Source organism: Cryptomeria japonica, chromosome 9 (genome assembly GCF_030272615.1).
Source record: "Cryptomeria japonica chromosome 9, Sugi_1.0, whole genome shotgun sequence".
Classification (NCBI taxonomy): domain Eukaryota; kingdom Viridiplantae; phylum Streptophyta; class Pinopsida; order Cupressales; family Cupressaceae; genus Cryptomeria; species Cryptomeria japonica.
This window is the reverse complement of record NC_081413.1, coordinates 700,290,947-700,363,035: the sequence shown is the minus strand read 5'-3', so window position 1 is coordinate 700,363,035 and position 72,089 is coordinate 700,290,947. Positions and strand designations below refer to the sequence as shown.

Sequence of the window (72,089 nt, the reverse complement as noted above, 5' to 3'; positions counted from 1 at the left end):
TCCGGAAGGCCCTTAGAGGGTAGATTCGCTGGGTATAGCCTTGAGGCGGATGGCATTCTACGTCATCTTGGTCGGATCTATGTACCTCCTTTGGAGGGTCTTCGCACTTTGATCATGACTGAGGCCCATCGTGCACCTTATTCGGCACATCCAGGTGTCAAGAAGATGCATGCAGATCTTAGGCAGATTTATCATTGGGCTGGTATGAAGCGTGACATTGCCGATTTTGTGTCGAAGTGTTTGGAATGTCAGCGAGTGAAGGCGGAGCATCAGCACCCAGCAAGGCTTTTACAGCCTAATTTAGTACCGGATTGGAAATGGGACATCATTTCCATGGATTTCATTGTTGGGTTGCCTGTTTCTTCACGTCGTCATGATGCCATCATGGTCATTGTTGACAGGTTGACGAAGGTTGCTCATTTTGTTCCTATCCGAGCTTCCTATACAGCAGCAGTGGTGGCTCGTGTCTTCTTGGAAGATGTGGTGAGATTGCATGGGATTCCGAGGCGGATAATCTCTGATAGAGATCCAGTCTTTACCTCAGCATTGTGGACCTCACTTCAGCATGCCTTGGGAACTCAGTTGAACTTCAGTTCAGCTTATCACCCAGAGACGGATGGTCAGACTGAGCGTGTGAATCAGGTTTTAGAGGACATGCTTTGCATGTATGTTATGGACCAGCAGTCGCGTTGGGAGGATTATATTTATCTTGTGGAGTTTGCTTATAACAACGGATATCATAGCTCCATAGGTATGTCTCCCTTTCAGGCTTTGTATGGTCATCCTTGCCGTACTCCGTTGAGTTGGGATCGGTTAGAGGACAGGGTGCTTATAGGCCTGGATATCCTTCGAGAGATGGAGCAGCAGGTAGAGCGGATTCGTGAGCATTTGGTAGCTGCACAGGATAAATCAGCCCAAAGCAAGCAATAATATTAACCAGAATAATATTAACCAGAACTGGTACCTATGGTTAAATCAGCCCAAAGCAAGCAACTACCATTTGCATATTTAGGTGGCACGATTAGAAGTCAACAATTAGAAACAACACCATTATCTGCATACTTTGAAGGAATAATTAGACACAAAAATTAATCATCATCCCCATAAGAGATAGAGAGAAGACTGATAACATAAGTTTATAGTTGTATCAGGGACAACAGAACAGTATTTCCATAATATTAACCAGAACATTTTCATTGCATAACCCTCACAGTTATTTCAGACATAGCAAAGATATTATATGTTATCAATTTGATAGGGACCATAAATTATGAGTTCTGAGTATCACTTTCATCGTAACCCAATAATAGTTGCAGATTATATATCACTTCAGATATCAATTGTACCAATTAGAGGGATAAATATATTGATATAGCATATTATAACCATCATTCTTAGTGTAAGTGGTAACTACTATTGTATATATCAGTTCTCATGAAGGTTTTGAGTTAATTACTTAAAAAAAGAATTCATCTGTGATTAAATAATTCCTTATTCTTAAGAATTCATAAGAAGGGACATTACATTCACCAGCATTCCACACCAAGAAATTCAAGCAACCTTATCTACTATAGATAATATCACAAGGAATTGATACCCACGACAATATGTTCTACAGCTTGCATAAAAGAAAGCAAAGTCTATTGTATTGCATTAACAAAGTCTTGATAAATTCTTGCAGAGATCTAAAACTATCTGATGATGACTAGTATTACAAAACCTTCTCATATATATGAGAATCACGAGTCTTTAGAAATGAAGGGGTGCACCCCTTTTGAACTAAACAACTATAGTTTGTTAAACTTAGACATAAACAAATTAAGTATGCCAATATGATTGATATAATCATCATCCTGGTAACAATGGAAGTCTGAGGTCCATTTCTTCATTGTGCTCTCCATGGTATAGGATCTCTCTATCATTCGGATCACATATGGAGCTAGATCTGCATCCTCATCGCCTAGTCCTCTGGCTATGCTCATGAAACCTGTCAATTGAAGTTTCCAGTCTCCCAACGACATAAATTCTCCATCATGGAACATGGTTGGCAATTGGATCGATTGGTAATTCTCCAGGAATTGGATGGTATTTTTCAACTTGTAACTGAATTCATTGTGTCCCTTCAGCAGGGTATCTGCTTCATTCTTATCCTCTAGAGTCATAGAGTCGTGAGTGGTCATCATCTCCTGGATCCGTTCATGCAGCCTCATATGCTCAGTGTATGCTTTGATGGTACCAGTGTGCATCATCCAGAAGTCTTTAGAATACTTTAGCATAACCTTAAATAAGCATCAACTATGTCATCAGCAAGCTTGATAGTGCAAACCTATGCAGCTTTGAGCAATCTATTCCCCTTCTTGCTCTTATACCTCCAATATGAAGCATCCTAGATTGTTTCAATTATATCTTTATCAATTTCATAAGTAGAAAGTCCAACCTCTATAATCCTTGGGGCCGATTCCAACTGTAATGCCTTATCCTGCCAATATTGTTTCTCTTCATGTGCTTTCTCATAAAGGCCTTTGACAGTTTGGTTTTCCCTCACCAAGAACTCAACTTGTTCTTTGTTTATCTTCATAACATCTAGGTTTAAATGGGAAGTGATCCTAGGGTCTTTTTTTCCAACTTCATGGATCATAAGGTGGCCAAATGCTTCATATGTGTCTACTAGCAGGGCTCTCTTATCTCTTGGATATAGAGCCCATAGCAACAAGGCCTTCTGCTCTGGATCATACCCTAAACCTATAAATATCCTATCAAACTCCTCTGGTAACAATCTCTTGTCATTGTGTTCCTTTCTCTTGAAGTTGTCAAACATAATAGCAGCTTTCATTTCCCACCCAAGGTAAATTATCACACCAGCATCCTTGAGGAGTTGTCTTCCTCTTTCAGGGGTCATTTCTCTTTTCTCAGCATTGATTTCCTCCTATAGCATTCGTAGAGTATCTTCCTCTATCATGTTTCCCATCTACTACCTGATCATCCTACCTTTGTATTGATATAAGAAGGTTTCAAACTCAGGAGTGTTAACAAACTCCTGATCTAAAACAAATTCCTCATGCTCGAGGATTTTGACATCATCAATTTTCATCTCGTAGGGTTTTCCTATTGCTAGATCCATGTAGTGATCAATTCCAAACCTAGCGGGTGGCACATCTTCTTCTATGTTAACAAATTCAGCAATGGATTCAAGGGATAAGTGGGCAATGGGAGTAGTCTCCCTAGGATCTTTAATCCTTTCTCTAAAGACATACAATGGCACTGCATTATCTAGAATCTCCAATTCATGAGACATTAGTTTGTTATGTTGGTATAAATAATTATTCATGTTGGATATTATTACACCTTACTTAAGTTTACTTAGGATAATGCATTTCATAGTAGTTTGGGTATGAGACACTTGGGTGTTTGTACCACATTGGGATAGTGTGTTGTAGGATATTTCCACCTTTTATGGTGCTATTTGTTATTACTCTATCATATCCACTTATTGTGGAGTGATAATTCCACCTTCGTTGGGTGATCCACCTCATGTGGAATATTTTATTGTATCTCCTACCTACCAGACCTATTTCCTACCTAACCTTGTTTCTTATTAAGTCACATGTCATGTTTGTGTGCTCACATATCCATATAGCCTTGCCTATATAAGCAAGCTCATATTCATTATATGTAACTATTTTTGAACAATTGATCATTTATCTATTGATGAGAATACAGTTTATTCTTGTCCTATATTTTGTCTCTCTATTTTGTACTTTTCATTGAGCTCTTGATCTTGGTAGAATCTCACATGTTCGCTTTGGCCACAGGGTCGTCAATTGCTTCTAGGATTTCTTCGTTGATCTTGCCCCTCCTCAATTTCCATTCATATGCTTTAGCTACCTTATCGTGCATCAACCTATTCTTGATTGTGTCCTCCCTTTCCACATTTATGATGAAGTCATCAATCATTAATGGCACATTTCTATGGCTTTCAATCTCTATGACATTCTAGCCCCTCGCATATATCCTTCTGGATCAAAGTTGGGCCTGGGGTCTCCTTTCACAAAGTGGAAATATTCTAACTTATTTTGCAATAAACCTTAACTTTTTGAACTCTTAACAAGAAAATCACAAAAGGACAACAAGCCAGGCACAATTGAATGCTTCCCATGATCTGTAAGATTTTTGGCACTGGCTATAGACAACTGCCTAATGATTTCCAAATAAGCAATTATGTCTGGGACAATCATAGGCAATAAGTAAGGTTCTCCCTCGAACCCATACACCCTAATTTGTGTGTAATCTAAGAAACAGTACCAATCCCCCCAATTGTGGGTAAAGTGGATTTCTTCATCAAAATCTTTAGGTCGAAGGGATTTCTTAACTTGAGGGGAAAGTGAAAAATCACATGGATGTCCAAGCAATTTGTATAACGGTTTCACAAAATGTTCTTCAAAGTGCATGTACTGGTTGTTAATGTATCTTTGGTCTCAGGTTGATAACCATAATTGCACTGGCTTGTGGATTCCTACTCTATCATACTCATTAATGGATAGACCTTGAGTCCACGGCCCAATATCTTGACCAACGTATAGCAGAATATGCATAAGGTGAGAGTAGTATCTGAAATTCATATTAATCCTATCTCCCTTTAATTTTTCTAACCCATGGATGATGGCATGAGCTAAGTAAGAAGCATAATCAAAGGTCCTTGGTTCCTTTGATTGGATGTCGGCACAAATCACCATAGCAAAAATGTCCATTAATGGGGAGGCTTCCATGGCCAACACTTGTGCAGTACAATAATAGGTGAACTTAAAGTAGGGATAAAACAAGTTAACATCAAATGGGGATTTGTCAGTATTTGCAAACAAAGTCACAGCTCCTTCAGTCTTCAGTCTGTGTGGTGGGAGTCTCCATCGTTTATATGTTCTCTCCATGTTTAAATACTCATCTACCAACTTTTTGGCATCAACTTCATCCTCATGCCCCCATTCCAGACCAAAAACTTGCTCAATGTACTCTTTACTAATCGGCAACAGGCAGTTCTCTTTATAGTTGCAGATAAACAGTAACACTGGTCTTAAACAGAGTACAACCGGCAAAACCCAGAGTAACTGAGACAAGCATAAACCGGTTGACACTTATCTTTTTAGACAATCTAATACTTCATTTCCATTTCACCCTAGTGCATGAACAGGTAATCTATCATCAAAGATATATAAATAGCTAGATCAACATGATTTATCTTCAGACACAAATCACTCAAACCATCACATGAATAACACCACACATGACACACAGATTTTTCACGTGGAAACCCAATTGGGAAAAACCACGGTGGGGATGAATACCCACACGCTGTTTTTGAACTCTTTAGAAGTTCGCTCTATTAGGAGCCTTGTCCGGTTAAAGACTGATACAATAGCTTTCGTTAGGAACTGATCCTATTAGGGATCACCTGGTTAAGGGATGTCTAGAATACCCAGTTAAGGGTTAAACCCTATTAAAGGTTACCTTGTTAGAGGATTTCAAGAACTCAATGGTTTTGAGTCACCCTGTTAAAGGATTTACAGTAAGCCAGTTAAAGCTACCCTGTTAAGGGATTTCCCAACTATTGAAGTGGTTAGAGATCAACAGGCATTACAACGATCTGGTAACAACACTCAATGCCAATGCAAATCCGCTTTAGCTCCTCTTCACCTTCTGCACTTACACTATGTAGGTATCACTTCTCTCTTCTGGTCTGGCAAGAATCACGTATCTCTTCTCTTGGATACACACACAACTTTTTTTGCCAACAACCTCAGAAAGAAACACAACATCGACCTTATAGGAAACAGATAGGTCGGTAGCTTAAACCCTAAACCTTAAACCTGTTAGGTTAAGCGATTCAAACGGTTCAATCCTAATCATTGAGCACATTGCATTAAATGCAACAGTCTTGAGCCAATCTCAAGACGTTCTCCATCTTTTGTTTTCCACCGATTTCACGGCAGTTGATAACCCATCACGCGTTATCACCGTTTATAGACTTCGCACATTCCCGAGGTAGATAGGAACAATCTCCTTCATGCAGGATCCTTCACGCGCACAAGGCTGACATGGCAACACTATCTGTTCTTCGTTACAATGCTAATTCATCACACAAAGTCACCGATTGAGTCACACAGGCTTGAGGCACTTCAACCGGAAACCCTGAAGTTGAGACTACCAACCGGTAGTCATAAAAGGCTTCTATGTACCGGTTCCCATAACCACATGCCGTTTCACCTTGAACAAACACACCGCTTCACTTTGGCACATATATTGGTTCACAATGTTATACCAGTTCTCACATATACCGGTTCTTGGTAACATACCGGTTCTCTCTTCTTCAACATATTGACATCAATGACAACATACAATGCCATCATGTCCTCATGCCAGTTCACATAATGCCAACACATGCTGCTTCGATAATTTGTTTATCCCATTCATAGAAACCCTTGTTTTATCAACGAGTTCTTTTCACTTAAATTTTTTATGATTCCATCGCAATACATATTTCGATGAAACTTTTCCTTCGCCAAAAGTTCATTCGATTCTTCTCACATCATCCTTTCATCAAAAAAGTTTGCTTCAGCAAGACCGTTGTTATTTTTATTGATGTTGGGTTTTCGATGAAACTTTAGTGTCACTAAGTGCCTTTTTTATTTCCTCGACATCACTATTTCACTGAAAGGCTTTTCTGGTTACATTTTAATGCCTCTTGGGTTACCCTAATGAGGGTTTTGACAGCCTTCCACTAAAATGTGAATATTTTCAGCCAATACTTAATGGAATCAAGTGATTCGAAAGCCAAAATGAAGTGGATTCATGCCTCTGTCCAACCCAATAGGTTTCAGAACCTGGCACTAAGTTTATGACACAAAATAACATTTGTAATTAGATTGTTATGCAGAATAATATAAGAAAATGTGTGCAGAAAAGTACTTTTACTGACATTGCAGTATTTCTTATAATTGTATGACTATTACAGTGAATTCATAACTTTGGTCTGCTAGATGTATTTTTTTCAGTTGTATAATCATTGCAATTTTTTTGAAATTTTATTTTTGTAGTTATTTTTAACACACGTACTATTAAATTAATGGTTGTTTTATTATGCAAATAAGGGTAATCATTACATATGTATTAATATAACGTGTTATTTTTTCTTTTTGTAGAAACACACTGATAAATTTAATGAAGGTGATAAAGTTAGGTTGTTGGATCCATTTGATAGTGTTGTTGTTGGCATTGGGAGGATTCACTGCCTATCTATTCTGCATGGAGTAAACTTAAAAGGAACAGGTGACGCAAATATGAACATTTTAACGGTCACAAGTAACATACCTCTTTCTTATGAAGACAAAATAGATGGAGTTGTTCATCTGAAAAAGAAAGAGGGAACCTTCGCAAGGTGGCCATTAAAATATTTGCAGAAAATGATATAATTGAATATGTTTATCATGTTTCTTATTGTTTTATGCAGTATTTTGAATATTTTGAAAGAGTTAGAAACTCTTAGACAACTTTGACATGTTTGATTAAATTTACATATATACCCTTAGACAGATTTGACATCTTATAACTTCAATTATATATACATATTTGCATTATATTTTTTTATTGCAGATTACCATGTTTGTCATGATGTTGAATCAATCTTTTAATTCTAACATGTAGCTTGTTCGTATATGTAATATTTTTATTTGCTTTTACGATCTAGTTCAAGTTTAATGTTATATTATTTTTTCATTATAAAATCATTAAATATACTACCAATAAATAAAAATGATTAAATATACTACCAATGGATGTAAATATATGACTAAAATAAAGACTAAATATATGACTAAAATAATGACTATGATGACTAAATAAATGACCATTTAACAACAATCAATGATTAAATTAATGACTCAATATATAACTAAATTAATGACTAAATAAATCACTAATATGACTAAATAAATGACTAGAGAACAACAATCAATGACTAAATTAATGATTAAATATTTGACTAAATTAGTGACTAAATATATGACTAAATTAGTGACTATCATAACTAAATAAATGACCAGATAACAACAATCAATGACTAAATTAATGATTAAATATATGACAAAATTAGTGACTAAAAATATGACTAAATTAGTGACTAAATTAGTGACTAAATCAATGACCAAATCGATGACCAAATCAATGACCAAATCGATGACCAAATTGATCAATCAAAACAACCAATGGTCATGTGACCAAATTGATTTATGACTAGCAATAAACTGCCAATGGTCACGTGATCAAATTTAGTCATTTATCTACAATTTTTGGTAGTTTTTTTAAGTCATATATTGTTGTTTTTGTACTAGTGTGTAGAAAGGGAAGATGTAATCGATGCTAGTAAAAAAAAAGGAGCTTCTAGTATAGATTATTTGATCTATGCACTTGTAGATTTAGCTTATTGACTCCATGTAATCTTTGCATCTTTCTTCATCATATCATTAAGTGGTTTGACTATTTCTACAAAGCTTGTGATGAATATCCTTGCAAAATTAATCTTCCCAATGAAAGGCCTCATTTCTCTCTTACTACCACATATTAAGATATGTAATATGAGAATATAACCTCTCTATATCTATAGATATATTACTTTCTCCAAGATGACATATCCTAGAAGCTTTCCCCCTAAAACCCCCAAAACACATTTCTTGGGATCTAGAGAAATCCCACACTTTTTGCACCTTCTAAATATTTTATTGAGGTGTGTTGGGCGATCTTTTCTATCTTTTGAAAACCTGATCAATTCATCCATATAGATTATGAAGCATTTCCCTATCAATTCATTAAACTCACTAGCCATTTCTTTCTGAAAGGTAGCTCCAACTTTGTGAAGGGCACACAATATTCTGATAGGGGAGGTTGAATTAAGTATATCTAATTTTTACTCTATGTTCAACATCAATTACAATTAATAAATTCTCTCATCAAGAAGCATTAATCAAAAAATCTACTTATCTTAAGCTATTCAATGATGCAACAACTAAAAACATGTAAAACAATGCAAATCCACACAATGAACACTAGATATACGTGGCAACCCAGGATGGGAAAAACAATGGCGAGAATAAATAATTGAATATAGTGCCAAAATCCAACCTTATAAAATAATTAATTTCCTACAAAGGTTAAGTATGCACTACTCTATCGAAGACAACAATCCCCTTATTGTACTGTGAGCACCAACCCACTAGAGACACCAAACTCAAATACCTAGGTCTGGGCAACAACTCAATAGCTAGGACCTCAATTTCAACAATATGAATGGTATAGTTTTAGGACCTTCAATGCAGATAACTTATCTCTAGTCAAATCAGCTTCAATATACTCTCCTCTAAAACTTATGATATTTTGGTAATGTGCACATAAATCAAGAAATTGCACTCTGTCTGATTCTCTGACTCGCATGATATCCTCTTTTATCATCAAGAGTACATCAACATCGTCACCACTTCAAAAATTAAATGCATCTACGATAGTCATATATATGTGCCATAACTACAATTTCATTTTACAAGTTGACCTAAGCATAATGAATCATTTACAAGTCAACAACATATTTTTTCTTTACCAAAGGTGTAGTAGGTCAAGTCCTAATTACCCCATACACACATCACTACAAAGGAACATGTCACATACTTCGCAAGGAAGCTTAAGTAGGTCCAAAAGGATGTCCATGTGCAATCCCTAGCACACACACGCTACACTTTCGTAAGTTGGACATGTCAAACATGTAATAGGTCTAACCCAATAAGCTTACACGTTGTTCCACACAAGGAAACACTTCCTACTGAACCTATTGAGGTTCAATTTACTCTTAAAGAGCATCCACCCTTAATTTTTGGCAGCACACACTCTAAACAACTATTGCATCATTCAATTTTTGGCAGCACGCACTCTAAATAACTATTGCATCATTTCAGAACACAAACAAAATCTATTAGCAACAAAATGATCAAACTAGTGAAACAAATATTATGCTTCGCTACACCAGAATTTTAGAGATACTAGATATTGATAGATCATGTGTAGGCATACTCTCCTTTCAAACTATAAATCACAACTCTTAAGCATTAGCCAATGCAAACCTTTGCAAGTTACCAAGAAAGCATACTAGCCACGTAACTACATCCAACTTTCTAAAACAAACTTCCAAAAAAATTCCATCACCTTGAATAGTTGCACCATAATAATACAGAGATGTCTCAACAATTTTATAGTCATATCAATCAATGGGACTGGCAGAACTCAAAATTCTCTAACATAACATGACAAATAATCAAAATTCTCCACTATTTTGGATGCAAGAGGGGTAAACAGCAATACTAAAAATCTACTAAAAAATATCTCTTACAATCTCCCTTGAAGAAAAACTTCTTTGAAATTCCTTTCACATCAATGACAACTCATGTTCAACAATATCCCCCTTTGCCATTGATGGCAAAAAAACAAAATGTTGGTACACATTAACATATATTAGAAAAATCAAATATGTCGGGACCAATGACTCCCCCTATCTATAATAACTTGATTTGTGTTCTTCTTGGAAAATTCAATCCATTTCTCCTCCTTTGACATCAATAAAAAAGGTCAACAACCTTCTGAGTCCATTTCCATTTCACAACTTCTTGAACAACTCTCCCTGAGTCTGTACATCAATAATCCTTCTAAAATACATTTTTGAACCATTTTGCAAGACCACCAACCCTTCTTGTGGCAGGGAGTCAACACTCTCCCTCAACCTATACATCTTCTTGATTCAAGAGGAGAGAGAAAAAACTCTCAGCTTCTTCTGAGATACTCAAAAGTATACTTGGGAAGAGGTTTTGTGAAGATATTTTTAATTTGTTTCTTAGTTTCAACATATTCAAACTTCACCTCCTTGTCTGTAACTTTCTCTATCGGGAAATGATACTTGATTGCAATGTGTTTTGCCCTTGAGTGCATTATCGTATTCTTTGAGATATTGATAGCACTTGTATTATCATAAATAATTTAAATAGGTTCATTAAACTCCACCTTCATCTCCTTCAGATTCTTCTACATCCATAAAACATGAGTGCAACATGAAACTGTTGCAATTTATTATTCTTTTTCAGTAGACAATGATATTGAATCTTGCTTCTTACTCAACCATGAAAATAGGTTGTCACCAAGAAATAATGCTCCTCCACGTGTACTCTTTCAATCATTAATATATCCAGCCCAATTTACATCAATGTATGTAGTTAAACTAAAATTCTCACTCTTAGGATACCATAATCCAAAGTCCATTGTAAATTTTAAGTACCATAAAATCCTCTTCACTGATTTGACATGAGGCTCCTTGGTTGCTACCTGAAATATAGAAACCATTCCAACTAACTACATGATATCTAGACTAGATACAGTGACATACAACAACCCCCAATCATTGATCTATATAATGTCTATTTTGTTGGAGTTGAATTGTTATCCTTGCTCAACTTATATTTGGTAACAATAGGTGTACCTACTAATTTGCATTCTTCCGTCTTGAACTTGCTTAACATCTCTTTTGTATACTTGGTCTAAGAAATGAATAACACCTTTTTTTGCCTAAGAAATTTGTAAACCAAGAAAGAAAGATAAGTCACCAAGAATTGACATCTCAAACTCCTTTTGTATTGCATTCCAAAAGTCTTTACACATAACCTCATTGTTCCCTCCAAATATAATGATATCAAGGGTAAACCACAACAATCAATAGCTGATTATTATCCAATTTTACATGTATGTTGTTGTCTACACAACCTCTCTTGAAACCTTGCTACTGAAGATACCTATCTAGCCTAGAATACCAACCCCTTGGAGCTTGTTTTAGTCCATATATAGCCTTGTTCAATCTACACACTAAACCCAATTTATCTGAGCACTGAAATCCTTCGAGTTGTTCAATATAAACTTCTTCTTCTCATATCCACCTAATAAACTTTGAAGCTCTTAAACACTAATAATGTCAAAAACATCTTGATAGCTTCCAGTCTAGCTACCAGAGTAAATATCTCTTCAAAATCCACACCTTCAACTTGAGCACATCTCTTAGAAACTAGTATGGCTTTGTTCTAGATCACCTTGCCTTCTTCACTTAGTTTGTTTTTGAAGACCCATTTAGTACATATCAATTTTTTTTCAAGTATTGGAACTAACTCCCATGTCTCATATTTCTTGATCTAGATAATGCTTCTTCTACAACATCTTGCCAACCTTTCTCATTGCTTTCTTTTGCATAACTAATTGGCTCAATCTTTGGCAATAAAGAAAAATGTACTTGTTCACTTGTTCTATGTTATCTTTTCCTAGTCTAAGCACCAATATCTTTATCTATTTTTATCTAATCTTAAAAATGATTCTTTTGCACATACTTTGTCAGAGTCTTTTCACTAGCTATCTCTAGCTCACTTCTGAAATATTTCCCACTTTTGCAAATCGACTCAACCTTGTCATTATATTCTAGAACCTCTACACATTGCATCATTTCATCAATGCTCAAATTTTCACTTTCCACTACTTTCTTCAATATTTTGTTATAATATCTATATGACTTGCTAGTCAATGAATATCTAAGAAAAATTCCTTCATCAAATATAGAATTAAACTTACTTTGATTCTCTTCATCTCTTTGAATATAGCATTTTCTTCCAAAGATTCCAAAATGTCTTGTTGATGTCAGTGATCCATTCCATAACTCATATAATGTCTTTGTTGTCATTGGTCTAATCTAAGCTTTTTTTAAGATGTATATTATTGTTTGACATTCTTCTCTCCAATACATGTCTAGTAATTGTGTTTTCTTCAACACGGTTCTAGTCATCTCTCAAATAGTTTGATTCCTTGTTTCAAACACTCCATTTTGTTTTGGTGTTCTAGGTGTTGAGTATTTTCCCTAGATTCTATGCTATGCACAATGTTCTTCATATATGTCAGATGTGAATTTTCCACCTCTATTTGATTTCAGCCACTTGATTGTTCTACCAATTTCATTTTCATCTAATCCTTGAAAAGCTTTAATTTTTCAAAAGCATATTGTAGCGTCATAAAATTGCAACCCTGCAATTTTCAACTGCATTTGGGTCTTCCCATTGGTGAAACAAATGCCTAAGCCTGATTGGAGACCCGGAACATGCTCGCACATCCCGAAACATGCATTTCCTCGCATCATGCACTTCTTGTCCTGAATTAAGGCAGGATAGGGGCGTGGTGCCCATGTCCCCCTTAGGACAGGGGCGTGGCATCCTTGTCCTTGCCTTATTTTGGGCCCTCTCCACTTAAGTCTTGCATTGGGCTTGTCAATGAGAAGCGGGAAAAGGTTTTCTATGTCGGCCTGAGACAGAAAATCAGTTACAAATCCTAATTGGAAAGTATATAAGATGCATTTGCCCCTCTCATTTGCATGAGTTCAATGAGTGAAGGAGTTCAATAAGTTCAAGAAGAGAAATCAAGAATTCAAGCATTCAAGCATTCCTTTCAAGCATTGAGCATCTCAAGTCCCCTTTAAAGGCTAGGTGTTGCATTCAAGTCAAGGATTCAACCATTGAAGAGGAGATCCCTATCAACATTCAAAGCATTCTATTCTACATATCCTTTCAAACAACTCTATCAACATTTCAATTGCATCCTCTTGAGGTGAATTCTATTTCAGTCATTTACTTTCATTTACTTGCAAGTACTTTTCATCATTTGGTTAATTCCAAAGCCGGGGTTTGACCTGAAGGCAAACCCCCAATCCCAACAACATTTCCTCTCTTTTCTATGTGTAGGTTGCAAGTGTGCAGTTGTATTTGCAGATTTAGGCTTCATTCTCAGAGATGGAAAAACCCTTTTCAGCGCATGGATTTTTCGGAGGACCAAGTAAACTTTCAACACGGTCCTAGCAACTTTCGCTCAAATTTACAAGGGAGCTTCATCTCACCATTTTACTGCTAATTCTAGGTGCACAGCTTCATCCTGCATTTCTATCTCAAGTTATAATCATTTATTTTCCATCTTTACACTTAGTCTCAATTCACTTAATTCATCCTATCCATTCTAAAAGAGGGGTTACTTTACTTTCCAAATTCATTGCCAATTCACCTAGCATTCAATCTCTCTCCATTGATATTGGGTCTAGTGAATTCAACCCCCCTCTTTTAAATGTAATGTGTGAAAGAGGTTGAAGAGGATCCTTTGTGAAACTTTCACTCCTTTCTTGAGGAGGGTAAAGCTTTCCACTTGATCTCCTCATCACCCCTTTTCACCATTACACATATGATTTCTCTTTTAGAAAACCAACCCAAGACATTCTATAATAATCATCAGTAAGCATGATAAAATACATGTCACTTGGTAGGCAATTTGTCTTCGTAGCTTTCTCCATCAATATCATATTCATTCTTTATGCAACTCCATTTTCCTATGAAGAATGTAGAGTTGTCTTCTGTCTATGAATGTCACAATCTTTACAAAAACTATCAAAATCATTACAGAAAAATTTACTGCCATTATCAATCCTCAAACATTTTATTTTCTTTCCAGTCTGCAATTCAACCATTTCTTTAAATTCTTTAAATCGACAAAAAACTTCAAATTTACTCTTTACAAAATATGCACATCATTCTATTATAATCATCGATAAATGAAACATAATATGTGTATTTTCCAATGGAAGAAACATCTACAAGACCAAACACGTCATAATGAATAAGATCCAACATACAACAAGATTTATGAGAACTAGAGTAAACCTAAAAATGGTTTTATTTTTCATAAATGCAATACTCACAGAAATCAAAATCAAGATCACAATCATTCAAAACTTCAACAAGGTTTTTACTTTTCAAGGTCCTTAGACCTTTTTCTTCAATACGACCAAGTCTCTAGTGTTATAACATAGTCTTATCTACAAGTAACTTTAATTTGGAATAAAAAACACCCTTAGGTACCCAATATCCATGACTATATGTTAAAGATGAAACCCTCACCTCTTCCAACAAAGTACCCACAAATTTTCTTTTCATAAAAGTACTATTACACTCAATGGTGTATGCATCTAGCTTATATAATGTTCCAAATCTCACACCTCTAGAAATCACCATAGCACCTCCCACCATTTTGCATGATGAATCAAAAAATATTGTCTTCATACTCACATCTATTAGTTTGCTCACAGATAAAAAAAAAAAAGTGTGCTAGTCTAGGAATATGCAACACATCATTAATCCTTCTTATTCTTTGTAGTTTTTGGATTAGATTGTGTAAGCAATTTTCTAATCATCAAGTGTGATCTGCAATGTTGATGATTAAAAAATTGCTTACACAATCTAATCTAGAAACTACAAACAATATTTATATATATAATGGATTGTGGAATTCTAATAGCATTTACCTTCTTATTCTACCATCAAGAACCTTGATTCTAACTTTACCATGACCAACAATATCTAAATGAGAATCATCACCCAAATACACCTTACCTCCATCAAATTCTTCATATTCAAAAAACCAATTTTTATTAAAGGTCATATGAAAAGATGCACCCGATTCAATTAACCATGCATCTTTACCTACATAAGTGGCCAGAACTACAATGAACACATCACCATCTTCCTTCTCAGACTCAAAATCAAAATTAAATTTCTTCTTTTTCTTCTTATTTTCTACTTTGCAATCCTTACGAAAGTGTCTAGGCTTACCACAATTCCAACAAATAACTCTGGACTTTTTAGGAGATTTGGATCTCCCCTTGGATTTGGAATTATTATGCTTCTCATTCTTCTCGCATTTTTCCTTAGATCTTCCATGAACACTCAAGGCCTCCTTGGCATTGATGGATGCATTCCTCCCCATCTCTTCAAAAATCAAATAAACCACCACATCTTAGTCTTCAAAATAATAGAAGGATTGTCGCTAGTCATAACAAGAGAATCACATGAATCAGACAAAGAACATAGCGATATCTGGAGCCACCAACATATTGAATGCTTCCAAGTGGCCTATAATTCTTCCACCCTCTTTTATTCTCAAGAAATGTCATTTTTTCCTCAAGAAAATCCTATTCACTAAAGATTTGGCATGATACATCTCACCAAGTTTCTTCCATAGCTTCTTTGTAGGGGACTCTTTATGAACATTGATTAAAATAGTCTACCAACTACAATTTGATTAGACCCTTGGCTTTATGATCCTGTTGGTAAACAGATTTTTCATTGCAGTCATTTCTCCAAAACTGACCCTATTTGTCTGAAGAGAAATAAAAAGTGTTCCAATAGTTGGAGAGATTACTGTGAAACCACAGTCTTCCTCTATGTTTAAGAGGGGAAGCTCCCTCATGTGATGGGGGTTTTTGAGATTTTTGTGCACTTTTAACCTGAAAGTACAAAAAGGAGAAAATAAAAACTAAACGAATGTGAATAACATAAACCCCAATGGTAGATTTACAAAAACCAACTGAAATTCCATAATTGATAACAATCACAAAGGGGATTTTAGCACAGAATAAGTTTTGATATGCAACGACTAAGAAAGAATTATAACAAATCTCAACATATGAGGAGTAAGGTTACTTTGACACACCCAGCTCAAGATACCAAGAAATGACTATGTTTTGTTACATCAATTACATGAATTATAAAGTATTCGCATAGATACACAGGGATCACTAATTTAACATACAAATAATTAGCAACAATAACTCAAAAGAATATTCATAACATACAAACAAATGCATTCTTTATTATCTTTGTGAGGTTATACAATTTTTGGAACCAAAAGTCATTAAAAGTTTCTCTAAGAATTTCTCCAAAGTTTCCCCCCTACATAAGAGACCCCTTAACATTACAAGTTGCCTTGTATTTATAGGCTTAGCAGGATAACTACCTAGTAACTAACTTGATAACTACCCCCTAGCTACGTTTTTGAAATACATATGTTTTGAAAATAATAAACCTTGTTTGACTAGGATTTACATCATTCTTACTCAAATAAGGCTCATTTCCTAACTTTAAGCTACAATAAGTGGTGTCAAACACTTTTACAAAAAGGCAAGTTAAGACCTTTTACATCAAAGAGAAACAGATATTGTTATTTGTCAAAGTGGCAATGTGTCTTCTTGCAACCCATGAGTTACCTTCTCCAAAAAGTGATCACTAATTTAACGTACAAATAATTAGCAACAATAACTCATAAGAACATTCATAGCATACAAATACATGCATTCTTTATTATCTTTGTGACATTATACAATCTCAGAAACCCTTTTTTCAATAATGCAGAACCGAAAGTCATTAAAAGTTTCTCTAAGAATTTCTCTAGAATTTCCTCCTACATAAGATTCCCCTTAACATAACAAGTAGCCTTGTATTTATAGGCTTAACAGGATAACTAGACCCTAACTACATTTGTGAAATACATATGTTTTGAAAATAATAAACCTTATTTAGTTAGGATTTCCATCATTCTTACGCATATAAGGCTCGTTTTCCAACTTTGAGTTACCATAAGTGACATAAGTCACTTTTATAAAAAGGCAAGTTTTTTGATTAAGTGAAAAACAGGTTTTGAATGGACCCGAAACCCTTTACAAAACAAACAAGGGATAGAACTTGACCACTCAGCCAAGAGAAGAGAGTCAACCAAAAAAACAAGGATTGCCTTGAAAGACAGCAAGCAACCCAACCAAAGACAAGGCTAGGCAAGCCAGCCCAAACATCCAACTACGAGGGCCCTCAAGATTTGCAGTTGGACTTGTGAGAATGAAGAGTCATATCAAAAGAAGGATTGGACGTCTTTGAGTGATTCCCCTTAACAGTGATCCACCCTTCTTCAACTTTAGCTGCATCAACTGACCAATCCGAAGGACCCAACACCAATCATTCTGGATTGGAAGAAAGAGCGTCAGAAGAGGGAACAGCAACCATCACGGACACAGGACCGCAACCAGCGGGTGGGGTAAAATGTGTGTCAACACACGGTGAAATCAGCGGGATAAGAGACAACAATCCATTTTCAGTAGAGGGGGCAGCAGCATCCTGTATCACATCATCCTTAATCTTAAAAGAATCCTTAGTGGCAACTAAAGAAACTTTCATCGTCAATAAAGAATATGATCCAGCCAAAGTAGAAACCCCAGCATCCAACAATTCTTTAGGAGTGTCCAAAGATTTCCTAACTGTATAATGTCGGTAAGAGGCCCCCTACCACCATGAGGCCATAGATTTTTTCTTCTCAAGCCCACAATTCCCTGTCGCATGGCCAGTTTTGAAGCATCTACAACACCTGAAGGGAATACCCTCATAATCCAAGGTTTGAACCCAGCTGCCAAAAGAGGAGTTAATGGTGATTTCTGCTGGCAAACCCTTAGAAACATCTAGCTCAACTAGAATGCGAGTAAAAGTAGTATGATAAAGCCCATAGGAGTCATTATCCACCATAATGAAGCTCCCAATAGCATCACCAATTTCCTCAAAGAGAGAATCAACCCACAAGTGTAGAGGAAGGTAAGGAAGCCTAACCCAAACCGGAATTTTGTTGAACTTCTCTGAAAAGGGGTTAAAATTAGAGTGCCAAGGTTTGGCCAAAAGCAGCATATTATCTTTCTCATAGAAAAAACTTTCACATGGGATTTTTATTCTATCATTACCATCCTCAAATTTCGCAACAAAGAAACCTTTAGCCATATGGAATATGTGAACTGTACCAGAAATGAGGGGATCCTGGTGCTGGGAAATCCATTTATGCAACTTTGGGAGGCTGGGCCAGATACCCTTGAATCTACAAATAGCACTATGCTCCCTGAAGAACTTCACATTGTTCTCTATTTCTTGTTCAAAATCCTTATTCGCATTAACAAAGATGGCACAGGAAACAAGGATAAACCCTCTCCCAACCCCTTTGCGTGAAGAAGAAGGAACCCTAAAATATTTTCGAGCAAAGTCTGGGCAAGGGCCCCCAGCGTGTTGAAAATAATAGCTAGCTCGGATACCTGATTGTTTGAATTTTAATGTTATGGACAATTAAAATTCAATATGTATTTATCTATGTTAAATCAAACTATCATGGGGTTGGGCCCAAAAGGGCAATGTAATTTAATAAATGATTTGATAAAGGCAATATAATCATTATGAGTCCTATTCTATTTAAGGGAGCTCAATAAAATGTAAATAAATAAAATATCATAGCAAGGTCGACCTTGCAAGATAGCACCCAAAGTTGGATATATAACAAACATCATTCAAGTCATTCATCACCACCATCTTATGTGAATGTAATCTGCTCTCCAAATCAGTAATTTCTCCTTCACTTGTGTGAACTTGTTCAAGTCAATTGTGCGAATTTGTTAAGGTTGATAGTGGGGCGAATTTGTTCAAGATCCATGTGAATTTATTGAAGTCTCTCTCCAAGCAAATCCCTTGAAGGCATTGAAGGTATCATCTGATGTCTGTTACTTCAAGGTTGCAAATACCTTTTCCATTTCAGCAAACTACATTGTCTATGTATTCAAGGGTGAAGGAAGCATCCTTTCAGATCTGATTTAGCTATCTTGTTGTCTAAACAGCAAACTGAGATAAGTTGTATTGCCTTGTAATTGCCTACATTTGAGATAATACATATTGGATTTGAGGCTGGGTTTTCAACCTCCAAGAGGGAGGTTTTCCCATGGTATTTGTGTGTTGTTGTCTTGTGTTTTTCATTGCACTTTCAATCTGTTATATCTTATTGCTAAAATTAACATGGTATCAGAGCAAGTTCATTCTATAAGGCCTAACAGCTTTAAGGAAGAACCTGTACTTCTTCTTGTGCAGATTAGGGCTGAAGAAGTCTACGGTGAATCAGAAAGTTCAACAGCAATATCTGCTTAACAAATTGAAGGTATCGATAGGACAATAACAAGAATAAGATTTCAAGTGTTCTCATTCCTCTATTCTCAATTGTAGGGTCCACTTGGTTTGGAGATTTGCATCTAATTGCCTTATTGTTATTAGTGTCTTATCTAGTGCACAAGGTTCTCTTGCTTCTTAACTACTTCATCTGAGGGTGCTTTCATATGTCGGTTTATGCACTTGTTTTCAGATCTTATTATTCCTTTTATTCCATTAAGGGTTACATAACTATCTGTTGGAGTTATCTTTTAGTAGCTAATAATTATTTATTTAATTATTAGTCTATTATACTCCATGCTTAAGCTAAACTTAGGAATCTTATAATTCTTTAGGGTTTTCTCCTTTAGGGTTTCGAGTATCCTCTTATAAAGATTCTCTCTTTGTATTTTCATAACAACTATAATTATTGAATTGCATTCTTGTTGCACAATCAATATGACTCCTCTTTTCTGGATATCTGAATTTTGGCCTCCATAGTTTTTTTGTTTTTCTCCTTCTGTGATAGGTTTACATGCAAGTGGTCTTTGGGAGCTGTAGAGTTGATTTTTCCTCAACTCCAGTATGGTATCAGAGCTACAGTTGTCCAAAGTGGACAAATTTTACACTATTGAGCTCAAAACACCCAAAAACTTCCATTTTCATATAAAATTTGTCCAGTTTGGACAACTGTAGCTCTGATACCATATTGGAGTTGAGGAAAAATCAACTCTACAGCTCCCAAATACCACTTGCATGCAAACCTGTCACAGAAGGAGAAAAGCAAAAAAGCTGTGGAGGCCAAAATTCAGATATCCAGAAAAGAGGAGTCATATTGATTGTGCAACAAGAATGCAATTCAATAATTACAGTTGTTATGAAAATACAAAGAGAGAATCTTTATAAGACGATACTCGAAACCCTAAAGGAGAAAACCCTAAAGAATTATAAGATTCTTAAGTTTAGCTTAAGCATGGAGTATAATAGACTAATAATTAAATAAATAATTATTAGCTAATAAAAGACTGTTGATTCGGGATGGCTTTCTCATCTTGGAGTACATTCCAACAGAGGAACAGGTTGATGACATCTTCACTAAACATTTTGCATCTTCGCGCTATCTTCAGTTGCGCTCTATGCTTGGGTTGAAGGAAGTTGTCCTTGGGGGGTCTCATTGAGGCCTTCCTTCCTTCATGTTTTTTTTGCATGTTTTTCCCCTCTTTTTGGAGTAGAGTTTTTTCCCATGTGGTTTTCTCTATTTCTCCGTTTCATAGAGATTTGGTTGTGATTGGGTACCCCATCAGGCCTTGTTGTCGGGACCCAAATTTTGCCTTCTTCCTGTAGTTTTTTTTTTGTTTTCCTGCATTTAGTTTTTAGCTACTCCCTAAGTTCATCTTAAGGGGGGGTGTTAGAGTTATCTTGTATTAGCTAATAATTATTTAGTTAATTATTAGTCTATTATACTCTACGTTTAAGTTAAACTTAGGCATTTAATAATATTGTAAGTATTTAATAATTATTCTAATTATTAAATACTCTTTATCCCTTTAGGGTTTCTTTAGGGTTTTACATCTTTAGGGTTTTTATTCTTTTGTCATAAAGATTGTATTGTAACTTTTCATTTTGATTCCCTCTCTGAATGATAATCTTTTTCCTCAAAGCCATTATTGTGTTTTTGCCTCCAATCTTCTCTTGTGACAGGTATTTTGATTGCAGATGTTCTTGGGATCTCTGAAGTTGTATTTCTCAACTTCTTCATGGTATCAGATCCTACATCTGCTGTTGTTTGTTCTTTATTTTTTCAGAAGATTTTTTGGAGGGTTTCAAGCTTTTTTAGAGTTATTTATTGGATCTGGGGTAGTTGTTTTGTTTTTTATAATTTTGGGCTCAAACGGACCTCATCGTTGATCTTAGAATGCCCAAAAACCCCCCATTTCCATATAAAATTTGTCAACTTTCGACAATTTGGGTTCTGGACATTTTTTGTTTTGGCTTTTTTGACACAAATTTCGAGAAATTCGTCAAAAAATCATTAAAAACAAAATTTAGAACAATTTGGACCAAAAAAAAGACCTCGTCATTAGCTTCTGAATGGCGTTTCCAATCATTTTGATATATAATTCGACCTATTTCGATGACAAGGGCATCTAGGGCATGATTTTTTCATTGGCATGCTTTACGAGACAAAAATTTGTACGGCTGTACCTGCAAATGTGTCAGAAAAAAATTTCGTCTTTTTTTTTTGTTGTTAACCCTCTTTATGCCCTAAAAGGGGTTTTTTTCTTTTGGCTGTAACTTGGTCATACGGAGGCATTTTTCGAGAAATCTTATATCGTCAGAAAGCTTTTTCCGAGCTCTATCCAGATCTAGAGGTTTGAATTTTTTATTTTTCTTTTTTGGTAGAGGTTCATTTTTGTACTCCTGGAGACATAACTTGAGCATCCGAACTCCATTTTTCAATAACTTTATATCATTGGAAATTTTGTTCTATGTTCTTTCCATTTATATGAGTTTTCTTTCTAGATTCTTCTTCAAGTATATTTTATTTAGTTTTTTGCTTTTCCACACTCTGGTGAATATCTTGGATGTTTCAGGTCCTGGAATCTCTTTCTTTGAGTAGGATGTTTCGTCTTTGGTTGTTCTTTCTGTTTCCAATCTTCTGTCTCTTCTTATCATTGTAGCATTTTATTTATACAAACGCACTGAGATAAAGTGTCACCATGCATTATATACTTGGGATCTTGCACATCTTGTGCCGTATTGTACATGCACTACTTATAAAGTGCCATGGGGGGGTTGATGTTTGCCTTTTGTTTGTTATCTACCTTTGTCAAGTGAGTGTTCCTTCCACGACACTATGTACTTTCTCTACACCTTCGATGTTCCTGGTTCTTCGTCATATAGTTCTTGTTGGCCGTTTTTTTCAGTGTACCTATCCCTCTCCCTTTTCAGCATTATGGGGAGCTCTTTTCAGCATTATGGGGAGGTTTGTCATGTTGTTATCATGTTTCCTTGGTTCGATTGATCATCTCTTCAGGGTTTGGTGTTTCATGTCATTTGTATCTTCGAGTTCAGTTGTTTGCCTTTGTTTGTCATCTGATTCGAGTAGTGTCATTTGAGCGCACTCATGCAGATTACAGTCTTCTCTACCTGGTCATGTTTTATTTCAATGGAGGTTCTTCAGATCAGCAGTTACTCTTCGACAATGTTTGCAGCCATTTCATGCTTCAGTGGTGTTCTTCATGCTCTTCTTTTTTGTTCCTATCTTCTGGAACACTCTTGTTTGGAGGCTTCTTAGTCCTTCACTTAAACTTTCATCTCTTCTTGGAGAGGAGTTTTGTTCCCACAGGGTTTTCTCTTTTTTCTCCACTTTACAGATATTTTTATTGTACTTGGGTACCTCATCAGACCTAGTTGTCGGAACCCATTGTTGCTTTCCTGCATTTTTTACATATTTTTTTAGTTCTTAGTTGTTTTTTAGCTACTCCCTAAGTTTATCTTAAGGGGGGGTGTTGGAGTTATCTTTTATTAGCTAATAATTATTTATTTAATTATTAGTCTATTATACTTCATGCTTAAGCTAAACTTGAGAATCTTATAATTCTTTAGGGTTTTCTCCTTTAAGGTTTCGAGTATCCTCTTATAAAGATTCTCTCTTTGTATTTTCATAACAACTGTAATTATTGAATTGCATTCTTGTTGCACAATCAATATGATTCATCTTTTCTGGATCTCTGAATTTTGACCTCCGTAGCTTTTTTGATTCTCTCCTTCTGTGACAGGTTTCCATGCAGGTGATCTTTGGGAGTTGTAGAGTTGATTTTTCTTCAACTCCAATACTATCTTCCTAGGGTTTGTAACAATCACCCTAATTCGAGCTTTGTTCTTGTGTTAAGAATTTGTTCTAATCCAGTTTGAATTATTGAAGTTGGTATTTGGTTATGCCCTACTCTCTATTTTGAGTATCTTTATCTCTCAACCTATTTGATGTGGTTTGCTATGAATATGTAATGATCTTAATTGATGCATTGATCTAAACACATCATTGGCACTTAAGATTTCAGCATGTGTATTCAGATATAAAATTAGACGTATTATGATGGATATAACAACAAGCACAAATAGGAAGATTGAAAGCTGAATAAAATTATAGTAGATTCAGAAACATGGAACCTTAGTTGAAAACATATAGTGTCTTCTAATCATTGGTGTGGTAGGCATGTAAAGGTAAGATGTCTTAGTCATCCTATTTAGTATATATGCCCAATGATGACCTTACTATCTTCTTCTAATAATACTTGTTGCATAGTTCAGATGCATCATATTCTATCTAAATCTTGAAATGCTTAATAGTCTTGCTGGTGTGTCTCCTAACATCATATGGACTGTATTCTCTGTTCTATAATAAGGTTGGCATGTAGGACTGGGACTGTATAACACTTGGTTCTCTTCAGCTCTTCATAAAAAGCATTCATGTTTTTTGTTATACATTTATTATAACCTTGCTCTGCTCTTCTTGTATAGAGGATTGCCTTTAGCTCTAATGTATTTTTTGTCATGGCTTTCACTATCCTCACATAATATTCATTGTGATATTATCTCTTCAATCTGAGCATACTGCCTATTACATTTTTTGAAGTAAGTATTCTCTTGATGATGAAACCTAAGATGAATGAGGTATCTAACTTATTGAAGTTGTTTTTTTATCATATGCTTGTGCTCAACTACAATGTGTATCCTTTTAAATGGTTGATACTCATATTTGATTTTACGCATTGGCTAGAAAGAAAATTTGGCTTATATACCTTGCTTATGGATTTCATAAAATGTTAGATTGTCAAAGTTTTCTGAAGTCATACACTTGCCTTAGTTTTCTGATGTGATCAGGCACAGCTAACTCGCTGTTATTCAACTATGGAAAACAATTTTACATTTAAAGAATGTTGTGTAGCTTTACACTATGATTGAAGCTGATCATAGACTGACAATATCTTTTTGAGCAATCTTGGCATATGTTGTCAATAGGGGAAGTCTAGTCAATAAAGAGATATTTAATCATGTTGATGCTTCTCTTCAAGATATTCTTGAATTACTATGTCTTCAAGCTTAAGAGGGAGCTTGGTTTCTTCACTTGAAGGTGTGTCATGATCATAATGATTGTGCTATGGGTCCATTTCCTAAAAGTGAAGTAAGGAAAAGATTGGCATTTCTCATCTTTGATTTATGGTAACTTATGTTGGCTGCCTTCATTGATTGATTATTATATTATGCAATCTTCATGAGACTTGGTTACCTCAATTTTATATTAAGAATCAAGAGGGAGTTCCATATGGAAGTTTTTTTGAGAAAATATGAAGCTATATGTGTAGCTCATAGTTAGAAGGAAACATTTGCTCTTGTTGCTAGATATACTAATATTAGAACCATTATTGCTAATGCTGCAAGCTGGAAGTTGGATATAAAGACTGTTTTCTTAATGTTGTCTATATTGAATAACTAGAAGGTTATGAGAATCAAAATAGAGAATCTCATGTGTGCAAATTAAAGAAAAACTATTTACAGCCTCAAGCAAGTTTCTTGAGCTTGGTATGAGAAGATTGACAAGTATTTGATTAGTTTAGGATCTTGCAAGAATGATGTTGATTCTAACCTTTACTTTAAAAGTATTCAATAGTGAACTGCTAATTCTGTTTCTTATATATGTGGATGATTTATTTCTAACTGTTGAAGATAGTCTCATCATTAGATGTAAGAAAGAATTAGCCATTGAATTTGGAATGAAGGATCTAGACCTAATGCATTACTGTCTAGGACTAGAAGTATGGCAAAAATCTTATCCTTAGTCAAGAAAAATATGTCATTGATATGATGGATTGTAAACCTATGTCTACTCCTATAGAAATTGAGTTTATCTGCAGCTAACTCTGATTTTGCAGATCCATCGGAGTAAAAGTAGTTGACTGGATCCTCAATACATCTAGTTAACACTAGACCAGACATTTGTTATGCAGTGAGTGCACTCAGCTAGTTTATGAACAAGCCAAAGCATGTTCACCTTGTTGCAGCCAAACATATTCTGAGATACTTGCGTGGAACTGTTGGCTATGGGCTCAAATATCCAATCAACACTTATGTTACCTTGGAAGGCTACTCACATTCTAATTGGGCAGGAAGCGTTACCGATAGGAAGATCACTTCAGGTATCTATTTCAATTTGAGTTATATTGTGATTTCTTGGGTCAGTAGGAAACAGTCATTTGTAGCCTTGACTACTGCAAAAGTTGAGTATATTGCATCGAGTATTGCATCAAGAGAAGCAGTGTGGCTTAGAAAGCTTCTTGCTAGGTTGTTTGGACAACCTTGGGAACCCACAGTTATTCATTGTGATAATCAAAGTTGTATTAAAATGTCTGTTAATCTTGTGTTTCATGACAGATCAAAATCTGCTAATCCTGTGTTTCATGACAGATCAAAATATGTAGAAACTCACTATCACTATGTTCATGATATGATACAAAGAGGTGCCTTACTGCTGAAATATGTCAACACCGATGAACAAGTTACAGACATTCTCACCAAGCCCCTTGCTCATGTGAAGTTTGAATACTTCAGAGATAGGCTTGGAATTGTGGAGAATCCAGTTATGACCGAGAGGGAGTCTCAGTCTCAGTGATGCATTAAGTTGCATCTTCCACCCTTTGCAGGCAATGCATGGTGGAGTCACCCTATGCGGGCAATGCAAGGTGACAGTATTTCCTTCTCTGGGAGAAGGTTGAGGTGAAAGACCTCTTCCACCCTCTGTGGGCAATGCAAGATGGAAAGTTTTGTTGTCTTCTTGCAAGTTTATTTTTTTTATCATCTGCGGGCAATGTAAGATGAAGAAGTCCATGATGCATGATTACACTATTTGCTAGAATCCTCTCTAGCTAAGAGGGAGTGTTGAAAATAATAACTAGCTCGGATACCTGATTGTTTGAATTTTAATGTTGTCATGGACAATTAAAATTCAATATGTATTTATTTGTGTTAAATCGAACTATTATGGGGTTGGGCCCAAAAGGGCAATGTAATTTAATAAAGGCAATATTATCATTATGAGTCCTGCCCTATTTAAGGCGACTCAATAAAATGTAAATAAATAAAATATCATAGCAAGGCCGACCTTGCAAGATAGCACCCAAAGTTGGATATATAACAAACATCATTCAAGTCATTCATCACCACCATCTTATGCGAATGTAATCTACTCTCCAAATCAGCAATTTCTCCTTCACTTGTGCGAACTTGTTCAAGTCAATTTTGTGCAAAATTTATTAACGCTGATAGTGGGACGAATTTGTTCAAGATCCATGTGAATTTATTGAAATCTCTCTCCAAGCGAATCCCTTGAAAGCATTGAAGGTGTCATCTGTTGTCTGTTACTTCAAGGCTGTAAATACCTTTTCCATTTCAACGAACTACATTGTCTATGTATTCAAGGCTGAAGGAAGCATCCTTTCAAATCTGATTTAGCTATCTTGTTGTCTGAACAGGAAACAGAGATAAGTTTTATTGCCTTGTAATTGCCTACATTTGAGATAATACATTTTGGATTTGAGGCTGGGTTTTTCACCTCCAAGAGGGAGGTTTTCCCAAGGTATTGGTGTGTTGTTGTCTTGTGTTTTTCATTGCACTTTCAGTTTACTTTCAGTCTGTTATATCTGATTGCTAGAATTAACACAGCAGTCACCAATGTCCAGGAAGGACCATTGACAGCGGCCCTTTCCGTGCCTGCGGTGAGATCATTAGCAGGGGGGCATGCAAGGGAGCAAGCGGGAGAACCAGTCGATAGCTAAGATTTCAAATTCTCCATCGCACCCTTTCTATATTAAGCAAACAAGGTTTTATAAAAAGGCAAGTTAAGACCTATTACATCAAAGAGAAAAATAGATATTGGTATTGTCAAAGTGGCAATGTGTCTTCTTGCAACCCATGAGTTACCTTCTCCATAATAATGACTTTCAAGGATGCATACTCCAACTGCATTTGCTAAGCTTCATTTCTGAATTAGCGAGGATTTTTTGAGCTAGTTCGATTGCAACAGTCTGTACTGTAGTTCATTGCATTTCCCTTGTAATAATCTCTAGCTCTTGCATTTGTATTTCTATCTGCAATGTGGAAATGACAGAAAGGGTGATAAATCATTGCTTTATGAGAAACACAATGCTTAACTGGAGCTTGTGAGATGATATAGTGGAGAATATTGTAAGAATAATTGAGATATTTGTGCCCCCTAGTGTAGGCTGGAAGGTTGAGCCATTGATAGACAAAGGCAATAGTTGTAGGTTTGAAACCCAATAAACATGTCGCGCCACAGAATGCAGCCTACATAGGTGCAGCCAGTGGTTTATGAGGGCTCACCCTGCCTTTCAGCCCCTTCTGAGTGGGCACCAGGTTGCTGGGCACCAGTTACCCTTGTATCAAAATAATAATAAAGATTGAGATCTTTGTAGCTGAATGCTAATTCTAATAAACAAGTACCTCGATTTATATGGATAATTGTTTTCTATACACCTTTGCCACCTTCATTTCTTCTAAGGCTGTGAAGAGGAATCCACGTATGAGGTTCAATATATATATATGCCTTCAAGTTGAGGGAAAATACTTCCAGAGAAAGATGAAAGATGTCTTCAATAGGTTTTGATCAATCTGTGTCTTTTTTGAAGTGATATCTTTAGAGGAAGGCTGAGAGTGGGTGGATGCCATTTCTTCATCAGAGAAGGGTCTCTTATATACTTCTATTAACAAAGATGGAAGGCTTCGGGCTGCTGCTTTTTGTAAGATAGTGAAAGGCAGCATTGCATTGCATTGTGTTTGCTTGTGCTTGTCAATTGATAGTAGAAACTCAGGTCAATTTACTTGGCAATTGGTGCTGGTAAAAGCTCAGGTTATTTTATATGTCAATTGCTGGTAGAAGCTAAGGTCATCATTGCTATGAAGATATATGTGGCTGCTTAAAGAAGTTTATGGAAGACGCCAGAAAATTAGTGCTTGAGACAGACATGATAAAATAAAAAATCAGCTTTTGTGCCTTGGTGACGAAGATGCTTAAATTCTTTCAATCTATTTGTAGCTCCAATTTTATTTGTATAAAATCAATTGAGGTCAACATTTTCACTCAAATTTTCACAGATAAAATAAAAAATCAGCTTTTGTGCCATGGTGATGAAGATGCTTAAATTCTTCCAATCTATTTGTAGCTCCAATTTTATTTGTATAATATCAATTGAGACCAACATTTTCACTCAAATTTTCACAGCTCTAGGCTTTCTAAACCTAGTTATCTTAAACAAAAAAATCCCTATAAAGAATCTAATTAATAGACTGAAGTTTGTTTACTTCAGCTTTACTGATATATCTATATGCGGCAGCTTGAATGATAGAATACAGCAGTCAATTAGCGCTCGAGGAAAAGACGGATAGCATTAAATTCGTGCTTATACTTATTTGCACCTTCATGGTAAAGGTGTCTTCGTTCACTCAGTTTTAGATAAATTATGTTCAACGCACTTTTAAGTATGATGGTTAGTCATATCTGGCAATATGTATCGTACCATGCAATCTGACCTACATTACCTCAATTTATTCACTTCATATTGCCATTTTGGTAAAAATTAATGCTGGAATAGACAATAATCAAAAGTCGACGTAATCACCCCTAATTGAAAATACAAAGTAATATAAGAATTTTACTCATCAAAAATCTGAAGAGCAAAAACAAAAACACTTTCCGTAAAGCTCAAGTAATTACACCCTAATTAAAATGACAAAAAAACAGAGCAAAAATAAAAATTACTATTCGTTAATACAAAGATCTAACAGTTAAAAGATAGAACTTCAACAACACTATAAATAATCATTGCCTATCTGTGAAGAACATGCATTTAAGCAATGCTAACCTTTGCTCAAAAAATGCATTTTACATAAAATAATGTATAAAAAACAAGGGAGAAAAGAAATAATGAACACCAAAAACCCAGTTGCAGAATGAAATACATCATACAAATAAGGCCTGAACTCATTCTGAGGCCAAAGATATGCATCGTTAACAAGGAAACTTTCTGTCTCCAAGAAATTAACATTTCAGAATATGCAGTACGTCTTGTCTCCCGCTACTCTGGTGATTGAAGGGTGAAAGTTATCAGCCTGTCACATGGAAATTTGCATCCACAGCTCCTTTAGCACTTTCCCAAGCTTCAATACGGCATGTCACATACACTACTCAAGTCCCATTCACAATGATTTCAGAAACAATGGGACTTCCATCTTCAAGGAACTTCCCATTCACCTGGGATCTCTGCCTCTGTAATTGGCATGTTGCAAAAAAATATTCATAAAAATTTTTAAAAACCGGACTGATGAAATCACAATCTCTTTTACTAGGGTACATTACACAGTAACTTGGGAGATCATAAAATTGACTGTTCTAAAACAATTACCAACAGAAAGATGATCATGAAATTACAAAACAGATCACAACAAGAAATTGATTTTAAAACAACCAAATACACCACTCACATACCCTATCAGGTGAATCCCCAGAATTTCCATTCATGAGCTTATGGTGTTCTTCTTTGGTTCTGCTATCTTTGTCTCTGCCATTTATCGATATTAAGGGTAGTGTACCACCAGGGCCAGAACGTTCCATCCCTTCTGCAAATATGAAAGATATGCTCAGTTTAAGTTTTTGATTAAATTTATTTTAAACAAGTTTAAAAATCTATCTCGACAAACCCAAGAATCAAAGAAAGCAATAAGGAATATAAACCTTCTGGCAACTGCCGATCAACAAAGTAGACCACCAGATTAACAGTGTACCTACATATCCCAAACAAGAAAAATAACAATGTCAAAAATGAATTAAACTTGAATTTAGGAAAGAAATATCGGCACAAGACATTTACAATAATGAAATTTATCAGGGAAAATTCATCTTACCATGCAACAACAACATCAACAGTGTAGTGCTTGCGAGAAGCTATAATCAGAAGGCTGAGTATAACGGCCATTAACCAAGCTATCTGTTTGATCCACCTGTGAAACGTAAACGAGGCTTTTAGCATCAAAGTAACGTTTGATGGTTGCCATGTTATATACTTAACTAGGGAAGAAGAACCACCACTTGAGTGTGTCCAATACTCATCAGATTATTCAGAAACTAAAGCAATGGTTCTTTTGAGGGACACAAACAGAAAAAACACTATCAGATGACTTTCAAAACTAGAACTTAAATAAAAGTACTATACAGAACAAGTCCCATCAAAAAGACATGACTTAAGTTCTGACCAACTCTTTTCCTTTAGATTTAAAATGTCCTCTAGCAATTGCTTTAACAAACAAATTTATACACAACATAAATGCCTGAAATGAGAATGTAGCGTTTGCGGTTTGCACATGTTAAAAAAATGGTTCATTGGCATTGCTCCACAAACATAGGAAAGCCACAACATATGATATAGAACATTCAGGCACAAACTATTTTTTTTTTTAATCAGCAAATTGCAGACAACGGGAACACTCCCTTTCATTATTAAAAATCATAAATGAGAAATTGTACATCAGACACATAAATAGGGGAGCATTACAACTTAACAAAAAGCTGCAAAAACTTCATAGGAAACATCTCATTATGCATCTTCCTGGTCCAATTTTGAAACATTTTCACCTTTTTGACATGGGACTGAAAATGCATATTATGAGAAGTTACATTGGCTCTCTCATCAACAAGAGCAGCTAAGGAAGACTAAGACCCATTTACCATCACAGAATCTTTTATTGCTGAACGCCTGAAACATTGGCACTCCCATTATCAAGAGTGTCTAAAGAAGGCTGAGATGCACTAACTGAGACATAATCTTGTATTGCCGATACTTCCTTCCACGAGGGAGAAATGAAGGCTCCTGTAAATTACCTATTTTTTTTGTGGCACAAGCAAGCCGTTACTGAAATTAGATGAGGACTGTGATTCTACTGAGGGAACTTAAACAGTATGGTGATAGGGAAGACTTTCCACCACAGAGACTGTCTATCCAATTTGTACTTGGCACTATGGCAATCTGCAGCAATGTGGCCTACATCATAACACATATAGAACCAAAATGGCAATCCCTCATAATTCAAAGGCTCAGACCAACTACGATCAACAACTTCTAAAATAATGTCAGCATTAAATTTTTTGAGATGAAACTAAATGTGGGTAAAGGTTGTGACTGTAAATATAAGTGTTTGTAAGTATCACCAAGAATCTGCCCAATGAAATGCCAATGGCTTCAAGATATGAATCAAACCAGAACTGAAGCAGAAGATTTGGGAGATGAACTCATACCCACATGACAGTGAATGATTTGATAGACGGATTAAAAGTAGAGCATGAGCACATGTTGGCCCCAGATCTAGAGATATTTTCAGAGAATTGTATTCCAATCCTTCAAATTGTCGAAAACCACTAAAAAAAATCCACAAGCACAAGGATAAATTGCAAGGTTACCTTCCATAATGGGCCACAAGTTTCAGTCATCCATTTGTGTAGGTATGGAAGACCAGGTGAAAATGATTGAATCTACCAATCAACCCTTAACAGCATAAAATTCTTCTCTTTCAGTCACTTCACTTCTAACAGCATCTCTAATATCCAGTGCAGGAGAATTATTAGCACATTGGAGAGGCTCAAAATTCCTCTATATTGATCTTTTTTAATCACACATTGAATAAGTCCATGACAATGTGTTGACGTGTATTTTGTACACAATCATACACAGAATAAAATACCGACAGGCATCTTATCCTCTCTTGAGAAAATAGTCTCTAACTGCTGAAGATCTGCAAAAAGGATCAGTTAGATAGACTCCAAGGTTCTTTTAGTGGGGTCTCCACGTGTGGACGAGCTTTTTTAGTGGTATGATGTGATTTGCTGTTTCCTTCAAGGCGTCTTACGGATTCAAAAGCTCGAAGATTTTACTAATCTAAAGGAACTTTCAAAAAAAAATGAAAAAAAGACAGGGTTTAAGGAAGTCTAATCTAACCCTATGAATGACTTAGCATGGATGAGATTTGGCAAGACTCAACTAACTTCAATTTTGCCATAAGGTAACAACTCAATTGAAATTAGTGCGATCTTCTAAGGTAATATAATGGTATTCAATGCATCAAAGACCAAGGACACTACTACGAAGGTACATATCCTAGATGCGAAAATGCTTGAAGGTTAAGGACTCAAAACGTTTTCCAGTCGACCACGCAAGGCGTTCCTACAATCAGCAAGAAGCTAGTGGTTTGGATTGCGAATCCTACCAAATATCAAATCTCACACTTAGCCTTTCAAATTAACAAACTACTTCGATTGAGCGTGATTCAAGTACATCCAACAACCATGAAGATAACTTATGAAATTTGCAACAAAACACCATAACTTCAATATTTTATTGATTTCCAAGTCATCATATACAACAATTGCTTGAATTTCTCTCTTCAAGACTCAATCTTGCTACAAAATAAAATTGCTTACAACTCTAATCTCTCTATTTCACTCTTAACTCTATTCTCTATTTTCTGAACTCTAATGAAATGAAAAAAATGGGGGTATAAATAGCATCCCCAATTACAATGAAAGGTCCAGATTGAAAGTAAATCAATGGACAAGATCATGACACCTAAACCCTAATTAGGGTTTGTTACAAATGACCTCCTTTTTACTGAACAATATTAAATACATAGCCAAATATTAAATTTGGCACAAAAATCTAGGAGGTATCAACCAATGAGAAATAAGATGTCATGTCATCTGTAACAACCTTTCATCTAGAATCTTATTCCCTTTCCAATTCTCTTTCTTAGCATATGCAATGAATTTTGTCACAATTCCTTCGATTTCTGTGCTTGGAATCTCGGGAAGATTCTTGATACTCTCTTCTAAGTTGATAACCTGATCAAATGCATCTAGAAGAGCTGTGTCCCAAGTAGGTTCAAGTTCCTTCGTTCTATCAATCAGGAGCATGGTAGCATACATCTGATCATATTGCTCATCTGTAACATCTGCGTCCTTGCGAAAAATGATCTTGATTCTATCTTCAAATTCTTGTAAATCCACATCTGTCTCGACCTCGATCCTTCTGCCAAGAATGGTACGAAGTACCTCAAATACTCTGTCCTGGATTGGATTGATCACCTCCTCAACTTGACCACATCTAACACTGATGTCCTCAAAGAGAACACTCTTTATATGGAGTAAGGTTGACCACTGAAACAAACTGTGAGAATCACCTTCTAAGATCTTCTCTTGTGCTAGAATTCTTCTGGATGTATGTCTTATAACTTTCAAGACAGGGATGACAACGTCCTTGGTATAGGCAAATGCAGCTACTGTTGCCATCAATCTGTGAATAATCTCAAGAACTTGGATAGCCTGATGGGTGATCTTCGACATCCTTGTAACAAACTCAATGGCCACCGTGTGAGATCTATCCATCCAACTACATGTACGCTGGACCATATTCCTGAATCTTTCTGCTTCATTGATTGATTGAAGGGGCAATGCCTGCAATGGTGATCTAACTGGATCCTGACGTCCCAAAGGTTCATTGATGTGACTGAAATATGTCCTCCATGCACCGACCTCTTTCTCAAGCTTTCTATTCTTTTCTACTTCTTCTCTAAATTTGTCCTTCAATGCCTCAAATGTGTCGGTGGCATCATCTAAAGTCTGCTCTGCTGTGGATGGTCCTAACTCAATAGTCTGTATATGATAGTCTTCTGCTAGGATCTCACCCTCATATTTGTCTGATGCCGGTGTAGCTATCTGCAGTTTTCTAGATCCAGTCTCATCTCGAATCATCTTGGACATCTTTGTAGCCTTCTTCTTCTCTGTTGTCATATGTGAGCGTCCCACGAGGCTCTCTAAATCAATTGCACTGTCCTCGTCCTCAATTACGATCACCTTAGTCAATCTTTCCTTCAACCAATCTGGGATATTTGATCTTGTCTCTTGAACTTGAATTTCTTTATGTACTATTTCTTCTTGTCTGGGAGGAGATGTTACTTCGTTATCATTATCTAAATCATAGTCTTGGAGAGATCCATCGGATGAAACATGCTGTGCCTGTTCTTCTTCCTGTCTGTCATTCTGTACCATCGATTCCATGGATTCTTCCACTCGAACTGTTCTATCCTCTGGCCTGGAAGAAATACCTGGTGTTTGATCTTTGTTGGCACCTTGCTTTTTCTTGGAAGGCTCTTTCTTTTCTGATCTTTCCTTTCTCTTTGAACCTCTCGAATGGAGATTGCCCTCACTGGCACATCGAAGGTTACCTTCACCTGAATTCCTAGGATTAGGATTGCCTTCACTAACACTGGCTCCACCTTCGGCTGGCTTTTCTTCCAAAGTAAAAGACATGGCTATGCCTTGTTCTCTCAACTTCTGATGTTGAACGTCTACCCATCTGCGAGTACAAGACAAGAGTGGTGCCATCAAATCATCTAAATCCACGGCCTCGGGCTCATTCCAATTCAAACTTATTGTTTTGCTTTCTCTATCATATGAAGATTGGATGTGCCTGCCATTGTCCTGAGCTTGGTCGGCTACTCTGTAAATCTTACATTTCCTGATGAAATCCAAAGGCAATCTAGAATGTATCTTTCGTTTCACTTCGAGATCATCTAGGAGATTCATCATAAAATCTTCAATCTGGTACTCATGTCTAAATCTTCTACCGACCGTCTCCTCTAAATGTCCATGTGGATCAAAACTATTCCTCCAAGCAAAAGATGAAAAAGGATACAAGGCTAACTCCCTCTCTGCGTCATCCATGGCTGAGACATTGGGACATACCTCAACTGAATTACCCAAAATAATAGGTACCTGAACCCCATTCTGATGTCTGTGTCTGAATGCCTTCACATATGCTGCTAACTGCCTTGTTACTTCAAGTAACACAATTCTGTCTGTCGGGTACCTCGGCAACATGTATGGAGGTAAAGGACATCCATACACTCTAATGTAAGTGAACTTGGGAAACTGAATGAACCAAGCACCGTACCTCTTGATGAATTCCTGGGCATCCTGAGATAATCTGTTGTGAATCCCTCCTTGCAGCGTCCTTGTGATGTTCATCGTGAAAGTATCATTGATTAACTTGTAGTTCTTCCCTGGTGGATGATGCAAGTAGGTATAGGATTCACAAACTCTGACCTCGCCGGGTCCTCTTCCAATCACTCCTTTGTGAGGTAGTCCTGCGTACTCAACGCTCCTGATTAAGGCATAGATGACGTATGAACTCATGTGGAAGGACTTAGTAGCCCTGAGTCTTCTCAACTGTACGTCTAAGCAATGGCTAATTATCCTAGCCCAATGTATTGTACCCTTTCCTTGAACAATCACCTGGATGAAGTAAAACATCCATTTCTCAAAATAGAAGGCATGAGGTGCCCCAGTAACTCTGTTGAGCATGGTAATTAAATCTCTGTACTCCTCCTGGAAATCAATCCTGTGTGGTGTGTTCGGTACTTTGCTCAGACGGGGACGACTCTTAAGTAGCCAGTTCTTGTTGATTATGCTTAGGCAAGCATCTGGATCATCATCGTACACTGATCTGGCTCCTTCAATGCTCTTGTATATCATGTCCCTGTGCTCTGGAAGATGGAAGGCTTCACTTATGGCTTCCTCTGAAAGGTACGCCAAAATGTTTCCCTCATTGGACACAATTGTCCTGGACTGTGGATTGTAATGACGGGCACACTCGATCATCAACTCGTGACATTGAATGGCTGGAGGAAAACCGGCCGCCTTAATGATGCCACTTTCTATTATTCTCCGGGCGACAGGTGATGGCTTGCCGATGTAAGGGACCTCTCGGAACTTCTTCGTGCTAAAGTTCCCCAAGTTTGTATCTCCAATGTTGCTCCACTTGGACACGATCTTGGTCTCCACTTCTTCAGTCTTCTGATCTTCTTTCATGAGAGCCGAGCGACTGGTGGATGCTCCCGCCTTTGGGGTCGCCATACCTACACAACATTTTATTATAAGAAATAGATTTTTGCAATAAATAACGTAAATAAGAGAGATAAATTTTAGGAAACCTCATGATAAGTCTCTAGAGTTATCATTTCCTAAAATACAACGACTGAGCCAAGAGAAATTCAAGATTCAAAATTTCAAAATTTGAAATATGACAATAAAGGAATAAAGCAATAACAATTAAATCGCCATACCTCGATAGAGAGCTAACTCTAGAATGCAAAAACAAAATTTGCCTAGGCAAAATTGAGGTATAAAGATAGTCTTCAATATGATCCCCTCAAAATTGACTTCGCCACCCTTCGTCTAGAATGTGATCTTCACTTATCGCCTTGGACGTGGTCTCAAATGGATCTTCAAATTCGCACTTAACAAATCTCCAAGTCTTTAGCAAGTTCCCCTTAGTGTATCCTCAAGCTCGCACTTGGTGTGGTCTTCAAATTTGCACCACCCCTTGATTGCTTACGCCACCTTGGATGGAATTCACACCTCTTCAAACACACTTCGCACGCCTCGCACCACCTTGGGAATGTCTAAGCGCGCCACCCTTGGATGAATGAAACTCGCACCACCCTTGAACACCCTTCGCACTATATTCGCCTCCCTTAATTCGCATGTAGAGAAGGTAAAATAATGATGTAGAAATGATAACTTTTACCCCCCTTATATAGCGCTTGCATCCTTTACCCCTTAGGCCGACTTAATAAAAAAAATAAAACCATTTTTTGAATGATTTGCAATAAAATGACAAGGCCGACCTCCACATATGAGCGCTCAAATCGATTTTTTATTAATTAATTAATTAATTATTTAATGCCTTGCGTTTTTTTAATTGAGGATTTCGATTTTAAATAAAGGCAAAAATAATTAATAAGTGTTTAACGCCATATTAAATGCCAATAAAAAATAAGATTTTCAATTTTTAAATCGATTTAGCATTTAATGAAATTCGAATTGTTTAATTTGGCACCAAAGATATGAAAATAAAAGGACGTACCTCATCGCTCTGGTCCCTTGGAGAGGGACAGGAGCGATCCATGATTTTGGTCTAGATTCTTGCGTTTTTAACGTTCAACTCCTTCATTTCCACGTCCCAAATTGATCATCTGGTGGTCCTTTCGAATTTGAATGCCTTTCTTGTGCGAGCCAATGCATCTCATGATCATTATCGCCCTGGTCCCTTGGAGAGGGACAGGAGCGATCTCCATGTTTTTGCTTGAAATTCTCCATTTTGGTACGATCCTTTCCTTGCATCATCTTTTGAATGTCATTTAAAACCCTGTGCGTCCTTGATTTTAAAAGAATATCATGCGCTTTGTCTAACATCGCCCTTGTCCCTTGGAGAGGGACAGGAGCGATCTCCATGTCTTCATGTTCATCTTGTATCTTTGACCTTCGAAATATCAATGCTTGTGTTCTTTTGCGCTTATTCCCATTTGCTTTTATTATGTGTTTGGATGCATTAAAGGGACCATCGCCCTTGTCCCTTGGAGAGGGACAGGAGCGATCCATTATTTCTCCTTGATCTTGGCGACTTTTAAACTTCGATCTCCTTTGCAATGTCCTTCAAACGTCGTCCTTCGCATTTCCTAACCTCATTTCTCCTTGATCCTTGAAGGAACGTGAGTGTTTTGATAGGATCGCCCTGGTCCTTGTCCAAAGGACAGGAGCGATGTGGGGCCTTTACACCATTTGGCGATGTTTGGACGTTCAAAACTCTTGTTTATCACCTTGTTGTCATACCATGGACCCTCCAGAACATTGCAATATATTGTCCTTACGTGAATTTTGCATGAAATGATCAATACATCTAATATCGCTCTGGTCCCTTCCTGAGGGACAGGAGCGAAGTTCATTATTATGTGCTTGTTCTTGTTTTTACCAACTTGCAATTATCTTCATTGCGTGGAATGATGTCCTTTCGACCCTCTTGGTAACTTGAAACTTGTTTGCCTTTTGAAATTTACGCCATTATGTAGATATCGCTCTGGTCCTTTCCCAAAGGACAGGAGCGATCTGGGTTATAGAGCGCAAATCCTTCCATGTGATGACCTTTGCAACGTTGCGCTTGATGGAAATGCCTTGAGATGTCTTCGCCACCCTTCGTCTTGACTTGGATCGGCCTTGAACCTTGGAGGGACGACCTTGAACTTTGGAGGGACGTATCATCACCATTGTATCGCCCTGGTCCCTTGGAGAGGGACAGGAGCGATCCTCCCTTTGTGGCCTTTATCTTACTTTGCCAGGTTCCAAGTTTATATTCAACGGAGTCGTCCTTCTTCACTCTATCCACCCATGCCTTTACATTATTTGTAACTTTGCAAGAAAAGCAATTATATCAAAAATCGCTCTGGTCCCTTCCTGAGGGACAGGAGCGAACTAGGCATTTAACACTGGTATGGACGTCCCAAAAATCTTCAATTTATATTCAATGCATTCGTCTCATGTTCTCCTTCGTTTTTGAACGTAAACTTGCCTTGACCCTTGTCTGGATTTTGCAAAATGAAGGAAATTGCTCTGGTCCCTGGGAGAGGGACGAGAGCTACAAGGTACTTCGCTCTGGTCCTTTGGAGAGGAACAGGAGCGATTTAGTCAACATAGGTCATTTTCCTTCGTTTTTGCATCTCAATTTATATTCATTTGGCAAAGCATCTTCCCTTGAACGTCCTCAAATTGCTAAGTCATTAAAATCTTGCAAGGACGAGGTGAAATTTGATTCGTAGCTCCGGTCCTTCACTGAGGGACAGGAGCGATTTTCTTCCTGGAGGCATTTCTGTGCTCATGAAAATCTTCAATTTATATTCAATGGAAAGATCTTGTCGTTCTTCATCACTTCAAACGTAAAATTTGTCTGGGCTCTGCAAGGATGATGAGATATTTGAAATTGAGCTCCCGTCCTTCACTGAGGGACAGGAGCGATTTTGCTCCTACAGGCCAAAATAACATGATTTTACACATTTTATCACTTCACAAGGCGAAAACAAATCAATTCCAATGCCCAGGATCAAACTTCAAAAAAGTCAAAATTTGGTCAAAATATTCAATCAGACAAAAATTCATATTTGACGGTCAACACTTAGACAAGTTTAAGCTCTGCATGAACATTCCAATTGAAAATTAGACCATTCTGGCGAATTCATTTCATTCAAAATTTGCATTCTAGAAAAGGAAACTCAAAAGCACTCTCAAAACGACTGGATTTTGGCTTGAAAAGGCAAAATTTAAAACCCTAAGGCTTAGCCCTAAATCCAGACTACTAACTGACTAACAAAACCCTAAAAACAAAAGCGAAAACGAGCGAAAAACAAGCAAAAAGAGGGGGTCCCCATTTGCGATGGGGCGATGTGTGAAATGGTCACAACACAATGCCAAATCTACCCTTACATGAGCACAATATGCATACGTACAGCCTGAAACATTGGTAAAAGTCTCAGATTTTAGCGAGTTGCAGCCATGGATACTGGTGGCATACTTTTTCGGGTTTTCCCCCTTCATGACAGCATCCCTAAATGAATGCCCTACCTTCGCATGGCTCTTAGATTTTGAATGGCTTGCAATTGAGGCCTCTTTCAGCCTCTTGACTCATTAACAGTTGTAAGGGATTTTTCATCACTCTTCTCCAATAGAAGGATTAACATTCCAGATTACACCATTTAAGCCTGTATCAAGTTGGTTTCCGTCACCCAAACAAGAAAACCTATTCACAAAAGCCGTAATTTCAGGATTTTTTAAGAGAGACATAATGTCACTTATGGCTTTATTAACAGAATTACATCCAAATTATTATTTGATGGTTATTACATTTGTTAACTTTCTGAACATTATTGATTGTTCTCCTTCAGCAGGGCACAGAAATCAGCAACTTTGGTTTTTTATGTATTTTTCTTCTATACTTAGCTGAGCATGAGTCTTTTATTTAGCATGAAATTGCTATTCTTATATTCAAAAGGATTCTAAAGATTAGCTAGTGTTTGTATTCCTCGAACAATGTGCTATCATCTACTTCATTCACTTGCTGCTTTAGTTTTTGTACAACAATGCTTCTTTTCCTAAAACTTGGCACTCCACTGAGATAGGTGTTTATAAAGCCTGGAAGCTTCTCTTATTCTATAAAAGAAAACTGAGGTGCATAAGTGAGAGCCTGGCAAAAAAATTGAGGGGTGAACAGTTTCAAATGCAGTGTAATTCATTTCATTTTAATAGAAAATAGATTTTTGAGTTGCTGCTGTTCATAGTTTCAGGCTTCAGCTATGCTTGCAAGTTATCATACTCAAGTCTGTTGTTTTGATTTAAGTTTTACTTTAAAATTAGGGTATCCTCTAAGTTCAGGATCTGCTAATCATGGTCTGTAAATTTAACATGGTAACAAAGCAAGATATTTGAAATCTTCCAAATCTGTGTAGGGAGTGTGTTGCTACCTATGAGAAGTTGTCAAAATATTTCAGCAAGTGTGATTCCCTTGCCTCGATGATTGAAGCAATATGGACCTGTGGGAGGTTGTACATGTTAATCTAATATAAATTTTCCTTTCAAATCTACCTTTCAAAAATTAAACTTACCTCTGTAGAACAAAACCACACACTTGTACTTCACAACTACATATGCATTCCAACCACAACACTTAATATAATATAAATTTTCCTTTCAAATCTACCTTTCAAAAATTGAACTTACTTCTGTAGAACAAAACCACACACTTGTACTTGTAAAGATTGGATTGTTAATCTACACCAGTCATAGGCTGCTGATCTGAATTATTCCTCACTGATCCGACTGGTTTGAACATGTTTAAGAAGCTGCAGTCATGACTAGTATAGGTCTCAGAGAGTGTGACTGCCTAGAGGGCATTTCCAACTTTACACCTTGACCTTGGATATGTAGATTGCAAATGCTATGGGAAGAAGTTGATATTTGGCTTTTTCTGGAACTAAAGTTGTAACTCCTGCGGATCCTATTTAGCTGGCTGAACATAACAAAAGTTGGCCAAGGCGAAGAGAGTCATCCTAAAGTCAATGGATAACTGTTTGATTCCTCACATCATAGAGAAAACAAGAGCAAAGGAAATGTACAATATGTTCACCACTTCATATCAAAGTATGAATATTTCCCACAAAAGTTGCTAGAGAAAAGCTTAGTGCCACATGCATGAGTGATAAAAACGCAAAGCCACTTAACTTATGAAGATCAATAAACTTTAGGAAAAACTTGTTGCAATAACAATGAAGGTGGATGATGATGAGTTGGTGCCATTAGCCCTAAAAGACCTCAAACTGGGACCCATTTGTTCAAGGTGTTTGCACTCACAAGAAGCTTCCCACTTTTGAAAAGCTTTCAGATGATTTTATCCAATTTGAGAACAAACTAGAAACTGTTTCAGCAAGAGTGGAAGAGAATAAAAAACAAGCCCTCTTCAGGAAGATGAGGAAAGGACTTGAAAAGGTGAGGATGGAAGGAAGAATTGAAAATCTTCTGACAAGGGAAGAAAGACTTGAGCCATATCAACTTCAAGTGTTTCAAACACCACGAGAATGACCACCATGCTTCTGTGTTCTAAAATGAAGGGAAAGGGCAAACGGTAACAACAAAAGCAGTTTGCTGGAAGAAAAAGAAGAAAAAGTTTTGCAGACTTAGAGTCTCCAATATAAGACTCGGCTGAGTTTGTGAGTCAAGTTTATAGCAGTAGTAACGTGCATGCCTAGCATTTCAGGAAAGCAATGTCCGGTCTTTACAACATTTCATATAAATCACTTTGACTAGCAATATTTCCTATAATGTTATTGTTAACAGAAGTATTGATGCCCATATTAGTTGACCATGGTACTAATAAGGATACTACTAAGCACCATTCTAGTCAAGAACGTATAGGTCAATAATGACAAAATGCTATTGATCAGTGACCATAAGAAGATTACAAATCATAAAAGGAAACTTCCCAGGTACGACATTATTAACAGCTGATCTGTAACAATGAAGATTCCCAAACATTTACCACTATAATACAACAATTTCCTATTGATAAGTAGAAATGACCGGGAGTTAATGACAGCAATTTTACTGTTATTGAAGGCAACAGTCAGCCGCTAATCACAATAACGACAGTCATGTCCCTTTTCACAAGGTTTTCAGACCCAATAATACCAGAGGTCTTCACAACTATAGATAACCACATCCATCTTTGAAATACAAACAGCAATAATTACTGTTATCCCTTGGTAATAGATCTAACTAATATTCAATAATAGCAGCTGGAAATCTTAACAGCTACTTACATCATTCATATTTCAAGGTATCAAACCTGTGTTGCATGGGTACCCGTACCCAACCCCCTAGAACGCGTACCGGAGACTGGTACGTGTCTCCCGTACCGGAGACCCGTCAGGAGACGTCTCTACACATAGGAGACTCCACGTCAATGAACCCTGCCATCTCCACCCTAAATATAACACGCAAAAGTCAAAAAGTTTGTCGCGATGCATGGGCAGAAGCAAAAACCACCGACGTGAGACCCATTTTCAGACATTTTTATGGCATTTTGATTTGACTCATTTCACATTTGTGTACTTAAACTTCAAAGTGAATGTTAATTCTTGTTTTGAAAGTTCAACGTCATTATATTTTTAGATTTTCTATAAATTATTAATTTGTATTTTTTAAAAAATTGGCGTCTCCAAGTACCCCCGTCTCCTATTTTGAAAAAATAGGCGTACCGGTATCGGTACCGGTCTCCAACGTCTCCGAGTACCCCCGTACCCATGCAACCTTGTATCAAACCCATTTATTGAAGTTCTACAGTAGAATGACCAAAAACTTGAAGGTCTGATGCTTATATAGGAAAAAAACTAATTTACTATGATATTACCAATGACATCACCAATAATTTATATTGGTGAAGATTATGGTCAAAGATATTTTGAAAAAGTCGTGATATTTTCAAGAAAATGTTGAGAACCCTACTAAAAATATATTTCAATATATTTTCAAGATATCAAATTCTATGAATTATCCAACATTTCCACAAAAGTCACACAAGATCCTAACCTCGTTACTTAGGTCCACCAATGAAACTCAAAACCTGAACATGGAAGGGGGTGGAAGCAAAGCCTTCCCCTTCCACTCCCATGGATTTTATATCTAGACCTTCCTCCATACCGACATTAGAAGTAGACATACCAAACAACTAATTTGGAAGGAACAGTTGCAGAAGCCACAACTCGTTATGAAATCACCACATATAGCAGCCTTGGAATGACACCCAAACACATGATCTACCAAGATTCCCTTGACAAAACCTAGCGCTATTATATCTTGGCATGGGAAGATGCATTGTAGGTACTTGTTCAAATACATGCACCAACAGCACTCCACTGTGCACCTTTTATGGCTACTCCATATCAACCAATAACCCAAAGAGAAGTCATAAAATCAAACCTACACAATCATATAACTCTCACCACCACCTTACCATGGCTGAATTAGGACTACTCTTGGCATATAATATGACTGAACCCTACACTGCTACCTTCCGTATGAACCTAATTTACCATACCATGCCCCAATGAACCTACCATCATGTCTAGAAAATGCCATAATGTCTAAAAGCTGCATTACTATATAATTATTGAATTATTTCCCAACTACCTCCCATGAACCTGGCTTATAGTGTCTGCACAACTTATACATAACTCTACTACACATACTTAAGGTCAAGAGTTAGAGGGGGTAAAGGGCTAGCAAAGGTTCCGAATTGGGCCATGAGCTTGCTCTTTAACTTTGTATAGCCATAATGGAATTTTGATTAACACCTTGGCCAAATGGTCTACAACAACGTTTACATATCTTTTTAGTGAACAAACTTGATAGATTGAAAATTTTGCTTTGGTACTTGACCTCCTCTACATATCAATTCAATAAACTTGATAGATTCAAGATTTTGCTTCAGCACTTAAGCCTCCTCTACATTCATTTTCCAACTCTGACAATTGCATTGATCACTATCAATGAATCTCCTTCCACTATTAATTTAGAATAATCTTGCAATATAGCAGCTCCTAAACCTGCAATTAAAGTTCCTCATTCGGCAACATTGTTTGTGCATATACCCAAATATAGCGGAACTTGGGTTTCCCCTCGAAACTCCATCAAAAAACATTTTGTAGAGTCTGTCCAAGGGGGAGACCAATGATCTTTTATATTGGCTTTGGCACTCAAACCAGAGTTAATATCTCTAATATGAGTGCCACTTAACCCTTAAATGGGAGTAATATAATAATTATTAATAATACAAGATATTGATATATTTATCATATTAACTAATTTTTATTTTAAAAAAAATTTAGTTAACAATAAATTTCAATTTCTTTTACTATTTTTGTAATTAATTTTTCAAACATATTACCAGTGAAACAATAATCATTTGGGGAATTAATCGACAAAACAAAAGTATAGGATTTTTTCAAAAAATCGGGAAAAAATCGGATATACAAAAAAACGTAAAAAATTGCAGAAAAACAATCAAAAATACTTTTTTTATATATTTTAGAGTATTTCCATAGCATAGAGATATTGTAGGCAAATAAAATAGACACTTGAAAACATGAATTGCAGGAAATAGATTTTCGTTGTTTATATTCATATCACTGATTACGTTCCACAAAATATACTACACCATAAATAATATCTAGATGGTGATAGATGTCAAAATGTCAATTACAATATAGTTTGTGACTTTGAACAAAGTCAACCTGTAAACTAAGTACAAAATTCCAAAATCTCAAATGTAGGCAATGACATGCTAGAGGGCAGGAGGCCCTGATGATGAAGCTCCTGGGTAAGAGCCTGTCCTAATTCCTTCAACCCATTCAGGACGAAAGTTGGCTTGCCTCATGATATCAAAATCTTCAGACACAAGCGGACGATCAGCAACAACATAATCATCATCAACATCATCATCAACATCATCAGCATCGATATCTCATCGAGGTCAATTGGCAAGCATTCCTCAATAGTTCCTGATTTTGCCCATGTAGAAATTAGTGTTTCCCTTACAAATGAAAAACCAATGAATAGTGAATACAATTCAAAAAACTGCAACTATATATTAATATTCTCACCTTGAGCTTTCCTTATCTTCAAGCAGAGGTTGTGATGAACAAATACCAAGTCATTCAGTCGTTGTTGTGATAGGCGGTTGCGTTTCTTAGAATGTATGTGTTCAAACACACTCCAATTACGCTCACAAGCTGATGAGCTACATGGTTGGCTCAAAATACGCACCGCCATCCACCTCAAATTTGGTATTTCATCTCCAAAAGAAGCCCACCATGCAACTGAAAAACACATTATATGGAGATGATATTGTAAGACTAAGAATATCTTATAATCTTAACAAACTTAATGGTTGGCAAAATAAAGAGATTGTCAAAAGTTTATAGAGTCTACCTGGTTGAATTGTCTTTCTGCTTTGTATAGCAGCCCTAGAAGAGAGAAAGCCCTTAGCATGCTTGTACATTTCCAGCTCTATCGTAGCCACATCAAATTTTTCCAAGTCAGGAAACATTTTTTCCATGCACTTGAAAAAGCCTTGTTTGATCTCAGCATCAATTTCCAGGAAGTCGGTCTTATAGAATAGCAGAGGATTGAGAAAATATCCTGCAGCATTGAGAGGAGTGTGCATTTGTCCATCCCATCTCCTATCAATTATGTCCCACAACGGCATATACTTATCCCTGTTATTTTCCAGCTTACTCCTTATCACCTCCTTGGCCCTATCCATGGCCTCATACACATATCCCATTGGGGGTTTATCTCCATCCACTAGTCTCAAGACTTTTACTAAAGGCTCTGAAAATTCTACAATTTGTTCAATAGATTCCCAAAATGTGGTAGAATACATATACTCTGCCACTGCTATGCAATTTGCTTGAGTTGTGAAACCAGACTCCATCCACTCAGCTGAAACAAACATTCGCCTCAAATTACCTTTTTGTTCACATAATGTTTGTAATGCAAGGAAATATGTTGCAAATCTTGTCACTCCTGGTCGAACTAGCTCTTTACCTCCTGTGAAAGAGCGCATTATAGCCAAAACCCTTGTGTGATTATAAACAAATTTGGTAGCCTTGTGAGCTTTCTGAAATGCCGCCTTAACCCATTCAATTTTTCCAATGTCCCCTAGGGTTAGATCAAGGCAATGTGTTGCACATGGTGTAAAAAACATGGAATGATATTTATCTGTCAGAAGTCTCCCTGCAGCAACACAAGCAGCAGCATTGTCTGTGATAAATTGAACCACATTTTGTGGCCCTACATCCGTAACTACCACGTCATACATCTCAAACAATGCATTTGTGGATTTCATCATATTAGATGCATCCACAGATTTCAAAAAAACAGTGCCAATCTCACAAGAGACAAGGAAGTTAATAAGAGTTCGGTTCCTTCTATCTATCCAACCATCTGACATGATGCTGCAACCAGTTCTAGCCCACAGCAATCGATGTTGTTTAACAACATCTTGAACATCCTCTACTGCATCTTTCAGCATACCAACCCTCAATGATTCACAAGATGGGACTTGAAACCCGGGACCTACAGCTGCAATAGCATCTACCATGGGTTGCCAATATGGATTTCTGGAAGCATGGAATGTCGTGTGAGAGGAGTACCAATAATTAGCAATTGCCTTCTTTGCTTGTTCAGTGACAGTTTTCCTCCATCCTGTACTCTCTAAAGTGGTTTGTGATCCTGGTGTGGTACGAGGTTGGAAGAAAGCATTAGTGTTTCCTCCACCTGTGTTTGGTCCACGTGCTATAGAATTGTGTCGACCCAGATTCCCTAAAACTCCCATCTTCACCATCCTCCTCACCCAAATGGTTCGTCCTGGGATCTACAGAACGAGAACCTAGTTCAACACCAATTCTTGCCTTTTTGGCCTTACTCTCAGCAATCCCGTCAAGAGATTGCTTTGCTTGATATGAGACATCTGCAGGGCATGCCTTGCATATCACGGTGTTATTTCCTTGTTCTTTGGACAAATGCCATTTGAAACGATAAATTCCACCACTGATCTCTTCTAGACACCAATTGCACTTGACCTTCGTGCTACCAGAAACTGTTGTGCAATGTGTCCACGCAAAGTCTTTTTGACGCGGCATTCTGATCAAGAATCAGATCTGTAAAAACATTACACTTAGTCTTAAACTTTTTAGGTTTCTAGGGTTGGGCTTGTGTATAATAATTGCATTTTAATTACATTGACATGGGAAATTGGAAACCTAAATGTAATTGAATTTCAAGTTTACACCAATGGTATACTTCAATCATTGCTCAATACATAATCTAGTAGATGACCACAAACAACTGTGACATTAGTTCATAAATTTACGACATCAAGACAAAGAACTAATAGTAGAAGTCACACACAATTATATGAGCACCTATATTAGACCTTTGACACTTAAAGAATCAATGATATGCAAGGTAGATGTAAGAGCAATGTCTATGACAATGTTAAGAGCAGTGTTAAGAAGAGTAAAATGACTATTGGAGGAGGATGCCATGCAAAGTTATATCAAAATCAAGATCAAATAGAATATTAGTTGGGCAAAGCTAAGACTTCATATTGTCACAAGTCATAATAAAGACACAATTTCATAAGCATGTTAAGTAGACTGGTTTCTAAACGCCCTATGACAAGTAATTCCCCATCCTTTGTCAGGATTGATGATTAGGAAATAAGGATTGGGGCTTAAGTATGGTAACTGCCAAATGTATTATGAATCCTAATTGTTCCTTCACTTATGAATTGTTTTCTATCACAAAAAACCAAAACAAGGAAATTCTTAAGTGATATGGTTGAGCAGTAGGGTTTCTGTGGTAGTCTACCCAATTTTATATAAAATATATCTCTATTTTCTGTACAAATTAAACTGTATAAATTAATAAAGAAAATGGAGTTTAATATGATTTTTATTATATAGAAAATAGAGCAAAAATATATATACAAAAAACATATACATAAATTTTTTTAAAATATTTTATGTATAAATTTCCTATATATACTTTATTTTCTGTATAAATTTTTTATAGTGGCTACATTTTCTGTATAAATTTATACAGAAAATAGAGTATATATTTTCTGCATTAATCTATGATTCTATACTAATACAAAAAATATATAATTACTTCTGTATACAGCCATTAATATAGAAAATTAATACAGAAAAATTATAAAGAAAAGTTAATACTATATTAAATAAAGAAATATACAAAAAAATACTCTGTTTTTTTAATTAATTTTCTATAAAATACATAAAATTAATATAGGAAAATTAATACTCTATTAATACAGAAAATCACATTAAAAAATTCTATTTAATATAGTCTCTTTTTCTGCATACAAATACTCTATTTTTTGTATTAATTTTCTATAAAATACATAAAATTAATATAGGAAAATTAATAATCTATTAATACAGAAAATCACATAAAAAAATTAATAATCTATTAATACAGAAAATCACATAAAAAAATTAATAATCTATTAATACATAAAATTAATAATCTATTAATACAGAAAATTAATAATCTATTAATACATAAAATTAATTTAGGAAAATTCTTTCTGTATATTTCTGGCAAATCACATAAAAAATACAGAAAATCACATAAAACTTTGGATGTCATTCAATATAAAAAAATTCGTGTAAAAACCTAGCAATGGCGGAAGACCTCTTCCCGTCAGTTTGCAATGGCGCGACCTCTTCCCATTTTCATCGAGCTCCCATGCCTCTTCTCTTCCCGTCGGGCTATTCCGCGACCCCGCAATGGCTTCCGTCTTCTCTTCCGATCGAGCTAATTACGCGACCCCGTGGCTTTCGTTGTTAATTTACAAACACCTTCCCCGCGTATTTATAAAAATTCTGACATTTTCTAACATTTCGCGGCGTGTTTAGGGTTTTCACGGGGATTTTTAGGGTTTTCGTGGGTTATTATTCCACACTGGCAATTTTTACCAATTAATCGCGTCTAATATGTTCGTTTTTTTGCCGATTATACCCGAAAAAATCATTGACCGATTAATTGCAATTTTGGGGGGGAATTAATTGGCCAGACACCCCATCAACGATTAATCGGGTTTAATTGCATTTTTTTCCAGACTGTTGTTTCTATGCATATTACTATACTTTGCACCACCTTCCCCATGTAATCCCAAGTTTTGAGAAAAAACATTGTAGTTCCCAAAACCTGGCCCCATTATCCCCTATTCCAAAACTCAGTAAAACACTGATTTTAAATGTCCCTTGACTTATAAAAATCCTATCAACCCTACCATATCTATCCACTTTTCTCTTATTTTATTATTCTATTCTTTTTTCTTATGTAGATATTTCTAAACTTACAGAGTGCACGCCTAATTGGTGCCTAACACTAGCTTGTAGGAACATCGTACAACAAATGAATTTGAATATGTAAAGCAGATAGCTGAAATATGGTAAAATTGATAATAATTAATCCCTCAATACTCATAGGAACAACCACAAAATAGCGATGTGAAATAACACCAAATAAAGCTTAAGTGCTAATGTACAGCAAGCACAAGGAGCAAGTAAATTTACCGTTTTGTTCCATACTTTTGATAGGTGAGTACAAAAACCAGAGTGAAGATCATGTGTGATGAAAAAATCAAGTCTCCACAACCATAGATTACTCCACGTGGAACTGTGTAAACAAGGTCATGAATATGAGATCTTAAATTTACTGAGATTAAATAAGTAAGCATTCTCTGATATTTTAGATCACGAGCTGATAGTATATGAACTTACAATTTAGGAAGAGTACTTCAAGTATGCTGTCAGGATGAGGAAGGCGAGCAAGTTTAGAACCCTGTATTAAAAAAATGAGAGCATTAATAATTGAAGTTTCACCCAGTCACTTTAAACTAGAACCCAGTAACAATAATATAAATAAGACGGATATAAATGACCAATAGGCATGTAAAGCATATAAAAATTTGCGTAAATGGCTGAAAGATTATCTCAATGGCATAATTAAGCCTGTCATATCTAAAATAATCACAAATGCAAAGCTATGTATGCCTAGAATTCAATCATTAGAAGGAAGAAAGGAAATAACCTCGCGACAGTGATAATTAGGACCAGGCAACTGAGTTGACATGAACGTGACAATTCTTAAGAATTGAGAAACCTGGAAGTCAAATGAAATGTTAGAAAATTGATTGCATGGTCAAATGAAATCTACCTACTTTTGAGACGCAGACAAACAGCACTTTTAAAGACAGTCTTTATGTTTTCCAACCATTTTTCTTTCTGAGTATCTAAAGTCTAAACCATTAATCTTGTGTACACATTTCAGAATTTGTATCCAAAAGCCAGATAGCTCAAACTCAATCGCAGAATGAACCATAATTAAATCTATGAAATAAACCATAGGAAATGATCTGTTCCAGCATATTTTGTAGATAAATTAGAGAACAAAAGACCTCAAAAAAGAACAACAAAAAAACAATTTTGTTTTAGCAATAACCCCCAAACACACAATAAAATTGGGGAGATATGCAGTACGCCTGAGTGGGATTAATGGTGAACATCCTGCGTTACCATCCCCAAGGTACATCTTAAATCCAGTGACGTTAGGGTATGTGCACCCTGTATTTTAAGCAGAGTCAAGTGCATGGTGGATCTCATATGCCTAATGCTAACCATTTTCTAAGCACAATTAGGTGCATGCAATGCAATGCATCATAAACCAAAAATATACTCTTTTCCTCTTCTTTTATCTTTGGTAAGAAACATTGCAACATATGTTCTTAACTTTGATCCCATTCACATTCCAGTATCTATCAGCGGTGAAGGAAACTTTATGTGCAGCTTTCCTAAAACTATAACCATATAGATATCAAGGAACAATTAGACCAGGAGTATAAAGAAAACCTGATGTCAGAAAAAATTGGGACACAAGAAAAATATGCACGTTGGCAGATGTGATTGCCAAGAGTTGCAGTAATATTTTCCTACTTGGCAAACAATAATCATTCACATCAAAGTTACCATGCTGAGGATTTTTTTCACCTTGCCAAATTTCTGAATGTTCGCAAACAAAACTAATAGCAAAAAGTACAGTAGTCTGCTTTTACATGGTAAAAAGATTCACAAACTAGACAATTGCCACAGTTTCCTCAAAAGTTCTCGAATTAATGTTTCTAGAGTTCAATCATTTAAGACTTGGTTGCAATTAAAGAAATCCACTCTGACTTGCAAAAATGAAAATTTACGAGACAGAAAAACCTACCACCAAAAAGGCCAATACCCTGCACCATAATAGCACCGTGTAGAACTTCTTGCTATGGCAAATGAAGGGGTGAAAAGTCCACTGCACAATAAGATTTGGAGCAACAATCAGATGAAAAATAAGAATCCTTCAGCATGTTAATATACAAAGTAAACGAAAAAAAATCAGAAATCAATTTCAATTTTTTAAACCCGGGAATAGAATTAGTTTCTGCAATTCAAATTCACATTATCTGACAAGCAAAGAAGTTATCATATGAAATTACTTTCCACAATTAACTTTATTTATTAGTTAAATGCTACATCTCCTACACATTTCCAAGGCGGTGACAATCATGAAACAGCTAATTCATTAAACAAAACAGAAGCAGCTTCTTGAGCATAGTGATCACTTTTTCAATTATTGAAGCTTGGGACAAGACATTTTAACCTACACATAAGAACCTAAGGCAGCACATTTTCAAAATAACAAAATAGCAAAAGAACTTAATGCCTGATTAGAAGGCTAGAAACCCTTTACATAATACTAGAGTATCTATCCACATTCTACTTTTTTCTAGGGACTTCTTTCAAAGCACTATGATCGCATCAGTTGGATACTTTGTCATGCATGCCCAATGTAATATTAGGAATTAGGGTCAATTTTATTTGATTTTAGATGCTCAGTATCTATTTCTAACATTATGGGTGTATCTCAATACAGACACATGTCCCCTGCACATTGACATCAATAGATAGCAAATATGCAGAAGCATATGAATAGAATAGTATGCCCATTTTAATGTGGACATGAACAACATCTTGTCTAACTGCTTTTAGGATATGTCTAAACCCAGACTTGGAATATAAAAAAACTCATTTACAAAGCCATCATGCAATCAGCATAATCATCCAGCTTAAATAACCTCATTAAGTAAATCAAATAGGTGCCATGGGGAGCAAATCTGTGTAACGATAAGTGTTTTCTAATCTTATCTTACCACAATTTAGGCCATCTGCTAATGTCAGCTGACCTTTTGAACACAACTTTTCAGAACACATCCTTTATTTTGTTGTTTATCAGCCAAGTTTTGATCTAACCCCACAAAAGCCAATGTGAAAAACTGATAATCTATCCAGAATTAAGTAGACAGAAACCTTTAACATGTCAACATACACATGCTGTCTGTATTTCATTGGTTCTGTACTTACCAAAGAAAAAATATATATAACAATAGTCTTAAATAAAATGACATTTAAGAATGTCATGATATTTTAAATGTTGACAGCTGCTTAATGTCAGACAGCAACTGAAAATAAGATGAATTAATTAATATGAAACATAAATCTGAAAACAGCAGCAGACTTACTAAGATGAAGGTGAAAAAGATAGTGCTGAAAACCGTCTCGCTGATGTAGGCTTTCTCTTGCCCGAGTTCCTGAAGCAATAAAAATAATTAATATATTATCATAATAGGCAACAAGTTGGTTAAAGCTGCGACTTCCTTAGTTAATTCGTGTTCAATGTAAATGCACAACTATTTTCCACAAAAGCATAACAATGCATAAAATTAAAGATAGGAAACCAGTGAAAGAAGAACATTTTAATATAGGAACAATTGCCATACAGGAATAAACTTAGAGTCTAAAGGTCAAGTTTTCTATTCCCGATCTATTAAAATTCATTGAAACCCAAGAAGGTGAAGCAATCAACAAATCTAGACAAGTATTCTTCATTTTCGTATCAAGGATTAACCATCAACAAGACAGTCCCGTAGGCATTCTGGGAATCTCAACTAGTATAAGTTATAACTATAAACATTCCAAATTTATGAAACAATTGTACAAAACTTACGGGAAGAACTATAAACCCAACATCTTGAAGGGTTGGCCCGGGACGGTGTAAATAATGAACTCCTCGAGCAGCTAAACCATGAAGATACTGCACAATGTAAAGTTTGTAAACCATGCAGATAGTTAGTATTTCTTTCATAAAGCTTTTCAAAGGTTACCGTGAAGTAATCATTCTCAAAGTGCTCTGTCATTTAGTTTGCCTTTTGTACAATGAAGTGAACCCTAAATCTATGAGAACAAGCAAATAATAGTGGATAATATTTGTCACTTTAACTTGTGTATAACAGGGAATGAGAGCTAATCCAGTGGATTGGTATATAATTTCATTCCATGATAATGACAGATGAGTTAGGATGTTGCCATGCTTAAATTTCTGATTTATGAAGAAAACTGTGTTGTGTTGACATGTGAATCACTGCTTTTTTAAACAGAAAATAACAGGACTATCAACCTGAGAAAATGGGATTCAATCATAAACAAAATGCTATTAGAAAACTCGTTAATGATCAACTTCCATCTAAGGCCTCTTATAGGGTTCTGAGCCCAGCTCTGAACAGTGTTACTGTTGGGTGTGAAATGGAGTTGAAGCATACAGATAGATCAATATCTTTGGAGGGTTTGGAGAATGACGGAAAATTGTCTGTGCTAGAAAGAGGGGAAGAGAATCAGGATACAGAAGGGGAGGCTCAGCAAGTTTGTGAAGAGCTGCATGTTTGTGAAGAGCTGGAGGAGGATTGGACTGTTGTGAAAGGGAAATGAGTGAAAAGACAAAAGAAAGAGGGACCAGGCCATATGCTTCTTTGGTCTCACTCTAAAGATAAGGCAAGACAGAATTGTAGTGGTTCGGCCTCTTAATGGGTCCATGCTGTTTAGAGTTGTGTATTGATGGGGAGGTGGCTCCCCATTTGTAGCCCCACCTGGTTCAGGCCAGGCTAAAATCCCAGCTCAATAAATAAAATTAAAACCTTATTACCGATCAAAAAAAAATGCTATTAGAAAACTTACAAGCAGCACAAAGAAGTGCACTAGACCTTTCTATCTGCACAAAAAGACAATCTTCAAACTGACATTTGTTTAGGGGTCTAGCCTCGTCAAGTAAATACTGAGGATCAGATTCCTTCACTGCCGACCATCAAAACATCTAAAACTGCATTTCAACTAATGCAGAACCCATTGTCTTGTGATTTGGGGTAGCACTAACCAGTAAATAGACCCCTCTAGCCAAAAAGTGAATGCAGATCCATATTCTTCTACAAGACTCCATGATAAATAATAAAATTTCTTAAGTATATTTTGGCTAATAGGCCAGTATATTCTCAATTGTCTTGATAACTGAAAAAAAGTTCTGAAGAATCTAAAAACAGATCAAACTAGATAATTTTTTAGCAACAATCGGATGCTGCATCATTTAAATGTATGCCAGCCATAACTTAGAAAACTGAAAACATTCCAAGAATAGAGAATGTGAGGCTATGTGGATGTATTGACAAATACTTTGTGTGGTTTTGATTTGTTGGTATTATGATTGTTGTCTTTTGTAGCTGCTAATTAATTACAGACTTGTTTCCTTACAGCATCACATAACCAGTGTTAAATGTATGGGTGTTCGTCTTTCTTTTGTGATTCTGCTGAAAAACAAAGAAACCAAAATCTTATCAAATGATTAGGTGTGCATATATGTTTTTCACTTATCCATGAGGTAGTTTTATATCTTAAATATCTGAAGTGGGTAGTTTAAGACTGGTGTTTTAACATGGGTTATTCTCCCTTCTGTAAGCAGACAGTGACAGAAGTATGCAAAGTTGTATTGATAAATATTTCATGTGGTTTTGATTTGTTAGGTACTATGATTGTTGTCTTTTGTGGCTGTTAGTTAATTATATTTGATATGCAATCTGTTACAGCAGTGAGCAGATAGATCGTTTGTGGTGATCATGGCTTGTGCTTATGCAGTAGGATTTATGAGGAAAAGACTACAAGCTCGTGAGACTGTTCAGAAAACTAAGAAATGGAATTAGCAACAGATAGAGGTTAGTTTGAGAGCTATAATGGTTTGCATGTAAATGGTCAAACAGTAGATTTCTACTTTTAGCATTAAAGCTCTTAACATTTGATCATGCTATGTTTTATAGAATTTGATAAAATGAAAAAACAGATATAATTATTAGTTTCTGTGTATACATAATGTAGGAGAGGCACCCAGATAGGCAGCATTGGCTCCAGATTTACTTGCACCCGTGATTTCTGAAAACTATTAATTAACTGAGCACTGTTTAGACTTGCCGCTGTGCTTGTATTTAGACTTATCCATGTGCACATCCTTAACAGATATTTGTGTTTTAGTTGTCAATGGCCCCAAGGTTACAATATATCTGCACATGAATATACCATATCCCAATTGGACGATGTAGATTTTCCCAATTCTTTGTGTACAGAAGTGCATGGACATGCCCATGTGTTTAGAAATATCGGGCAGTTGTTTTAATAGTTATCAACTGCTGACTAAGCATACAGTCAACTTCAGCCCTACAAGCAATCCACCCTCAAAACAGAAAGTAATCAACTTCAATTGAACAAAATGTAAATTTGCCCATTTGATTAGTCTACATATGATAATATGCCCATATTTAGGATTCCGGACACAATTTAGGATCATGGTCAATTTCCCCGATTCCTCCTACCTAGTGACTGACTAGGCGTAATGCCCCCACCTAAAATTTAAAACCCAAAATTAAAACCTGTGCCCATCTCTTCCGATGTGACTCGAGAGATTGATGACTGCTGATTCACAAATTCAATAATTAACATTTATTATATGGAGAATGCCAGCAAGGTCTTAAAAAGGGATTAAAAAATTATAAACTAAAATTAATTTTAAGTTTAGTCTTAGGAAAGTTAAAGGGCATATGAAAGGTTATGACTATTGGGGAAAAATAGGTATACAAGGAAATCAAAAAGGAAACGAAAAGATCATCACTGAATACATTTTATAACTACTTATTACTCCTTGTGGAACATGAACTGTGGTTCAGCAATCTGAGGACAAAACCCCTCAGAGTCTGAAATTAGAGAACAAAAACCCACTAATTTCCATTGCTGAGTTAGAGAATGAAAATCCCTGACTCGAGCAGATTTAGAGATATTTTCAAGGCATTCCATTGAAGACAAATCACTGTAGAAAAGAGGCTGTTTTAACAACTGTTGGAAAGAGACAATTTGTCCATTCTAAAACTAATTTCTGAGTATTAAAGATGATTTACAGAATTAGTTATTAGCAGAAATTTCTGAATTACAAGGATTTTATGTTTATACTAACTGTGAAAATTATTGTAAGTGTGAGTTAGGGTTTATTATATTCAAAGTAAATTAAATAAAAATTTAAAAGGGGCATTACAAATGGTGTCAGAGCTGTATCTTGCCAGCCTATGAGATTTCCTTCCTACGCAACTTAGTGACATAGCCAGCAGATATTATCAAAGGAAACTTAGCAAAACTCAACATCAATTTTCCAAAGATGAAGAGATAGAATCTCCCTTGGAAGCTGAGGCAGTAGAAACAAACATGGTTCACATGAATGACAACAGAAATATGCAAATAAGATTGATAGAAAATTTGACCTTATGTTAGATATGATGGGGCAAATGTTACATATGATGCATAACAACAAAACAAAAGTTGATCTAATAGATACATGTGATGAATTTTGCAAAAAGTTGATTGAAAAGTTCGATAGAAAGGATCCTAAAGTCCATTTTAGAGAGTTGATCAAGCTAAAACAAGAAGGAACAGTGGAGAAATATGTAGAAGAGTTCCAAACTTTATTTGTGATGGTGCCTGATATTATGGAAAGAAAATTAATTGTCCTTTTTATCGAAGGGTTAACTGAACCTCTTGGGGATTTGATTAAGGCGTGATTTGTTTACCCTTTAAGAAGCTACTAAAAGAGCTTTGAATTTAGCAACTTCAGTGGCCATAAATAAGTTCTTGCAAAAACCCCTCCTAGAGGATAGAATATGAAACCTTTTCAAAAAGGTCTTTCTCAATAAAGGGCAGTACCACCAAAAAGCAATTTGGATTAAGTAACCAAAAATGACTTCACAGCAATAAATTATGTTTTTCTAGTAGAAAACCATGGGAACTTGGACACTTCTGTTTGGGAATAAGCTAAGTACATTATATAGAAGTGATATCTGATGAGGAGGTTAAATGTGAACTTGGATCAAAAATAAAGGAAGGTGAACATTCAAGGGATGCACTTCCAAGGGGGGCACGCCACCTTAGAGGGAAGAGACGTGGACTATGGAAGAACACGACTCTTCATCCGAAGGAAGAGATATATATGGTAGTTTGGCATTCAAGGAGGAGGGGGCATCAGAAAGGAAGAACACAAGCAGTTTCATAATTAATACAAATAGTCAGCAGACTTACATATCTCCAAGTATTTGGTACAATGCATAAGGACTAGAATTCTGATCTGGATATCTTGTCTTACACGTAATAACATATAATGATAAGAAATTAACATAGAGTTGTTAATATATATTTATATATTTTTATCTTTGCTATTATGATATTGTGCATAATAAATTATAGTGAAGATTCCTTAATACTTTATCCAACCAACCGTCTCATTATGAAGGGGAGAATGAAACACGTGATAAGGAATGCAAATAGCACTGAGTTCCATCAGGCACACCAACCCTAGGCGGAGCCAGGAGGCCGAATGGCAGGTGTCATTCCGTGCTCTTGGGCTTGATTGAAAGGGATAGGCTCAAGGCACCTTATGTGATCTCCCAAGGTACTCCACAATGTAGATGGGTTGTTAGAAGAAGTCTTATTGAATCCCACATACACATTAGGTAATTTACAATGGTGATTAGGAATCTCTTTAACAAATTAATGATTATATGCTTGCCAATCTTTCAAGGATATTAGAATGATAACTAACTTGATTCTCGGCCTTAAATCAAGACTTCAAAGTTGGCAAGTTACAATTCTTTAATATACTTCATATTGCATTTGGTGATTCTAGGGCAAAATAAAGGAATATCCCAAAAGGGGACATTACAGAGTACAATGGCTGTGCTCTTTGGGAGAATTTACAAAAAATTATCAGATTATGGAGTTAAGATTCCAGCCAACAGGTAAAGACGTAGTGTGACAAGGCATTACTAGTGGATATCCTAGACTTATATCAGCAAAAAGAACAAAGAAATGTTTTAGGAGTGGACAAGTAGCATGGGTAGCACAATGCTTAGTAACCTTTACAGCCACTACAATTAAGAAAGCTTATTATGTGGACATACACACGCTCTTTCAAAGACATACCTTCAGGATTGCCTCCTGACAGAGGGTTTCAACACATAATGAAACTAGAAACTGGAACAAAACCAGTAATTACTACTCCTTATAGGCACCAAAGAAGATTTAAGGAGGCATCACCTACTTGAATATTTGTTAAGTGTCTTTTAGGTTCAACTGTGCAGAGAGTTAGTCTTCCAATATTTTGGATCTCACTACATTGAAATTCTTCCATAAGTTTTATACTGTCGAGTCATTGCAAATTATAAATCAGTTTTCAGCTTGGTTATTTATTATGTGATCAACCTACACTGGACAGAAAAACACGTCACTTGACTATCAAAAATTTCACTCTTATGTACCACAGAAAAACGCAAGACACGTATCCCTGCTATTCTGTGCCTTTAGTTATCATTCAAGCAGATTGTCCATGTGCATTTTTCATGTTTGTAGCTTTTTGTTCCACTTAGTAGTCATCTATGGAAGCAGTGTAAAATATATATCTGTGATGATCTCTGCTAATAACATACAGAAAATAACCCAGACAAACAACTGCAACCAGAAGACAAACTCAAAACTACTCTAATAACAGATCTTATTGTACTTCATTAATATTTCTTCAAAACAGTACACAAGCAGAGTGAAGTGCATCAAACTACTACAGATTACATAACACGCCCACCTGCAAAGCTAGGCACTACTCATATTCCCAATGTCAGTCTGAATGCAGGTCTGCTGCTTAAGGGTTTCCCTCCTCAAGAAGCCTGATCTTTGTGCCTCGTGGGTCACAGCTGCTGAAACACAATGTCCAGCCCAAGAAAATAGATGATTTTTGTTTTCAAATGTCCTAAGTGTATCCTTTTTCCTCTACCCAGCACATTACATAGCTCAATCTTTCATTTCTCAGCACACTTCCATCAAAGACTTGAAATTCCTCAAATGTTCACAGTAACTAGGCAAGTTAACTGACAAATCTAGATCCTCAAACTGTGCAGTAAACAGACATCTCCACCTTAATTCTAGTCCACTACAGGCCTAATTAAAAGACCAAATGCCCTCCTTAATCCAGTCCTAACTAATTGAAAATAACTACAGTTCCAACCATGTTAATCCTATGCTGCCAGACCAATCACTAAACAATTGCTTACGGAACATTGACTTCCTACCCAATTGTTGACAGAACACTCCAGGACACTCACACGGTGCTCTGAAGTGTAGAAACAAATTGATGTCGTTCAAACTATTCCAGAATGCAGATAAACAAAATAAACTGTTCATTCAAAACCTACATCACCTTATATGGTCTGCCAGTGTCAGTCAACTGATCGCCATGATTGTCAGAAATGCAATTAATAAGCCACGAAAGTGACAATTCTAATGATAAATACTAGAGAAAGTAATTTATAGGACAAAGATTCATAGAAAATAATAGCAAGTTCAGGATGTTCGAACAGGTGCCATTTGATGCACAATCATATGCAACATGATAACATATTCTCCATTTAGGCATAAATCTTGGGCGTTCCAAATCAATGTTAAAACAATATCCCCCAAAAGTCTGAAGGAAAGTTGGGGAAGTTCTATAAATGTAATAAATGTGCAATGCTTGGCTAATTGCCATCCATTAGCACTTTTCATTTTTCAATGTACTAGTTTTATAAGGATTATAATCATCAGCAAAGAGGCAACCTGCAGGTTATCAACAAATTCTTTTGCAAAATATATAGAGCTAAATCGATTCCCTCTGTTGTACAAAGTTACAAACGTTTCAATATAAGTACACTAGATGTAGGATGAGATGGTTTAGTCTAGACCAATCTGCTAATCAAGGATTGATTTAGACATGATTGATATGTTTAGACATACCTATCTCACAATCTAGGCTTGAATTAGACATATAATATGTAGACATTAAAATTAGTTACTTAATCATTTCTCCCAAAGACCAATAACGAATGCCCTGCCCTTGTTTATAAAATTAGATACTAACTGGTGTCATTTATATCACAAATACCAATCAGGTATGCCCTGCCCTAATAGAAATGATACAAGTTAATACCTAAAATATAGAAAGAAAGAAAAGTGATTGGTAATCGAACCCACAATCAATAAATGAAAAAAGAGTTGGTGACCTGGCATAAAAGACCGAGCAATAGAAATTTCCATCTTTCAAGGAGGAGGGGCACTTCTACCATTGTTTCCATACTTATTCTCCTCCATACCTATTCTCCAACAGCATAGCAGACAAGTAAACTGTTAATCCAAAATAGAAACTGAAACCCTATTTAAAAAAAAAGTGAGGGTAGGAATAATCAAATACCTTTGAAGCCGCACGAGCAATATAGGGCGGCATCGCCAAATTCGTGTGCGAGTCAGTGCAAATGCTGATGCTAATTCTAGGACAGGTGCTAATGCTGCCATATTACTTCATTGCATACTTAAAATAAACACAATGGCTCGGGGCCGTTGAGTATTTAAAAGGTCTACAACTACAGCCATTGCCAATGGATTGTAGCTCGCTGTTTGTGTAAGACTTGCTGCAACGTCCGTGTTATAGTTAATATCTTTTTCTACACAGGATTCAGACGATCGGACAAAATATCCTATCAGGCACTCAAGTTTGACCTTGAAAGACAATTTAGAGAAAATCTGATCCCCGGAATGAGATTCCTACAGCAACAACGACCGATGGTTGAAACCCGCAAAGAAAGCCTCAAGATCAAAACACAAATAAACAGTAGTAGCAGGTCACCGTGTCGAAACCTCGGGGATGAAAAGCAGATACAGAACCGCCAAAATAGCAACTAGTAGAAATCAGAGGCAATAAATCTGCACAGAAAACAGCTCAGATCACTTTCCGATGAACAAACAGCTCGGCTCCACGGAATCGGACACAAATCGACATAAGATATTTGTCAGCAACACATTTAAGTCGAGACCCGCCAGATTTGGGTAAAGTCTCTATATCTCTAAACCAGTAATTAGCACCAATACATGGCTAAACTTATCTCAGACATATAAATAAACAAGTTTATGGCTCAAAGTGAGTCAAATATCTTACACTGGAGCTCAAATGACGCGGAACAACAAGATCCGGAAGCCGGCTTCGTTGAATTTCAAAAGCCGGCAAAGAGGAAGAAAATACAAACTATTTAGTGCAAGTAAAATAACCATCACATCTATTACAACGAATGAAAACCTCGGCAGCAGGTCGACGGTCTCGCTGAAATAGTTATCAACGTAATATCAGAATTCAAGCCAAGTTCGAATCTCTTTCGTTGTATCGAGGAAAGATTGAAAACGATATAGAAAAAATTCTCAGCTGCAAAAAGTCATAATTTCTACCGAGGGGGTATTTATAAGCTGCCTTTTATTATTATTATTAATTGTTTTCTGGAAAGTACTTTTATTGGTTGTAAAAGGAAGACTTTTCTTGGTATGTTCGAAAACACATCGAGTCCTTTTTGATATTTGAGATGTCATGGAGGAAACAATGGATTTGACCATGATTTTGTAGAGTTTGAATCAAGATTGCTGAGAATATTACCTAACAAACAACTATAATATTAAAGAGAAGTGTTGACTAGGTCAAATTATGATGGGTTGTAGCTATTCTGGTTCCACAAAAAAGTATTGTAGTATACTGATAATTTTTGTGTTATATTATAGTAGCGTTTGTCGAATGGATAGCGCGGTTTTCGGACCATATTAGGCACCACCACGTGGAATGGTGAGGATATGAGAAAATTAATAAAATTTCCATTTTTTGTTCTTTTGCTCTTTCACTTGCTCTTTTGTTCTAATGATGGATCATGGTATTTGATCAAGAACATTGGCAACAAAAGCAAATCATTATGGACTATGAAAAATTTATTATTATTTATATTAAAAATTGAAGGAAATTATATTTTTTTAAATCTATGTAAAATAGTCTATCATGGAGAAAGTAAGAGAAAGTAATCTTTATCTAGGCTCTTTTTCTTAAGAAATCACGATAAGCAAATCCCATAAAACTAAAATGAAGAATCTATCTTCCAAACAATTAGCAAACTAATAAAAATGAAAAAAATTAACTATTTTTAAGAAATCATGATAAGCAAATCCCATAAAACTAAAATGAAGAATCTATCTTCCAAACAATTAGCAAACTAATAAAAATGAAAAAAATTAACTATTTTTAAAAACAATGCTTTAGTTTGCACTTTTTACTTTAAATACTTTCATTTTTTTTGAAAAAGTAGTTTGTTTGCATCAAAATTATTGTTTGTTTTTCTTACACAAATAAGAAAGCCCATTGTCATTGTAGAGTTACACCTATAGGCTTAACTAGTCTATATAGAGCCATGTGTTCATAAAATGGTTCAAAACAATATTGTATCTTTAATAAAAGCATTAAAAGGCTAGTCTATTTTTATTTATCACTATTACATTCTTGTCAAATTTAAAATTAAATACCATTAGTTTATTTTTTGAATTGATATATTAATTTATTAATTTATATTTCATCATCTAACCAACTATTAAATGTTTTTAACAAAGATTTCTATATATACTAGTATGGATATCTTAAGTGCATCTACCTAAAGAAATGTGAGAGATATCAATTGGAACTATTTTATTTATCTCAAAATTATTTTATTTTACTTTAAATTATATTTACTACATACAAAACATTTGAGTTTAATTGTATCTACATTAATGCTATGAGATTTCTACAATCCATACTATAATCTTATTTTTTTATGGATTCGATTGTGTATGCAATTTGTTATCATCAACGTTTCGAATCACACTCTGTGATTCATCATCAGGATGAAAAAGAATTCCAAGGAGATGAAAAATAGTGATGAAAAAGAAATGTGAGAGATGTCAATTGGAACTATTTTTCATCTCCTTGGAATTCTTTTTCATCATAATGATGAATCAGGGAGTGTGATTGATGCAGAGCCCTCCTTGTATCTTGTCAAACACTTTAGGATGTATGACACTAACCCCTCAAAACACCAATAGGATCCTACAAAGCAAGGCTCTACAATCTTAGCTCCAACTTCTCATTTCACTCCAAGATTCATACTACTCAAATTGGGTAACTTGCTTCATTATGCATCATGAAGCCTCCTAAGGTTCTTGACCTTCACAACACCTATTTTGGATCATACAATACTCACATGGACCAGACCAAACACTGGTTTCAAGGATTTAACCCAATTCCCTATGACACCTTCACAATTAGGCCTATTTGCTTGTAGCCCTTGGAGACGGGTAATGGGACCTTAAGTCCAAACTTTTCCAAACACCCTAGAAAAAAAATCACTGATTCAGATACCCTTTATGGTCTTACACAATCCCCCAAAAGGAGAAGTCAAGATCTGACAAGGAAAGGTCTGAACCCGGTGATGACCAACTGTCTTAAAGGGCTAATTAGGCCTCTATTTGTGAAGCAACTAGATCAAAATGGACACACCTTACAACCAAAACCCCATGAGTATGTGGGGAACCATAAACCATTATATATTCCAGGGTTACACGCCTGGAATCATCACCAATTGTCTTCTAGGGTAACTATTGCAGTCTAAGGGCTGGGTAGCCACATAGAGATGTCTACCTGGGGCCTGGTCATTTACACACATCTCCCTTGCTCCTCCTAAAAAATGCTTTTGGAATTATAGATTACATATGCCACATTTGCATTCCACCCACTGCCATGAAATTTAGATGGACAGGTTGCAAGTTATGGCCATGGAAAGGCAAAACCCTAGGTAAACCTTGGTTTTCCGGGTACCTATAGCAAAACTTGGATATCTGGAGCAAAACAAATGATCAAGACCAAATCATTGGTAACTCACTGCACTAACAAAATCACAACATTGGGGTTGGTCCCAGTCCGTACAACTCTATACCCCGTGCCAAAACTTCACATTTGCAAGAAATACTCAAAATTTCTTATTGTTTGCAATCATAAAATCTTTCTCCGTACAATCTAACCTTGGGAATTGTGTCCTCAAGGTGTTTATACCCCTCTAAAACTTCTCTCAACCAAAAACAAGAGGTTAGAAACATTGGAGGAGTTAGACCAACAAGAATTCAAAAATTTGCACAAAAGTTACTCATGACAACTTTTGACAAAGTTGTCAAAAATGTCATTTCTTGCACCCAAATGAATTGGGTCAAGACTAACACCTCTAAACACCCTAGAATCACATAAAAAAACTCAAACCACTAGAACAAACATATCCTAAGCATACTTAGTCCCCTTTTGTCCAAAAGTCCTAATTGGCTTATCAAGATGTCAAAATAGGAGTTTGGCTCACAAGATGAGGTCCTTTATTACAAACACAAAATGCATGATTGAAACATAAGAAAAACATCCTAAGACATGTTTAATGTCTTATCCTTCCTCCTCTGAGCCTGAATAATCATGTTGAAGGGGTGCCCCTGCACCATACTCCTGGAAGAAGAAATCTCAAGTCCACTTGAGATGAGAGTCTGCAGGTCTGAACCATGGTTTTTGATTTGTTGTTCTGTCATCCAGACTGCTTCAGAATCTGGTTGTCCCTGCCAGGCCACCAAATACTCCATATATACTTTGTTCCTTTTCCTCTTTGCAACCTTGGTGTCCAAAACTTTACGCAACTTTGGTGGTTCATGTTTGGGAATGTCATCATCTGCTACAACCTGAATTGTTTCTTCTCCTGCATCAACACTACATTTGTAAAGAGTTAAATCACATACATTAAAAATGGGTGACAAACCAAGATCAGGTGGGAGTTGGAGTTCATAAGCATTTTGTCCATATTTTCTCAAGATTTGACAGGGTCCAATCTTTCTCCAATCTTTCTCTGCATAAGATTTGTATATTTGCCTTTTGGAAGCCTTTCCTTCTTCAAGTGAACCCACATCAATTCTCCCACATCAAATTGGACATCCCTCTTCTTCTTATCAGCATGAGCCTTATAACTTTTTGCAGATTATTGAAGGTGAGATTTAACTTGGTCATGTATCTCCTTTATGGCGGTGGCAAAGGTTTCTCCATTTGCACTAATGGCTTCTCCTTGAGGTAGTTCCCTTAACTCCAACACACCCCTTGGGTGGATGCCATACACAACCTAGAAAGGTGACTTACCAGTGCTTCTATTTACTGTATCATTATAAGAGAATTCTGCCTGAGACTGTATGCTATCCCACTTCTCTCCATATTGCCTAGTCAAACATCTTAATAGATTTCCCAATGATCTATTTACAACTTCAGTTTGGCCATCTGTTTGGGGATGGAAGGTTGAGGAGAAGGATATATTTGTGCCAAGCTTCTTCCAAAGAGTCCTCCAGAAGTGTCCAATAAATTTCACATACCTATCAGAGACTATGGTCAAAGGCAAACTATGTATTTGAACAGTTTCTTTGAAAAATAAATCTACAACATAAGAAGCATCACAGGTGGTTTTACATGGCAAGAAATGTGTCATTTTGCTAAACCTATCCACCACTACAAAAACACTATCATAACCTTTTCTTGTCCTAGGCAATCCTAAAACAAAATCCATACTTATACTTTCCCATGGTCTTGAAGGAATGGGTAAAGGTCGGTATAAGCTTGCATTGGTGGACTTCCCCTTTTCTTTTTGGCATATCACACATGTCTCCACAAATCTTCTGACATATTTCTGCAATTTGGACCAAAAGTAGTGCCTCTTCACCAAGTCCAGTGTCTTGTCAAGGCCAAAATGGCCTGCCATTGCTCCACAGTGCTTCTCCCTGATTATGTTTAGTCTCATAGAGCACTTGGGTATGCACAACTGTGCACCCTTAAACAACAATCCATCTTGTATCATAAATTCAAAGAAATCAACATGAAACCGCTCATCAAAAGATGCACATACCTTGTAGATTTCTCCAAAGTCTTCATCATCCTCATACATGGCCTTCAAGGAGTCTATTCCAACACTCTCCAACTGGATCTGATTTGTGGTTAATACTCTTCTGCTCAAAGCATCTGCCACCTTATTCTTGACCCCTTTCTTATGCTTAAGAGTGAAAGTGAAGGCTTGTAGGGTCTCTACCCACTTCATATGCTTATGGTTCAACTTTTCTTGGCTATTTATGAAACTGAGGACCTGATTGTCTGTGAAGACTATGAACTCCTTTGGTAGCAAGTAGTGTCTCCACTTTTTCAAGGATTGCACTAGAGCATACATCTCTAGGTCATAGGATGAGTACCTCCTCTTTGCCTCATTTAATTTCTCACTGAAGAAGTCAATGGGCCTTCCTTCCTGACTAAGTACTGCCCCAATAGCCATGTGATTGGCATCACATTCCACTTGGAAGATTTTGTTGAAATCAAGTAGGGCAAGGACCGACTGCTCTGCAACTTTCTTCTTCAATGTTTCAAAGGAGTTATATGCCTCTTTAGTCCAACTGAACCTGCAATTTTGTCCTCCCTTTATGGTGTCAATCATTGGAGCACAAATATGGCTAAATCCCCTTATAAATTTCCTATAGAATGTGGCTAAACCATAGAATCTTCTAACATCATTCATTGTTCTAGGTGTAGGCCAAGACAATATAGCACTCACCTTTTCTTGATCCATTTTCAACTCACCATATGAGATTACAAATCCCAAGTAGATGATCTCTTCCTGCATAAACAAACACTTTTCCAAATTGATCATTGATTTCTCTTCATTCAATCTCCTTAGGACCAGGTCTACATGTTTTAGGTGCTCTTCTTTGGTTTGAATCAAAATTAGAATGTCATCTAGGTAGACTATGACAAACTTTCATATGAAATCCCTCAAAACTTCATTCATTAACCTCATAAAGGTACTTGGTGCATTAGATAAGCCAAAGGGCATGACCTTCCACTCATACAACCCCTTATTTGTTTTAAATGCAGTCTTCCACTCATCTCCCGACCTAATCCTAATCTAATGGTAGCCACTTTTCAAGTCAATTTTTGAAAAATATCTAGCACCCCCCAAGCAATCTAACAAGTCCTCAATCCTAGGCATTGGAAATATATACCTTATAGTAATTTTCTTGATAGCCCTTGAGTCTGTGCAAATTCTCCAAGTGCCTTCTTTTTTGGGTGCTAAGACTGCAGGGACTGCACATGGGCTCAAACTTTTGCCAATCAGTCTGGACTCCAACAGTTCTTCCATCTGTTTTGCCATCTCAACATTCTGATCTGGGGTGAGCTTGTCTACTACTTTGTTAGGCAGGGTGGATCCAGGTATAAGGTCTATGCAATGATTTATATCCCTCATAGGAGGTAGTGTCCTTGGCATGCCATCATAGATGACACCTTTGTACTTGTTTAGTAACTGTTGCACTGCAGAGTCAACCAACCTCAATTTGTCTCCTTTCTTTTCTTCAGACTTCTCCACCTTTGTCACTTTGGGACTGGGAATAAGAGCATAACAAATAATGCCTTCTTCTACTATCTTCTTCATGAATTGCTTTCCTCCTACCACCAACACCTTGGCCTCCTTTGCTTTTGTTTCCTCCTCTTTCTCCATCAAAGGTAACAACTCTATCACCTTACCATCTTTAGTGATTGAATATGTGTTCCTAGCACCATCATGTTGTGCCTTCAAATCAAATTGCCATGGTCTCCCAAATAGGAGATGGCAATCATCCATCTTTGCAATGTCAAACAACAACCTATCCTTATAGGCTCCAATTTGGAATTCTACCCAACCCTGCTCTTCCACAACAACTTGCTGACCTTGGGTGAGCCATGAGACCTTGTAGGGGCAAGGGTGAGGTAGTATTCTCAATTTTAGCTTCTCCACCATTTCTAGAGACACAAAGTTTTCAGTTGATCCAGAATCTATTAGAACCTTGCATACCTTTCCACCCGCTTTGCAAGTGGTCTTGAATAGAGACTTTCTCTGTGGGGGTTCTTTGTCAGCCATCTTCATGGTAGTTACTGCTCTTTTGATCATCAAAGCTTGACCTCTTTCAGGGTAACCATAGCTATCAGGGGTATTGACACTCTGGTATGTTTGCACTTACCACACTTTGGCAATCAAATTCTTGGACCAAGTTACTTCTTCTTTCCACCATGGAACTAGTAGGCTTGTCAGGACACCTATTGGCCATGTGCCCTTCTTGATTGCAGTTATTGCATCTGATTGGACCTCTACCTTGAGATCTTCCCCTAAATGGTGGTCTTCTTCCTCTGAAGTTACCCCTCTGATTGTATCCTCCATTGTTATTGTGACTACTTTCTCCTTTAGTGCCTTCTTGATTTGTTTCACCTTGGTTTCCAAAACCATTTCCCTTACCTCTGAAAAAACTTCTTCCCCCTCTCTATTGTCTTCCTCTTCCTTTATTGTTTAGATCTTGTCTCTTGATTTTCTCTTCCACCTTGATGGAAAGTTGATGGCATTTACCAACTGTATCCGGGCTAAGGAGGTTTAGTTCTTCTTGGATGTTGTACCATATCAGCCTAGAACTAATGCAAGGGAAGACTTCTTCACTCGGCAAAATAATGCACCTTTGATTGCTCTTACTCAACAAATGCAAATGTTACAAAGACAAATGCAAGACATGCAACAAGGTACAACAGTACGATACTCCTTAATTGAAATTTGTCCTTATCCGTTTGACAGGAGATTGAACATGGTACCTTTTCCTCCAAACTCAGACGTTTCCAAATTTGACAAATATGATGGGAAAAGTGATCCCCGTGATCATGTTCAAGAATTTTGCACAATGAGTCTTGAATTCGCTCATGATGATACCTATTTGATGAGGTTATTCCCAAGAAGCTTGGGCAGACAAACAATGGAATGGTTATCCAAAATCACACCTCCTGTCAGATCATTCGATGAACTAGTCAACAAATTCATAACTCAATATTCCTATAACATTCAGCATGCTATCACCATGCTAGATGTCTGTAATACCAAACAAAAAAATGATGAAACATTCATGGTATTCCTTCAACGTTGGCGGTGTATGGTTTCAAGATATCCCCGTGATGTACCCGAAAAAGAAAAGATGGAAATTTTCATCGACAACTTGAATAGTGAGATGGGTTAAACTCAAACTCCAATGCATACCATATTTTGCTAAATTGATTGAGAATGACATCCAAGTAGAAGAAGCATGTGTCGAAAAGGGAACGTTGAAATTTTTCAAAGAAGGAACAAGTTCATCCAATTACAACAACCAAAACAACAACAACTTGGACAAATCCAGATTCTAGACCAAAAACAAAAACAATGGGAATGAAGGAGGAAGTGAATCAAATGATCCAAAATCAAAGCAGCCTGTGCTCGCATTATCAAGTAATCCTCAAGCTACAAAGAATCCCAAAGGTGCTAACCCAGGCACTGACACTTATGCACCGGATACCAATCAAAATCAACTCAACACAAACAACACCACCAATACCCAAAACAATAACACCAATAGGGGACCTAATCCAAACTCACAAGGTAATGCAAACAACTTTCTGAAACACATTTATACACCACTAGGGCAATCACTGGAGTCAGCATTCAGAGAACTCCTAGCAAACAAAATTATATCTTTACCAACAATCAACAACTTTGAACCGCAAATCAAACGACCCTGGTGGAATGACTCACACTTTTGTGATTTTCATCGCAACAAAGGTCATCAAACAAATGATTACATGAGGCTGAAAAACATTGTTCAAGACATGATTGATAGAGGTGATTTAACGGTCTATGGCCTCAAGACAAATGGTGACCACGTGGCTTTCAAAAATCCTCTTCCAAACTACAACAAGGATGGAGCTTCAACCTCAAATGATACACGTGGAGCTCGTATCAATCACATATACAATAACACCATTAATCACATATCGACTGAGGACAATCAAGTCAATGTTATCACAATCAAAGATAGGCGTGAACATGAATCTGTCAACGTAACAACCAGAGCTCAAAAATATGTCTTGAAGGGACATATGTCCACAGCAAACACCATACCCAAAATTCAATATGATCTAGTCAGTCAACTACGCAAAACTCTTGCTCAAATATCTATACTGGAATTGTTAAAACTTTCGCCAAAACACAAAGACATATTGGAACAAGCCTTATTGGAAACAAATGTACCGCAAGATCTGGATGCTGACAAATTCCAAGCCATGGTGGCTAATATGACAGGACCACAAACCTCACTTTTTTTGAGCATGATAATATCTCATTGAGCCATCCACACAATACTCCACTCCATATTGAAGTCATGGTCTATAAACATCGAGTTAAATGAGTATTAATAGATGGAGGAGCTGGACTTAATATTTGTACCTTAACTTATCCATGCATTAGGCTTCTTTGAGGAGTCTATTGATCCATGCAAAAAGATCGCTATAAAGGCATATGATGATGAAGAAAGATCATCCAAAGGAACAGTGGTGTTGCCAATTCAAGTAGGACCAATATGAAAGGATACTGTGTGTCAGGTCTTAGACATAGACCTCACATACGATGTCTTATTAGGTCGACCTTGGATACATGAAATGCAAGCGATGCCCTCCACTTATCACCAGTGTGTTAAATTCCCCTACGATGGGCAGGAGGTTTCTATATCAGCTAATCATAATCCATTTCAGCATTGTAATGCTATGGGGGCAGCCCAAGACAGCTTAGTTCCACATAATAGAGAGAAACAAAATTCCTCAGCACCAAATCTTCAACAAGAAAA

At 36.4% G+C, this 72,089-nt stretch overlaps 2 protein-coding genes across 4 annotated transcripts; both read right to left on the bottom strand.

The window, feature by feature from the left end:
• Nucleotides 1-29,788: 29,788 nt before the first annotated feature.
• Nucleotides 29,789-62,747, bottom strand: LOC131073936 (phosphatidylinositol:ceramide inositolphosphotransferase 1). 3 transcript variants are annotated; one of them, XM_058010458.2, is made up of 14 exons: nucleotides 62,470-62,747; nucleotides 62,172-62,237; nucleotides 61,729-62,078; nucleotides 61,541-61,630; nucleotides 54,109-54,195; nucleotides 53,624-53,692; nucleotides 52,276-52,356; nucleotides 51,100-51,171; nucleotides 50,790-50,850; nucleotides 50,583-50,685; nucleotides 30,897-30,992; nucleotides 30,727-30,776; nucleotides 30,481-30,611; nucleotides 29,789-30,261 (listed from the first exon to the last, which is right to left on the bottom strand). In XM_058010458.2, the coding sequence occupies exons 3-14, from the start codon at nucleotides 61,759-61,761 to the stop codon at nucleotides 30,181-30,183; spliced, it is 954 nt and encodes a 317-aa protein (XP_057866441.1). In that variant the 5' UTR covers nucleotides 61,762-62,078; nucleotides 62,172-62,237; nucleotides 62,470-62,747; the 3' UTR covers nucleotides 29,789-30,180. The 3 variants fall into 3 exon arrangements, with proteins under 3 accessions (XP_057866441.1, XP_059066874.1, XP_059066875.1); XM_059210891.1 differs by having other exon boundaries at nucleotides 61,729-62,237; XM_059210892.1 differs by lacking the exon at nucleotides 62,470-62,747 and having other exon boundaries at nucleotides 62,172-62,461.
• On the bottom strand, nucleotides 45,540-48,930 carry LOC131073935 (uncharacterized). The gene is made up of 3 exons (XM_058010457.2): nucleotides 46,405-48,930; nucleotides 46,077-46,292; nucleotides 45,540-45,974 (listed from the first exon to the last, which is right to left on the bottom strand). The coding sequence occupies exons 1-3, from the start codon at nucleotides 47,819-47,821 to the stop codon at nucleotides 45,847-45,849; spliced, it is 1,761 nt and encodes a 586-aa protein (XP_057866440.2). The 5' UTR covers nucleotides 47,822-48,930; the 3' UTR covers nucleotides 45,540-45,846.
• Nucleotides 62,748-72,089: the final 9,342 nt, after the last annotated feature.

Excerpts from the sequence above, each read along its gene's own strand:
- LOC131073935 (XM_058010457.2), bottom strand. The coding sequence starts at position 47,821 with ATGGTGAAGATGGGAGTTTTAGGGAATCTGGGTCGACACAATTCTATA. Across the intron at positions 46,293-46,404 it reads CAGAAAGACAATTCAACCAG|TTGCATGGTGGGCTTCTTTT; the intron begins GTAGACTCTATA and ends TGTGTTTTTCAG. Across the intron at positions 45,975-46,076 it reads GAAGATAAGGAAAGCTCAAG|GAACTATTGAGGAATGCTTG; the intron begins GTGAGAATATTA and ends GGGCAAAATCAG.
- LOC131073936 (XM_059210891.1), bottom strand. The coding sequence starts at position 61,761 with ATGCCGCCCTATATTGCTCGTGCGGCTTCAAAG. Across the intron at positions 52,357-53,623 it reads TCTTTTTCACCTTCATCTTA|TGGACTTTTCACCCCTTCAT; the intron begins GTAAGTCTGCTG and ends CTTATTGTGCAG. Across the intron at positions 30,993-50,582 it reads CAAAAGTATGGAACAAAACG|GTGGATCAAACAGATAGCTT; the intron begins GTAAATTTACTT and ends TACGTTTCACAG.